Source organism: Glycine max, chromosome 7 (genome assembly GCF_000004515.6).
Source record: "Glycine max cultivar Williams 82 chromosome 7, Glycine_max_v4.0, whole genome shotgun sequence".
NCBI classification, from domain to species: Eukaryota; Viridiplantae; Streptophyta; class Magnoliopsida; order Fabales; family Fabaceae; genus Glycine; species Glycine max.
The window spans coordinates 27,476,305-27,548,393 of NC_038243.2; the positions used below are offsets into that span (position 1 = coordinate 27,476,305).

General features: G+C 38.0%; 1 protein-coding gene across 4 annotated transcripts; it reads right to left on the minus strand.

Annotated features, from left to right (window-relative positions):
* Positions 1–17,961: 17,961 nt before the first annotated feature.
* Positions 17,962–26,148, minus strand: LOC100499899 (uncharacterized). 4 transcript variants are annotated; one of them, XM_041016829.1, is made up of 5 exons: positions 25,983–26,148; positions 23,715–23,854; positions 20,154–20,252; positions 19,951–20,077; positions 17,962–18,186 (listed from the first exon to the last, which is right to left on the minus strand). In XM_041016829.1, the coding sequence occupies exons 1-5, from the start codon at positions 26,008–26,010 to the stop codon at positions 18,155–18,157; spliced, it is 426 nt and encodes a 141-aa protein (XP_040872763.1). In that variant the 5' UTR covers positions 26,011–26,148; the 3' UTR covers positions 17,962–18,154.
* Between the last annotated feature and the right edge of the window lie 45,941 nt (positions 26,149–72,089).

Here is a 72,089-nt window from a genome sequence, read left to right on the forward strand (position 1 = left end):
TTCTAAGGCATCCATTGCCTGAGATTTCTCATGTATAAGTAGACATAATCATAACATGAATAGTCATCAATAAAGGTGATAAAGTATCCTTCCTTTTTTAAATAATTAACATCAAAATGTCCATAAATATTAGTATGAGCAATTTCAAGAATTTGAGTGCTTTTTGTAGCTCATTTCTTTATATGTTTTGTTTGTTATTCCTTAATACAATCCACACAAATATTTAGATCCGTAAAATCTAGACCAGGAAGAATTTCATTCGTTATTAATATTTCCATCCTTTCTCTAGAAATGTGATCTAAACATTTATGCCACAAGAAAGCAGATCGTTCATGCACTAAATTATGTTTAGTGCCAACATTATGATGCAAAGTTAAAACGGTTTCAGCATACAAACCATCTAATTTCAATTTATATAAACCATCACAAAGAGCACTAATATAAATGAGATGATTATGCTTAAATAAACTGAAACATCCACTACCAAAATTAAAAGAGTATCCAGTAACATTAAATTTAGATAATGAAACTAAATTCTTAGATAAACTAGGTACATAAAGAATTTCCAGTAAATCTAAATGATATCCAGTGTTGAGTTTTAAACGATAAGTCTCAACTACTTCCACTGAAGCTTTCACTTTATTCCCCATGAAGATGAACTTCTCATTTGGGCTTATGGTTTGGATTGTAAGGAATCCCTACATAGTATTAGAAACATGAGTCGTACATCCAGAATTAATCCACCATGTATTGTGGAGAACTTCAATTAAGTTTGATTCAAAACATATATGAGCATTAAGCTCGCCTTTCTTTTCTCAAACCAAGACTTACGTGTTAGGCAATCCTTCTGGAAATGTCCAAATTTCCCACAAAATTGACAATTATTGCTCTTTGATACCTTCTTCTGGATTTGCAAAGAGTCATCGTTGATCTTTAATGACCCTTTACCTTTATCATGCTTCTTCATAAATTTCTTTTCAGCTCCTTGATTCCCTTGGTGGCTTACATAATGGAATGAGTGACTTCCTTGATTCTTAAGCCTCGTTTCTTCCTGAACTAACATACTATGCAATTCATGCATATTTCATTTATCTTACATGGTATTATAGCTCATTTGGAACGGGCCATACTCAGACAGTAATGAGTTCAAAATAAACTGAACAAGGAAGTTCTCATTCACAATCATTCCCAAGGTCTTAAGTCTTGTTGCAATGTTCGTCATCTTAATGACATGTTCATACATAGTACGTGAACCAACAAACTTCATGGTGATCAATGTACTCATTAATGTCCTAGCAAGAGACTTATCAGCTATTTGGGAGTGCTCTCCCACTAACCCCATAAAATTTTTAACACTTTCAATTTTAAGGAGAGTTGTCTTAATACTGTCTGCAATAGTCATTTTCATCAGCATTAGGCTGAGTCTGTTAGATCTTTTCCAAGCTTTATAATGAACTTTTTCTTCATTTCTAATAGCATTAGTAATAGTAACAAACTTCTTTTTCAATATAGCAAGATCAAGGTCCAAAACACCGAGGTGAAATTGGACTTGCTCGTTCTAGTCAGAGAAGTTAAGCCCATTAAAATTGGCACAGATGATACATGAGAATTCAGTGAATTGGGAACATGTATTGCATAATAAAATTCACATAAGTGTTTTGATTCATAAAACATATGTCATACATATGATTCATTCAGATAACGATCAATATATATTGAATCTTTCTTTTGGGTGATACACCAACACACAACATACAAACATGATGATGCTAATAAAACTCTTAACATTATTTGACAATTAAATATGCACCAATTAGTAGTACCTATTTCCTTTGAGTATATAAATAAAACCAACGATACACACAAAACGCCTACAACTATATTCATTAATTATAAGAACAACTAATCAACCTTTGGGCGATCCATAAATGAATTACCTATAAACCAACAATCATATAATTTAGCATCCATTATTCTATGATTAATTGAAATAATCATTAATATGGAATTGAATAACTTCATAAATTTGACCACTTTGGTGACTAACAAATTCATCATACATTTAATTCCAACCAAATATATGGCCTGTATATACTTATTGCTATTAACAATTCATAGCCATTTTATTAATTTCATTCCAGGCCAAATAAATATCATACATTCACATTTTAACCAATAAAATAATAGAAATTCAATCACATTGAAACAAATGTATAACATATACATATTTATTGTTACTGGTAATTTTAAAGCATTCACGTTAATTTAATTACAGGGTATAAAATTTCAATCCTTTAATCACGTTTAGTAATAATTTTCAGAAAAAAAATGAGCAAGTGAGATTGAAAATAGCAAAAAATGGGTTGCAAGAAAAAGGACTTTCGGCTAGTTCCCATGGAAAAAGAACGTACATGGCAAGGACTTTCTTTCTTTCTCCAATATTATACTTTCTCGGAAAAATCAATAATCTCCCTTTTTTATTTATTTATTTACAAAATATCATATTTCTAGCGGAAAAAATAAAATCCATAAATTTCATAATTAGGGTTCATCATAATTGGAAGAAAATAAATCATTATTGGAGAATCAGAAGTTTTATAACACATGCTCTAATACCACATGTAAAAATTTTAAGGGTTTCCTAGATTAACAATGATAGGAAACCAATAGGATGTTGAACCTATGATTCTCACAAATAATATATAAACAATGTGTACCTTTCTCCATAACAAGGCTTCTCTCCAGTGTATTTTGAATTCTTGGAAAATGAGGGAAACAATATTTCATTTCCTTGACAATTCTTTTTGTCTCTCTACGTTTGTTATAACCAAAGATTAGAAAGAACACTTTTCTGTCAAGAAGGGGACCTTGTTTCACGTTAATGGGTATTAATCCCCTTTATAACCACTACTGTCATCAAGTAACAGTTACTTTTAGAAACTTCTCCTATTTAACCCAATAACAATTTAGTTCTTAATTATTTATATGTTAGTCCTTACATAAGTCACATGTCTCTCACATGAGACATTAATTCTAACAAGCTCCACTCATAGTACCCATTAATAAATGCTCCCCCACTGAGATTCCACCCAAAAACCATATTACTAAATCTTATAGCGGCCCACCAAAATCCCAAACGCACAGTTCATGCATTCTCATGACCCATGACACCATCAACATAAATTATAGCCCTCCTCCACCCATAAAAAGCTCCCATAAATGGTCACGACACCACCAAATCAAAACCAGGTCACATGTGCTCTGATCATCATAGAATTGCAAACATAAGCACTCCTTAGGATTTTCCAACCATTGATTAAAAGAATAGCAGAACTACTCACCCTTCGTAAGAATAACTGCCCTCAATAATGTATCCAATTGTTGCACTTGGTCTCTCTCCCATCGAAATCTTCCCCTCTCCACTCATCTTCCAACCACCCACCCATCTCCTCAATGCAGCTATGATTTTGTTTTAATATAAAATATAGTCTCTGAAAAAAGAAGCACAACTACTCACCATTACACCACTTATCATGCCATAAGCTAGTTTTCCTACCCTCTCCTAACTTCCACTCAATCAACTCATCAAACTAGTTTTCCTCATTTTCACCCCCACAAACATTCTCTTAAATCTCTCCATCATATAGAATCCCTTTGAGATTGTTCGCCCCATCTAAAACCACTCCAATATTTGAACCCATAAGGTCTCCCTACAATGAAATATGTCATCCCATCTCCGTTTGGCAAGTAATGAATCATTAAAGATAGTAATGTCTTTAACCCCTATCACCCCCTACTCTTTAGGGCAACATATTTTCTCCCATCTCAACCAAGCAATCTTCCTTTTACCTTTCTTACACTCCCACAAAAGGTCTTTTTGCCTTTTCACCACCTTTTTAACCACCCTACAAGCATTGAAAGAAAGATAGGAAGAACAACAAAATAGAGGATAAGACAAAATTAATGAGGCACACTCTACAAGCAAAAGAGAGAACCGTATTCTTCCATCTAACTAATTTTTTGTCAATCTTCTTCAGAATAGGTCTCCAAGTCTCCTTTTTTCTCAGATTTGCTCTCACTGAAACCCCCAAGTAAACAAATGGCAAATAGAGGTGTGCAAAAAAACTAGGTCGGACCGAACCGGATTGTAACCAACCTAAAACAAACTAGTTGCACACTCGAAGTGGGTTGGAAAAAACCCGCCCCGTTTTGTAGCCAATTTGGTTCGACCCGACTCATTTCTACAAAAAAATAGCTACCTGAATTCTGTGAACTACACTGCACTATCCTTCATGATAGCTAGGGTTCCTCAATCGATTTCTTGGTGAAGAGCGAAGACTAGGGTTTCTCGGCGAAGGGATCCTCGCTTCTTGGAGCTCTCTCTCACTCCTCATTCCTATTTGGTGTGTGATCCATTTTCACTCTACTCAACATTCTCTAATTCCCTCACAAATTTTTACTTTTATTCATATCATTTTATCTGCTATTTTATTTTTTCAATTTAATTTTGAATTTTCAGTGTTTTGGTAGTGTGGAATGCATTTGAAACTTGAAATTGTGAACTGTTTTTTTTTTATTTTGTTCTTTTGTTTTGTGTGTTTTCTTATAATGTTGGTTTGTGAAAGATCGTGGTTTTGTGTGTTTTCTTATATTCACATTATGTGATGTTTGAATGGCACATTTTTATGGTTTCATGTATAGTTTTACCTCTTTGCTTTATTTTTGAACTGGTTTCTGAATATCTTGCCCTATCCTCTACCAATGAAAAAAAAACACATTATAGCTATTCTTGAAGCAACATTCAAGGGGTAAACACAAGTGTGATTTTGATACTCACATAGCTCTCTTAATTTATGTTATTTGACACTCTACCTTATGGTTTCCGATTTCGGACTAAATTAAGTTTGTGTCCTTTTTACAAATTAGTGAAGCCCCTTCTTCTGTTGTACATTGTCCCTTATTTGCCACTTTTGGCATTACTTCTAGTGAGTGCTACTTTGTTCTTTTACTTTTCAGTTCTAAGACTTAATTGCATAAGAAAATATTGTGTTCTAAATTTTTGAATCATGACTTACTTTTCAGGACTTGCTGCTAACTTGTTGCAACCACAATTGAGGTGGGCTTTCCACCATATTCTCTTAAAAGTTGCAACCAACAAGCATTTTACATGGACTGTATTTTTTTATATGCATGTATGCTTTTTGTTCAATGCTTATTATATAGGTCACTTGTATTTCAAAAGTAATTTACATATTTTTAGAAGTATTGTAGATTTATCAATTTATGAAGTGATGTGTTTTATTGTAATGTAGAACAATAATTAAGGAATGAATAAGTCATGAATTATGAACCACAAAACTCAATAAAGTATGAACAAGGGATTATGGGATTCCTTGATTTGTGTGTTTTCTTATAATGCTGGTTTGTGAAAGATCGTGGTTTTGTGTAATTGGGTTTGTTGAAATTACAGATTTCGGGTTTCAGTGGCACACCCTTTGCATCCTGTGAAGTTGACCACAACTAGTAATCCAACTAATGGGTGAGTACATGGTGTGGGTTTATTGAAATTAATTTGGTGTAATTGGGTTTATTTCTAAATGTCTTGTTAATATATATCTAGGATTTTAAATATACTATCTTAGTGGGGGAATTTTCTAATTCTTTTTTGAGCACGAGTGCAAGTTCCTTGGCTTGATGATAAGCTTTTTAATTGCTTTCGAGTTATGTTGATGCAGTGTACTGTATGTTTTGTTAATTAAAATTCTCTAGGTGTTGAATTTTCTTTTCTGAACTGTATGTTCTCTCACAATTTTGTTGCATTTATGTCTCTTTGTGAATCTAATCTTTGGATGACATTTTCTCATCCGAACTACATGCAAAAGTGATGGAAGCTTGCTTGTGGGGCTTCTATGGAGGCTGGATCTTTGAGCTTCAATGAGGTCCTTTAATGGTGATTTTCCACCATGGAGATGCAGCGGAAGACAAAGGAGAAGAGGTGAGAGGAGGCGCCATCCACTAGGGAATAAGCCATGGAAGAAGGAGCTTCACCACCAAGATGAGCCTTGGATAAGAAGCTAGGAAGGATGCTTCAATGGAGGAAAAGAAAGAGGGAGAGAAAGAAAGAGGGGGGAGCACGAAATTGAAGGAATAAAAGAGAGAGAGAAGTGGAACTTTGAAGTATGACTCACAAGACTCTCATTCATCAAAGTTACCACAAGTGTTACACATGTTTCTATTTATAGACTAGGTAGCTTCATTGAGAAGCTTTCTTGAGAAAACTTCCTTGAGAAGCTTCTTTGAGAAAACTTCCTTGAGAAGCTAGAGCTTAGCTACACACACCCCTCTAATAACTAAGCTCACCTCCTTGAAAGGCTTCCTTGAAAAGATTCCTAAAGAAGCTAGAGCTTAGCTACACACACCTCTCTAATAGCTAAGCTCACCTCCTTGATATGAGAAGCTAGAACTTAGCTACACACCCCCTATAATAGCTAACTCACCCCCATGACAAAATACATGAAAATACAAAAAAAGTCCCTACTACAAAGACTACTCAAAATGCCTCGAAATACAAGGCTAAAACCCTATACTACTAGAATGGCCAAAATACAAGGCCTAAACGAAGGAAAAAACCTATCCTAAAATTTACAAAGATAAGCGGGCTCATACTTAGCCCATGGTCTCAAAATCTACCCTAAGGCTCATGAGAACCCTAGGGCCTTCCCTTGGATCTCTGGCCCAATCAACTTGAAGTCTTCTATCCAATGCCCTTGAGAGGTAGGATTGCATCATTCCCTCCACCTTGGAAAGGATTTGACCTCAAATCCCGAGGTTCTTCATACTTTGGGCTCCTTCCCTCAACACCTGTAAAAAGAACAAAAACATATGTATTAGTGGTTTTTGGTATGTTGAAGTAAGGCAAGGTCTGAAAACCCATTTTCTGGGCATCTTCCCATGAAGGAACATGGTTTCTCACCAACTCAATGAGTGGTGCTTCAAGTATAGAAAAATATGGGACAAACCTTTTGTAAAAGTTTGTTAAGTCATGGAAGCCCCAAATTTTTCTTATACTTGGTGGAGTAGGCCACTCAAGAATGACCTTTATTCTCTTAGGGTTCATGGGAACCCCTTGATCACTATTTGAAAAATTAAGAAAAGTAACGCAATAAAACATACTTTTTTCTGTATTTTCATATTGATTATTCCTACCAAAAAGTATGACAAACCTAAGGTGTCCCATATGAGTACCTAAGTTTGTATTGAAACTAAAAATAAGAATAAACCTACCTAATGGGTCCCTATGTACACACACCATGAAGATGTTAGGTGTACGAGTGATTTTACAAAAGAGGGTTGCACCACTCAAAACATTCATCATACCACCTATTTTAGGGACTTGGTTCCTAATAATACCTATTTTGGGCACCAACAAAGCACAAGGATTTAAGCTCTTGCAAACCAAACCCTCATCAAACAACTTATTTACTTGAGGAATAAACTCAAGCCCAAGAGGTGTGGCAATGCTAGCAAGTGTCTTTTTACAAAAGAGAAAATGTGGAGGTTGTCTAAGAGGGAAAGTTTCTTTAATGTTTGTATTTATTGTAAAATGAGTTTCCTTCTTAGCTAACCTCTTGGAGGAGACACTTACCTCCTTACACTTCTCTTTAACCACTAAGGTTGTCCATCTTCTTGGGGGTAGATTTCTTTACTAGATTCTTCCCTTTTTGCTTCTTCACTTTCACTAGAGGAAGGTGAAGTAGTAACCTCATCTTGGCTACTATAAATGTCTTGGCCCCTCATAATAATGATTTTTGTGGTGGGGCATTGAGAAGTAATGTGTCCTCTTCTAAGACATTTAAAGCACTTTATAGAGCTAGTTTTTTCTTGCATACTAGCCTTAGGGGCTTGCTTTTCTATTGCCTTCCCCTTATCATCTTTGGGCTTAGAAGGTGTCACCCCTAAGATGCCTTGACCTTGGTCTTTCTTTGGATAAGAATGAGAGCTATAAGATTTTGAAGTAGACTTGTTTTTAAGTTGTTGCTCTACCTTTATTTCCCAATCTAAGTTAGCCTCTACATTGTCCTTCCCACGGAAGTATGAGAGGTTAATGTTAGCCTCTTGAGGCTTTCTTTCCTTTTCTCTTCTATGGGAGTGAGGTCTAAGATGTGACCTATGTCTTCCTTCGTAATAGTCATGAAGTTCTTCACTTAGGCTCTTGCAAGAGTTATGACTACTATAAGAGACATGTTTTTCTCTTTTCATTTCTTTTATTACTTTCTTCTTTCTTCCTCTCTTATTTTCTTTCTTTCATCTTGACTTATTTCTTCCACTCTTTTTTTTCCTTTTTCTTTTCTCTCTTGTTTTTCTTTCCATAGCTTGAGGGAACTCAACTCATCTAAGATTCTAGATAAAGGGTCTTTATGACTAGTACCCTCGCCATTAACACTAGATGAATGATGACTCATGTTGGTTCCTAAGTTGTGGTTCTTTCTTGTTGGAGGTTTGAAAACAAAAAGGTAAAAGAAACTATGGTTGAAACTAGCCAAAATAAACACTAATAGAGGTGTGAAAGATAAGGTAAAAAAAAAACTAATTGGTAAAATGAAAGCTATCTAGGCGGTTTGACAATGGAAGGTAAAGGAAATAAGCTATGAAAGTAAGCAAGAAATGTAAACTAGGCGAATCCTAAGAGTGTTTGGATGACCACATTCAAGGTTCCCAACAAAACACTCACTATCCTAAGGAAAAATTGCCTAAAATTATTACACACAAATGGAAGTTTGGTAACCTATTGGAGGCTCCCAACACACTTCCAATGAAAGGCCTTTTTGTTACAAAACTTGAAAGCAATGAAGGTAAGTAAATTGAAAATTACAAAATTACAAAACGGTCCTCAATTTTGGTGGTTGTTCTCTCTTTGGTAATTCACTCAATTTGGAGTGCTTCTTAGTCCAATAGCTCTTAAGGTGGTTGGCCCCTTTCTTCTTGACTCAAATTCTTCAAGGGATGGCACCAATCCTCCTTCCAATTCCCTATATGGCAACCCACAACCAAGGAAACAAAGAGACAAGCAATAACCAAAGACAAAAAAAAAATGAAATGAAATATAAACCAATGAAGTTTTAACCAGATAATTTTTCAAGGATTATTCAACAATTAAAGCAATGAAAAGGACATAGAAGCAAGCTAGGACTCAAAGAGAAACTTAGAATGGCTCTAGAGTAGAGAAAAAAAAACTATAAAAAAATGACTCAACAAACCTCTAGCTTTGGCACTTGTTTTCACAGTAATTTTCAATTGAAATTTCGGAACTAATATTGGTATAACATAGGCACCAATTATAGAATAAATTTTGAGCCAAAACAACAAGCACACTTCCCTTTCACTTTTTTTTTCCTGGATACTGATTTTTCTGCCAAATTGTGTGATTTTTAGTATTTTTTCCTTTTATTCAAATCACTTGGTTCTTTTTTTATAACTTTTTTCCAGATGTCTAGCAAATTAAGTAAAAATTTCAGCTCAAAATTCGAAGTAACCAATTCTCAGTAATTTTTACAAGTTTGTATGTCCAAGCTGCCAGCACCAGCGATTTTTTTTTAAGCATGGTATATTGATTGCCTTGGGCTTACTTTCAACCTTACTATGTATGTTGAACTCACTAGGATTGTTTAACAAAGTTTTAGGAGTTCAATATTCACTTAGGATCAACATTTCAGCCAGCAATTCAATCACCAAAACTCAAATTCACAATAGACACAATCATAAGGAAACCTAAAAGTTCAAGAAAAGGTTCACAATCAAAGACTCTCTAAGAATTTTGCATGAACATGTTAAGGACTAATTAACATGAAAGATTTGACTTAAATCAAATAATAGGCTAAAAGAATTTCATACACTCATGAACAAATGAGTTAGACAAAGAAACAAGAAAATAAAATTCAGCACAACATAAGAAATCTTATGTGACAAGTTTCATGACTAGACATGACTTCTATGACAAAACTACAATAGGTGAACAAGTCACTCTAGATTTTTGAGGTTTTCTTCTACTTTAATATTTTTGTAAGAATTTTATGGTTTAGATTTCAGCCACAAAAAATAACAAGACAAAACTCAAAGGAACCTAAACTCAACACAATTCATGGTTCAAGAACAAGAACAAGAAATTTGAACCATAGAAAATAAAATCTAGCTTCTCTAGCAAGTTTAATCGGTGAAAACTCTAAAGAATCATGTTAAGAACATTTAGCACAAGACATTTGAGGAGATACGTGGAGAAAAAATGAAGAAAAAATAATGGAAGAGAAGGTAAAGCAAAAAATTAATGGAGGTTTAAGGAGCACCTACTTGAAGCTCTTCTGCTCTGATTACCACTTGATGGAAGCTTGCTTGTGGGGCTTCTATGGAGACTGGATCTTTGAGCTTCAATGAGGTCCTTTAATGGTGATTTTCCACCATGGAGATGCAGCAGAAGACAAAGGAGAAGAGGTGAGAGGAGGCGCCATCCACTAGGGAATAAGCCATGGAAGAAGGAGCTTCACCACCAAGATGGGCCTTGGATAAGAAGCTTGGAAGGATGCTTCAATGGAGGAAAAGAAAGAGGGAGAGAAAGAGAGAGGGGGGAGCACGAAATTGAAGGAATAAAAGAGGGAGAGAAGTGGAACTTTGAAGTATGTCTCACAAGACTCTCATTCATCAAAGTTACCACAAGTGTTACACATGTTTCTATTTATAGACTAGGTAGCTTCCTTGAGAAGCTTTCTTGAGAAAACTTCCTTGAGAAGCTTCTTTGAGAAAACTTCCTTGAGAAGCTAGAGCTTAGCTACACACACCCCTCTAATAACTAAGCTCACCTCCTTGAGAAGCTTCCTTGAAAAGATTCCTAAAGAAGCTAGAGCTTAGCTACACACACCTCTCTAATAGCTAAGCTCACCTGCTTGAGATGAGAAGCTAGAACTTAGCTACACACCCCCTATAATATCTAAGCTCACCCCCATGACAAAATACATGAAAATACAAAAAAAGTCCCTACTACAAAGACTACTCAAAAGGCCTCGAAATACAAGGCTAAAACCCTATACTACTAGAATGGCCAAAATACAAGGCCTAAACGAAGGAAAAAAACCTATCCTAATATTTACAAAGATAAGCGGGCTCATACTTAACCCATGGGCTCAAAACTACCCTAAGGCTCATGAGAACCTTAGGGCCTTCCCTTGGATCTCTGGCCCAATCAACTTGGAGTCTTCTATCCAATGCCCTTGTGGGGTAGGATTGCATAAAAAAGTACATGATGTAGATAGTGATGATTTTCGGAGTTCTGTTTTACAATCTATCAAAAGTTGGATATAGGTTTGTTGTGCATATAGAAGTACATCTCATTGTGGCATGAATGCAAATTAAATGCAGTAATGTTCTTTTGCTAATCCTATTTATGTTTTAAATTTCAATTACTGTTTTTAAAATTATGGCAAAATATAATGTTGACTCATTATACTACTAATGTGTATTTCAATCATATTGTAACAATTAATGTTGTGGTACTTTTTATCATTCAATTAGCACTCAACAATTTATCAGCTTAAAAGAGACTGGTCACTGGTTGATCAAATGATGACCAACCCCTAAAAACATTTCCAATTATCCAGTCTTGTCAAAAAAATTTACTGCATACAAGTTTCACTTCAGTTGTTTTCTAATAGCATTTTTTACTTTGTTATTCCTGTTGGATTTCAATTGTTACATAACTATGATTCTTTCCTTGGGAGATATATTAAATTCATTTACATATGTTGTATGGATTTCATTAAATAAGATTTTTTTATGTTTCTTTGGCCAATCATTTGTTTTCACAAGAACAACTTAAGTTACATGCTGTATAAAAAATATCAATGTTCATATGCAACAAGTCTAATAGGTAAAAAGCATCTACATAGTGCATACAAGTTCCAAAGTTGTTAATGGAAGAATTTAATACTAGACCCTAGTTTTATTTATTTCTAAAAATTGGACAGTCACTGAGGCACTATATCTAAAATATACTTTCTCCCCATAGTAGCCCATAGCTTCCATAATTCTAAAATAGTACGCTGATAACTGGAATCATTCAAGTTGTTCCTCTTCAATTTCTTCATGCGCTTCTTGTCTATCTTGGTGATTCGTTAGTTATGAGAATACTTCATCAGGTCTGAAATCACCTTTGGCACCACAACCATCTTCATGTTGTCATGGAATTGATACTCCCTCTGAAGGGCTTGTGAGATGGAAGTTGCGGCTGGAATATTTTGTATATGAAACACTAAAAGATTTAAGAATAGCCAAATTATTCGAGATAATTGTTGATTATCCTGAGAAGTACTTTGTTTTTAATTCTCTGTTTTTCTTCCAAGTTTTCTGTTAAGAAAATTAATTGCCCTATTTTATGTCTTAGCAAATTGAAAGGCTAGATCAACACCCTTGACTGAAACATGTTCAGTGGTTATAACTTCCAGCCATAGCAGAGAGAATGACAACTATTCTAGTTTTTAACATGTTCTAGGCATAGTGAAAGAGTTGGCTTGCCAACTAAGATTTTGGGGTTGGGGAATGGAGATTGATCAAATCCATACAATGTCTAAATTAATTATTTTAGTTTGAGGTCTAAAGTTTTTTTTACCTACAATTTCATTCTAACTATTATCATAGTGATGGTTAAAAACCCTTACAATGTCTAAATTAATTATTTTAGTTAGGGTGACCACATAGATGTGCCATCACCTGAGCAATAGCTTGAAAAAATAGAGTGACAACAAAAAAATTAAGTGCATTATTGATCGGATTGAGTCACAATTTGTCGAGTTATTGATTTTTCAAAAAATCAGTCAATTTATATCATTGGCAGCTTGTTTTATTATAATTCTATATCAATAGTTGATCTTCTTAAGCTAAGATAAGTGACTTTAACATTCTTTTCAGTTAAGATTTATATACTTATTTTCTTTTCAAATGCAAAATCACTAGATGGATGACCATGATGACATTGACATCTTGGCCTCTAGCAAGCAGGAGAAATGTTACCACCTCGCTCCGTAGGGCATTAAAATCAATCTACTGCATGAGATCGCTTTGATAAATTGACAGACCCCAATCCTTTATCCCAAGCTAAATGTCGACATTGTGGTGCTTTGATCAAATATAGTAGTGGAACAACTATCATGCACACTCATTTAGATAAATCCAAGAAGAAATCAAACATCATGAGCAAGAGGCAAAAATCATATTCTTCTTCAACGACCATTACTCCTCCTTCCTCTTCCATGATTGACCAAAAAGCATGTCAGGTTGCACTGGTCAAATTGTTTGTCGCATTAGAGGTCTCCTTCCTTACGATTGAACATGAAGCCTTTCAAAATTTTTTTAGCATTGTAGCACCCTTTCTTATTGTCATCTCACGCACTACCTTGGCACGATATGTTCTTAGTCTTTTGAGTAGTGAAAAAGTAAAATTGAAGACCTTTTTTCTCAACATTGTCAAAGGGTTTGCCTCACTATAGCCACATGGACTTCATCACAAAATCTGACTTATATGAGTTTGACAACACATTTCATTGACAATGATTGGATGTTGCAAAAGAAAGTGATAAATTTTTGTCAAGTTAAAAGTCACACATGGAAGAATTTGGCTAGGATGGTTGAGAGTTGCTTAAGTAGTTAGGGGCTAACCTGTGTTCTTTCATTGGCAGTAGACAATGCCACTTCAAATGATAAACCAATTGAATATTTCCAAAAGAGGCTAATGTCTTGGAATCGTTTGGTGTTGAATGGAAATTATCTTCATATGCGATGTTGTGCACATATTATTAATTTAATTATGCAAAAAGGTTTCAAAGAGGATATTGTAGCTATTTGTAGGGCGTGCTGCTATGAAGTATGTAAAATCCTCCCTTTCTAGATTGTCTAAATTCAAGGAATGTGTTGTGCATGTAAACATTGAGTATAAAGGCCTTATTCGCTTTAAATCATCATAAGGCATTTGAGGAGTTCAAATTAAGAGACAAAATATTCATGGGCATGTCCCCTACATATAGTGATTGAGAATTTATGCGTTCAATCTTGTCATTCTTGGAGATTTTCTGCGATGCTACTTTACACATTTCTAGTTCATCTTATGTGACAAGCACTATGTATATGTTTGAGGCCTTTGGGATTGGAATGAAAATCAGGGAAATGTCTACGTGTGAATATGAGTGTGAGAATGATGGTTGTACACTTGAAGGAAAAATATGATAAGTATTGGGGCAATCCTGGTCATATAAACATGCTATTGATGATCTCTCTTGTGTTGCACTGAGTTACAAATTAAAATTCACGAATTGGCTTATTGCTGAAAGTTTTGATAGTGAATGGGGTTAATTGACTTGCAAGTTGAGGGATAAAGTGGGATCTAGCTTGAGATCACTTTTTGAAGAGTTTAGTAGTGATGGTGATGAGTTTGAAGTTAGCTCATAGAAGGCTTGAGCTTGACCTAGTGAAAGGGTTGAGAATGATCCTTATGGCTATAATCGATATTTCCAATCAACTAGATCTAGTACATCTAAATTAGATATATACCTGGAGGATGCTAGAGATAGTTGGCTGGATTTGGATAATTTGAATTGGTGGAAGTTGAACTCAAGCTGGTTCCCAACTCTTGCAAGCATTGTATGAGATGCGCTTGTTATACCTGTCTCTACTGTGACCTCTGAGTCTCCCTTTAGTATCAGAGGAAGAATTCTTGATCTGTATCGTTGTTCTCTTACACCTCAAATGGTGGAAGCACTTATTTGTACACAAGATTGGATCCAAAGAACACCATCACCACTACCTTCAAATGAAAATGATGTATTTTTGGAGTTTGAAAGAATTAAAGAAGGTAACAAGATTTGTTTTTCTTAAGGTAGTTTATGTAAATATATAATATGAATGACAACTAAAAAATTTCTTTATGTTTTAGAACTTGTTCCCTCACTAGCTGCATTGGATGTTACTCATTTAGTCTTCTAGACATTTACACTTGATGATGATTGAAGAATCAAGAATGCTTCTTTTTAATCTTTTTTAGTTATTAGGCTTCCTTAACTGAGTTGTGGCTCATTAATTTCATGTGTTAGATTTGTACTGAAGCCAAGTATGCTTTTTCTTTTAATTGATAGTTTGACTACTTAATACTTTGTTAGTGTTTGCAAGTATGTTGACAGCTTGGAGCCTTTGGTGTATCTCTGAGACTATGACATGTTTTAACATAATTACTTTTGCTTCTTTTATTATGAATGTTTTCATAATTCTTTTTATTATGAATTTTCACATCATTAAATTGATTGCATTCAAATATTCAAATTTTCAAATGTAAAAACTTATGGTCTACTACTACAACTGTTACATCAGTTGATTAGTTAGCATTTATGCATAGGCTATTCATTGGTCTGTCTAGAATCATTAAGAAACATAGTATGGACCAAGGTTGGTCTGTTCATTGGAATTTGGGAATCTCGAACATTGGTTTGAATTTTGAGTTTTAGTCATTCTGTCTCATGGTCATTTTGCATTTCTCAATGTCAGTGGTGTTAACTTGCTTCAATTACTGTCATCCAGGAATCTTGCCAATAATCATCTTGAAGGGTCTATTCCACTTAACATTAGTTCATGCAGCTGCATCCACGCTACTTTGGTTGTAACCTTCGTGATAATCTTGTTTCCAAACTAATGAAAGATGTGGAAGGCACTTGCAGGTGATTCCCCTTAAGATCCTTTCAATATTTTTTTTCCACTAGAAAATGAGTTGTGCTAAAATGGGAAAGAAGATGAAATATGTGAGTTAATCAATTAACCATACTATTTCTCTTATACATTCCCTTAACTTGAGTCCTTTGACAATGATAAGCTTTTCAAGATGCTTGAAGTTGTGAAAGTTAGCAGACAATTACCCAATGAATAAGTGCTAACTTTGTCTTGGGTTTCTCTCTTATTAAACTTAAAGAAACAATGAAGCATGAAATAAAAGTACACTTGAAAGGCCACCTCAAGATAGAAACATCTGCAATTGCAATAAAGTAACACTACAATAATCACCATAGCTTGATTATCGCAAGAATGAAGAGTGCTAACAGTCTTCATATCATCCGTGGGATGATGCTACTGTGGATTTTATGACAAGTGGTGGTTATAATATTGCTCCTTTGATGGGAAAGGTATGTATATGAAGCCTTCCAAGTTGTTGATGAGTGTTGTATTTATTATGTTATTTTTATGGCATTTGGACCAGAGAAATCCTTTAAAACATATGAATACTTTGAAATGTGAATCCTCATCATAACTTCTGATTTTTCCATGAGATACCATGACTGCTCCTCGTACCCTTTTATCCTGACCTGCTAGGTTGTCTGCATTATTGTGGGCACTGTTGAAATTTGTTCGCATGATCATTTTTATTTTAATTTGAGTAAAAGTATGCCTTTATTCATTGGGGATGCAAAATGGGCTTGACAGAGATATCAGTTTGCATAGAAAGCTAAACAATTATGAGTTAGTTTTAATGTAGCATACTTGTGTACTTGAAAAATCCAAGAATAATAATAATGTAAATAACTATATTCAATAGATGATCCAAGTTCACGGACGTATGCATAATGCATTTATAATGTAATTATAGACCACTTCCTCCCTGGAGCAATCCAAGATATAGTAGTTACTATCATGTCTTGTGAAATTTTTATTGTACTGAGGCTGTTTTTACAGCGGATTCTAATTTCGAATTTTAAGATCCTTTTTAACTGTCCTTTTGTGTGAACCCATGTCATGTGTATACTTGTGTCTGAAAATTGTGGGATAACATTTGACTTGTCATCAAATTGTTTTTCCTTTGGTACTTAATTTCAATGGTGGGCTGAACATTTAGTTAAATTATGCTTTTCACTTGTTGGTTATGTTAGGTTCGTGATCCGGGACTTGTAATAGGTAGTATCACTTATGCAAAATATTACCCAAGAAAAACCATATTTAACCCAATAAATAATGGTTGGTTTCGAAGCTACACTTTGATTCTATGGTAATTAACATCGTCAATTCTTGGCAATTTATATTTTCTCCATTTCATTCTGAGGGAGCACTTGCATGTGAACCTGCGACGTCTCTTGACCCCTTGAGGTAGGGAGATAGTTAATAGTTTCGGATGAAAACGATGAGTTAACATTTAATTAATGCAATTTAATGTTTTTTTAATGTGGGGCTATGATCAGCGAAAGCTTTTAAATTGTTTGAAAATATAGGATTGAATGATGATATAAATAAAACTTTACTGCTTGGCATATGTATAACAAATGGACTATCTGGGTTGATGAGGGTGGCTGTGGAGAAACAATTATTTCAGGAGATCTTTGGGGAAGCATATTTCAGTAATGTCTTGACAATCAAAAGCATGTTGGGAGACTTTGAGTTGATTTCTGGGTTGAGAGTGAATTTCTACAAGAGTGCTTTGGGAGGAGTGGGGTTAGAGGGAAACACTTTAGATGTTTATGCTAACATTTTCAATTGCAGGTTGATAGCTTTGCCATTTGGGCCGTGTAAAAACCGGTTCAGAAAAAAAATCAAATCGAACTGATTTTTGAACTGGTCTAACCAGTTTAGTTTTTAACTCAATTCTACGAACCGGTTTTTAAACTGGTTCGAAATCGAACTAATTTAAAAAAATCACTTTTGAACTAGTTCTGAACCAGTTCTAAACTAAATCGGTTTCGAATCAGTTTATAATTGTTTTCAGAACCAAACCGGTTTTGAACTAGTTTTAAATTAATTTAAAACTATTTTAAGAGCTGAACTGGTTTTGAATTGGTTTTCAATTTTTACAACTTATTTGGAGAAATCATTGAATAGTATTTCAAATACACTTATTTCAATTTGGTATTTGGTGTTTAATTGCATTAGGTAATTCACAATGGAATCGCTACAAAGTTTCAAAAGTATAAACATCAGTTATAATATTAGCATGGAATATTGTTCCCTATAGCAGTCCAATAAAGTGAAACAAAGTAAGAGAGAATTATGCTTCTTGATCATGACTTTCCAGCATGTCAAGTAACATGTTATAAAAAGTGTCACAAAGTAACTAACCACTGCAAACTTATTGCTGATGATGCGGTCGTTTTCACCCCATATTATCAGTGTTTTCTGTTTTACCTGTTTAAAAAAAAATCAAAACATCTTTTTGAGAAGGAAATAAAAAAAATGGAATCTAAGGTGTGAATTGTCCATACAAATATGACTCAAAATATGGACTGGAAACAATGAGGCATAAGGAAATGAAGCTTCTTTGCTCCAGACAAATGGATTTTCACAGTTGTGATATATAGGTGGATTAACCCCTCCAATGGATTTTTCAAGTACACAAGTATGTTACATTAAAACTAACTCATAATTGTTTAGCTTTCTATGCAAACTGATATCTCTGTCAAGCCCATTTTGCATCCCCAATGAATAAAGACATACTTTTACTCAAATTAAAATAAAAATGATCATGCGAACAAATTTCAACAGTGACCACAATAATGCAGACAACCTAGCAGGTCAGGATAAAAGGGTACGAGGAGCAGTCATGGATCACTAACCTAACATAACCAACAAGTGAAAAGCATAATTTAACTAAATGTTCAGCCCACCATTGAAATTAAGTACCAAAGGAAAAACAATTTGATGACAAGTCAAATGTTATCCCACAATTTTCAGACACAAGTATACACATGACATGGGTTCACACAAAAGGATAGTTAAAAAGGATCTTAAAATTCGAAATTAGAATCCGCTGTAAAAACAGCCTCAGTACAATAAAAATTTCACAAGACATGATAGTAACTACTATATCTTGGATTGCTCCAGGGAGGAAGTGGTCTATTGAATATAGTTATTTACATTATTATTATTCTTGGATTCTCCACGGAATTACACAATACAACATCTCACCACCAACCCCTTTTGATCAACCCTGGATTCTTCATTGCCTGTCATAAAATAATCATTTATTATGCTCAAACCATTAGAGATCAAAATGAATGGAATCAAAAACAATTTAGCCCTCAAACATTACTACTTTTTTCAACTAAGCACCTTTTTATAAGCTTTTCAACTAAGCCCCTTAACTTTGAAATTAGTAAATTTGATCCCGAGTTTCAAGTTCTAATCAATTTTACTACTATTGCTGAAGAAATATTAAAATTATTCACCATTTTTTCTGATTATTTAATGCCCACAAAAATAAAATACAATTCTTAATGATTAAATGTTTTTAAAACAGCAGAGAAGGAACTAGATTCTTCCCCAGTTCTGGGTCAACAAAATCTCTGATTTCAACAACTAAATTTTCAAAGGAGTCATAGTTTTAGTTTATGTACCAATTAGATAATTTTTTGCTGAATTTAAGTAAGATGTACTCATCACAGATTCAAGAAAAGAAACTTAAAATATGTTGGTATTATCATTACAAATATAACACACTATCTCATTCTCATGTTGAAGGTCTTAACAAAGACAACAAACAAAAGCACTTCATAAGACTACTTGGAGAAAGAACAAGCCAGCAGTAAATCTCATAAGTTGTAACCATTCTAACAATTTTAAATTCTGAATAGCGGCATCTTCAAATTTTACAATGACTAACTTCCAGAGCATCATTACAAGCTCAACAAAGTTAATACTGTCAATAATCCCTAACAATTAACTTTCAATCACTTAACCAAAAGACAAAGTAATTTCATATATAAGAATCCATATATCAAAAACATATAACCACCTTTTCCTCAGATTTAGACAACGAAACAGATATCATGATATCAGTAAACCATACAGATTATAGAAACTACTAACAATTATGAAATACATTCAACCATATAGCAATTGATAAAATGTATATATAAACAAATCGCAACTATAAAAATGAGATAGACACACCTTCAGGAGGCTGAGTTAGCTTCCTATTTTGGGGAGACATCATTTCTCTCTTCAATTGAATCAAAATGTCTTCCATTGTACGCTCACGTTTCCAATTAGCAAGCATAGGAAACAAATGTGGCTCAACCTGGTAATTTAGTGATTAATGAGTACAATTTCAAACACACCACAGCAATGAAGCCTCTGCAAGAATTGCCTCTTACCACTCCAGTTTCTTGATTGACACATGTCATGTTAATCCTTGTTTGAAATCTAACAGATGGAGGATTGTCTGGATAATCCCTGCTGCAAAACAATTTCAACTGGTAGATACGCCCTTCATGAACAGTCTGGTAAAATAACATGATGGACAGGAAAAACAGGCCATATCAATATATTATTTAGTAGAAACTAGTTTTAGTTTTGCTTAGCAGCTAGAAAGTGAGACACCTTTGAAAATCCCTTATAGAAGATATTTAATTATTTTGAATATTAATTTATTTTTCATTTAATATCTGTCATTATCTCACCTATTATTTTTATTATTTCATCAAAAACATTTCCATGTTATGATCACTTGTTGTGAGACAACCACCAGCAAAGCTTTTTCTTACAAGGTTCATTGTAAGCCTAATTGTGGGAAGAATCATGATGTTTGGGTAATATTTGAAGTTTTGAAAATCAATTCCATGTGAATAGAAAATCATAAGACATATTTATCTGGTCAAAACAATACTCTAGGAGTTAAATAGTTTTGGTTTACAGAACAGGTATGGCCTTGATCAGAAATGATTGCAAACCAAGCACCACAGCTATCCATGCTAACTCTTGGAAGTTGGAAATTTAATTCCCAAGGGAATGCTTTCTTTGTACGACTGATTTCTTTCAGTTTGGGTGATGTTAATGCTATCAAGTTCTGGGTGGACATTTAGGTATGGGCATTCCTTTTCAGAGACTTTACTTTTCTTGTTCCATCTGTCTACTTTGCATAATCAGCCTATTATCCACTTATACTCTAAATTTCTAATTTCTAATCAAGAATTTAAGATTATTCCTGAAAATGGAATTTTCATTTCCATACAGAATTGCAGATTTAAATGACAGAGAGACAAGTAAACTCAAAATGCCTTTTGATTTTACTTAAGACTACTCTGAACCAATTTGGATAGATGAGTTTGGATATTGGATTTTCTAGTGTTTAGCTCCTGCAAATTTTTACTTCAGTTCCGTATACTCCGGGCATTACATGATTTATCCTTAACAAACTCATTACCCTCTTAGGTCAAGTCTTTTGTTTAGATGGAAGTGCTTAAAAGGATTAGCACAAACAAGTTGATGCAAATTTGAAGAACTTACCTCACTTTTTCTCCAGATACGTTACCTCACTCTTGCAATAATTCGTGCTTGACATACCCATTTGGAAATCCAAAGCACACTCTTAGGTAAGTATTTTGTTTAGATACAACTACAAGTACATAACAGGATTCTTACAAATGTGTCAAATGACTTCATGCAAGTTTGAAAAACTTACCTTACTCATGACTACTGCTGCTTTGCAACAAGCTTTATTAGAATTTTAGAACATTGGATTTGTCCCACTACTCTACATTTTTTAATGGTATAATATAAAGGTTTCCATAAAAAGAGACTAAGTAGGTATTTGGTTTGAGAAATGTTTTCTGTTTTAATTTTTCATTAAAAAAATGTTATCTTATTTTCACTTTGTTTCCTATTTTCAACAGTTTATATAGGAATAATCAAAACAATAAAAAATAGTTTTTAGTGTTTCCTGTACAAATCTTTGAAAACAAAAAAATAATATAGTTGACATTTTTCTAATTAAAAGTTACAACAGAAAATAAAAATAGAAAAATATTTCTTAAACCAAGCACCCACTGATGTTTTCTACAGGAGTTCAGGTTTGGTAGTTATATGGTGTGTGTGGTTGGATTGCATCTTTAAAAGGGTTTCTCCCCTTCCCTGCTTTCCACATTTAATTGAGAAGAATTATTTTTGCTTCTATGTCATGTTCTGAACATGACTGTTTCAAGAGTTTTGGTATTTCAGGTGCAAAGACACCGGAAAATCTTGCTGCATTCAAGTATTACTCTAAGAGGAGTGCTAACAACACACTCTAACAACCTCCTTCTAACACACACTCCATCATTAGTAGAAATTTATTGAAAACTACAAAATTAGGAGAGAAATTCATTATATGATAAGTGGCACTCACCAAAATTTGAGTGAATTTCAATAAATTTCAGCCAGTAGTAGAGTGTTCAAAAAAATGTGTCAAAGGATGTGTTGCTAGCATTTGTAATTACTCCAATAGTCCAATATATTTTTTTGTTTACTTTTGTTTTCGTGATTGATCCAATTCATCCTACCATCACTTCGCAGAAAGGTTTGCAACCATAGAAAAACTCAGCAACCTGATGATATCTCAATCATAATATCCAAAAGGCCAAAACATAAGAACAAAGAAGCTCAGGAAGAAGAAAGAACTATTTCAGTTTAAACTTGAAAGCTCTTCTGGTGCAGCAAGAGATTCCCCCAACTTCATGATCCATCTTGATCACCACTGATAAAGCTTGAACCCAGAAAATGGAAGGTGTATAAAAGGAAGACAAAGGGTTAGAATCAATTGTCATTCTCTGTTGGTAAATTTGACCATGATAATGTCTTCAAGCAACCTCTTTATTCCATCCAAAGCAAAGAGAAAGAATGTGAAAGAGAAAGATTGAAATAGAGAAGATTTTCAGTTGAGGACAAGGTTACAAATTGGTCAACAAGAGAAGTGGGAGTCAAACAAGAAAATTGGTGGGGGCTTAGATGAGAGGGTAGAATTAGTATCAAACTTTTTTTGAAAATATACAAGGCAGTTGACATCCTTCTAAATTATATAATGTTAATGGAATGGGGGTATTCCTAAACATCTGTAAATAAGAGTATTTTAACGTTAGTACAAGAGTATTTTTATATATGCATATGTAAAAATTATAGGATTTCATACTGGGCAGATGAAAGGAAGGTGTTATTTGAGATGGAAAGGTGCTTCTCAAGCTAAAAGAAAAACATAACCATACAATAAAACCTACTATGCTTTATGGTACTGACTCAATGGTGGGCTGTAAAGAGCAAACAAAAAAAGCGTTATGTAGATGAGGATGTTGCATGGATTAATGGACACATAAAATGAGATAAATCAGAAACAAAAGAAATAAAATAGGAGTAGTACTTGCTGAGAAAAAAAGATGGTAAAATGATAGAAACTAGTAGAAAAAAGACCTGTTACTGAATCAAGTACTTCTCAGCACTGCCCAATGTAGGTCCCAAGACAGAGATACAACTGAGTATTTTAGAGACTTGGCCACAACATAGGTATGTTCTCTCCGGCCACTAAAAATGGCAGCCCACCAAAAACTTTGTACGAAATACAAAATGCAAACGTCTATTGAGTAGCACCATATCAGTAAACTAAACCTGGAGTTGGTTTTACTAAAAATTCTATATATTTGACCTAATAATATGTATTGTTTTTATACAAATGGAACCTTTATTTATAATTTAACATCCAACATTTGAATCCATATATGCCAGAGTTTCACATGTCTATGTCTAAAGAACAAAAAAACCAATTTACTGATTATTAATCTATAACATATTACTCAAAGATATATTAAACAAGCCCCCACTGAAATTCAAAATATTTACTTTGTCATAGAAGCAAATAGGGATGTTAGCTGGGGATTCCAATGTGTCAAAAATAACAGACAGCAACTTACACTAGGGGGACCGATGATAGTCCCAGTCCAAGATTGCATGTATATGTCATCAGCATCATCCATTCCATAGCTAACAGTTCCATCCCCAATTCCCTTCTCACCTCTCTCAAGCTCTTCCAATAATCTGAAATTCCTAGGAACTGCAGGGACCAATTAAGAAGAGTAAATTTCAAATCTAAGTTCTATTAAATCCTTCAAAGCTGTTTAATTGAAATACTTACAATGACTGATGAAGGCAATCATTGATAACTTTTGTTATAGAAAAAATTAAAAAAGAGATTTTGTAAGAGAGATTAAAGGAAAAATACAACTAGAGTGATGAAAGATATTCTCCAAAACGGAAAAAAAAAATACAACAAAAATATTTGTGAAGACTCTGTTGCGTAGCAAAGCTGTCCAATCTCTTTGGATGCCATCAATATAAATCAATTGAAAAGCCACAAGCCAAAAACCAATAGAAAGCTATTCACAACTTACATTAATGATACAGTTGAAGTAAAATGAGTGGGAATATGAACCACATTGCAATGGATGGCTAAGTTGCAAACAGTAAGTCTGAGTCATCAGTACATATCATCATTTAAGTTCATTTATCATTATTACAGAATATTCTCAAGTCACTATTCATACATTATATATATATATATATATATATATATACAAACTGCATAAAATAAACTGCCTACTTAGACATATCATTTGCTTCAAAACATATCAAAAGAAAATACCAAATTTTCTTTATTCTTTCTTGAGGAAATTTCAAAACTAGGAGTAATTTTTTGAAGTATGAAATTGGTAGGCAGCTGCAAAGGTTAACTGAAGACAATAAAACACTGAGAATAGGTCAAATAGTATATCCACAATCGTCGAAATTGGCCAACAATGTTTGAAGTTATATACAGTTGGTGTAATTTTTATCACCTTCCTAATACCAGGTCTAGTGCAGTATCAGCATTCTCTATTTCAAAAGATAAATATGCTGATGAGAGATGATATATTTATCAGAGAGGAGTCATTAACGATCTCAGATTTATCAATTTCCCCTCAACAGCATCTAACAAAATAATGAGATCTTAGGCAGCTCACCACCGCAAAGCCTCCATCTAATAACACAATATTATTGGAGTGCCACTACAGCTTTTGCATTGAATTATATAGAACTAAACCTAGTGTGTAATAAATAAGCTGGTTCCGAAATGGTATGACACAATATAGGAAATAACTAATACTTCCTAGGTTCACAATAAATATTAAACCTGACACTGACAAGCTGTGCATAAAAGTTCATTGTGATAAATTGAAGATGACACAAAACACAAGCTAACTCCATAACACTGTATGAGTAGGAAGATGGCATAATTGTACCACAGCAGCATAATTTAGATTTGTCCAGTAAGTTGAAGAAATATAGTTCTAGCATCTTACTATATTTATAATTTCACAAAAAAAAAGTACATAAACAGATGACAGCACAAAGGACTTCAGCAGTGATGATTAGCCAGATTTGAGTATTAGAAACGGTGCAACAAATTTATTTTCCGATTAAATTAGACTTTATCAAGTTGCAGTCCACAACCACAATTATAACTGCAACATAAAAAATTTTGTGGTCTCCACACCCTGCCTCAGCTGCATTATCAAGGATTGCAAATTCACAGTTCACGACAAAATTGCAACTGCAATCCCAACTAATTGCAATTTAAAACCCTGCATGAACTGTCTGCAGCAACTCGATTGCCACTTGCAGAAAGCATTATATAAACATAGCAGACACAATAACCATCTCACCAATTACAAAATCTTAAATTGAAAAACCTACTTTTCTCCCTTTTTTCACTTATTTCATCATTAGTTATTGCATTAGGTAATTATTTTGGAGAAAGAACCAATCCACAAAGGAATCACCCCCTCTCCTACCACCACAACAATAAATCAAAAACCAATTGAAACCATAACTCCGAAATCAAAAGCCATTTATAATTTAATTAATCATAACCCATTTGCAACGCTCAACCCAACCCAACCCAACCCTGGCACCCAATTCAAAAAATTAACAATTTCTGAATTTAAACCAGCCAAAACAAGAGGAACGCAATTAGAATTATGGCCAGAACAAACATAGAGGCTCTTCAATTAAGGAACCACAAGATCACAAAATAAGATAAAAATAAAATAAAATGAAGAGTTCGAAGCAAATAAGGATTGAAAAAAAATGATGAATTGGAAAGGGAAATGATTGGGAAATGGAGGTGTTGAATGAATGCTCACCCACGACGCTGGATCCTTCGGAACCCATTACGATGGTGAAAACTTGGAAGACTCAAAAGGGTAGGGTTTGTTACGAGAATCGATAGAGAGAAAGAAAAAGAAAAAAGGCACCACCCAAGTTTTATCTGGTGATGGTGCAGTTAGTTGTACTCCAACTACTGTGTAGATGGAAAACATTTGTAAATCTAATATATCACAAAAAATCAAATTTTATGGTCTCATTTTAATAAGTATTATATCATTTTATGAAATTTGTTATTGAACGGTGAGTTTTAAGTTATATAATGGTGTAACTCAAAGTTACACTTCCGTAACTCTAATAAGTATTATATGATTGTATGAAAGAAGATTTTATTCTATAAAATGATTTTATGTGGTGTTTGATATTCATTTATTCTAAATAATTCAATTAATTAATGTATGTTTTATATTTATTTTCATTTTTTGAATTTTATATATTAAGTTGAAGAACATTGTAAATTGATATGGTATTTTTTTTTATCAAAGTAAAAGTAAAAATGTAAAAAGTATCTTATCACACATATATTTTAAAATATAGTAATTGTAGGTAAAAGTAAATATTACTTGAATACAATTAACAAAGAGTAGTTTTTATGCTTTTTTAATTTAGACAGATAAAATTTAAATAAATTCACACAAGTATATTTTATTCTAAAGTATATTTTATTCTATATATTTACTTAATATTATATATTATAATTTTAAAAGCTCTCAATTCATCACAACTGTGTGTATAAATATATTTAAATATTTATTGATATATCTATTAATATGCATTTATTAAAATTTAAACTAAATAAAATATATCAAAAATTTAAAAAATTACTTCTATAAATTATAAAATGTAAATTTAATACCGGTATAAAACACATATAACTAAGCTATAATTAATATATATATATATATATATATATATATATATATATATATATATATATATATATATATATTAAAAATGTTTGACATGAAGAAGTGATGTCACTAATAACCATATATTCATTCCCTCCAAAAATATTAAATGGTATTATTTAATTTAATTATTAATACAAATCGATATTATTTTATTATGTAAATAGATTTTTTTATTATTCATTCTATTAGAGTTATATTCAATTGATATTCTATTAATTGCAAACAATTCTATTTTTAGAATTTTTATTCTTAATCAATTATTTAATTCCTTCTTTAGTATTTGTAAATAATGATTAATATTTTTTAATAATATATTAAAAACATAATCAATCAATTTATTTTATTCGTTTTTAGTATTTTTTTAGTTAACAATATTTTTTTTGGTAATATGTATAAAGATATATTCGATTTGTAGAATAGGGGTAAACTCATGTTTTGTTTCATGTAATTAAAAATTATAAAAAGAAAATATTAAATTTCTAAATCATATTTAAATATTAATTAATAAAAATATGTTCCAATGTTAAACAACATTTGAATTTTCAATAATAATATTTACCCATTTGGAATAACTTTTTAGATGAATTCATTTTTTTATTATTTACGTAATTAACTAAGATTTTTATATTTTAAATTAACTTATTTGATTCATGTTCAAATTTTCAATAATATATTTTTTGTTAATTAAAATATAATAGATCAATACATTAAAAAGTTATAATATTTAAAAAAATAAAATTATAAAATTAATATTCGTGCAGGACACAAAACACTAAGCTAGTTTAACCTAAATATATAATTTTTTTTAGAAAAAAAACACATGGATCATTTATCCTTTATTAATTAATAACAAAGTAATATACACAGGAGAAACATTTTCTCCCAAAAAAAGCCTCTCATTTAAGGGATAAAATAAGGATAAATTTTTTTTACTGAAAAATAAATCATGTTTTAATCCTCATTTAATTCGACAATTAAAATTCGTACAATTATAATAATTATGTATAAAATCCAAAGGATTGACGCAGTAGTATAAGGTTTTGTTGTGTTCATACATGTGTGTAAATTATTTATTTAGTAGAAAAATATGTGTTTTGTACAAAATTTCTTTAAACTAGACAATCACATATGCGCGAGCAAGATTAGTCTCTAACGAGTAGGCCAAGAGACATACGTGATCTCTTGGGACTAAAAAAATAATTATTATATATAACAAATCATTCACAAAATTTTAATGACATTTAATTATTTACAAACCGTATAATTATAATTTGATTTATTATATGAATGTATTATTAATTATATATGATTTGATTTATACTATTATGTTATTTGATAAAGATAACTCTTGACTTATAAAAATATTAATAAAAACTATATATATATATATCACCAACTCACTTTTGTAAAACAAAATTGTCATGTGTTTTCGGGAGATTTTAATATAATAATATATACTTTTATTTTAACGTCTATTTTGCTTTTAATTTTGGGAGATTTTTGTTGTTCTTATTATTTATTTTCTAAGAGTCATGCTTCATTTCACAGGACTCCGATGTGTAGGTATGAAAGGGATTTGGTGAGTGGCTATGTTCATTCCATTTATTTCTTTTTATTTGTAACTTATTGATTATGTTAATTTTCATTGAATTAAATGTGCAGGCGAACATTAGATACATGGATGTGAAGTCTTATAGAATTGATTGAAATCATTGCTCGAGTTAGGTGTTAACACTTCTCAAGTTAGATGATGGTCACTAAAGTACATAAAATTTGGTTGTATGCTTTTTTCAAAGGGAGATTGAACTATGTTTAATAAAACTAGCTTATAAATAAGACAAACTTATAAGTTTACTGATAAATGTCAACTGACATAATTAATATTTATAATATTTGTCATCGTGTGGGAAGTTTGACTTAACCATATGATCAAACATTTTATTGCACACACCACCAAATCCTAGAAAACTTTTTTTTTCATTAACCAAAGCAAATTCGATGAATAGAAAACAAGAAACGCACATATGGTATTATTGGAAAACGAAAAAATACAACTGTGTATGGTGCACATCATCGATTCAATTAGAGTTTAGTTAACAAAAAAGAGAATCTCCACTTTTACGAATTGTACTATCTAGGGTCAACAACATACACGTGGCATCATACATGGCAATCCGCGACACGTGTCAACCCTTCATGTCAGCTCCGGAACAGGAGCATGGATGATCAGCCCTTAGAAGTTGGGCTCCCCAACCAACAGGTTATCTCTAACCTCTTATTATTTGAATATACTTTTATCTCTTTATCTCTTGGTAGGTATTCAATTATCTACAATATCACATATTATCTATAAGGTACAATTATCTACCGACAATTATCTCTAAGTTACATGTTATCTATAACATTATCTATAAGCTATTGGCTATTATCCACAAGTCGGTAATTATCTACAAGAGCTGTAACAACTCCTACAAACAAGGACTCGCAACTCCATTCCACTCCTATAAGTACCATGTTTCTTTGAACCCTTAAAACATCCCTCACCCTCTCAGTAGTGCATCCATACACGTTCACTCGAACATCACACAAGCAGACTTGCTTTCATACTCATTTATATACTCTCTCTTATTCTCCTAACTCTCGTACTTACTTAAGTGTTGGAGTCCTTTGTTTGGTAGATCTCCCCTCTTGTCCTCTTGGAAAAGGCCATTCATTGTCCGACATGCGAAGTTTAGGAGCCCACCTTAGCACGTCCACCTTGACATGTCCTAGCTTTGGATTTTGGTAAGTACATTTGATGTAACAACCCGCCTCGTCGCTATGATATCACCACTCTAAACCGCGAGAATTTCAATTTTTAAATGAAAACTCCGTTCATTTGCTTATGAAAATTTAAAGTAAATTTTTTCACGATATACATTCTGATGCAATCATACCCCCCAAGGATATTGGATAGAAGAATTCAAGAGGATTGGGCTAGAGCTACAAAAGAAGGCCCTAGGATTCTCATGAACCATAGGGTAGTTTTTTGAGCCCATGGGCCAAGGTTGGGTCCACTCTTCTTTGTAAATATTAGAATAGGTTTTTCCTTCTTTTGGGCCTTGTATTTTGGCCATTCTAGTAGTATAGGATTTTAGCCTTGTATTTCAGGGCATTTTGAGTAGTCTTTGTAATAGGGACTTTTTTGTATTTTTGATGTATTTTGTCATGGGGGTGAGCTTAGCTATTATAGGGGGCGTGTAGCTAAGCTCTAGCTTCTCATCTCAAGGAGGTGAGCTTAGGTATTAGAGAGGTGTGTGTAGCTAAGCTCTAGCTTCTCTAGGAATCTTCTCAAGGAAGCTTCTCAATGAAGTTTTTCAAAGAAGCTTCTCAAGGAGATGAGCTTAGTTATTAGAAGGGTGTATGTAGCTAAGCTCTAGCTTCTCAAGGAAGCTTCTCAAGGAAGTTTCTCAAGAAAGCTTCTCAAGGAAGCTTCTCAAGGAAGTTTCTCAAGGAAGTTACCTAGGCTATAAATAGAAGCATGTGTAACACTTTTTGTAACTTTGATGAATGAGAATCTTGTGAGACACAACTCAAAGTTCAACTTCTCTCCCCCTTTTCCTCCTTCAATTTCGTGTTCCCCCCTCTCTCTTTCTTTTCCTCCATTGAAGCATTCTTGTTGGATTGAGTGACCTTGGAATAATTAAGAAGGAGGGGGTTAAATTAATTATTAATGTGTCTTGACTAATTAAAATTTATCCTTCTTAATATTACTAGATTCAATTAGGCTTTACTACTAAGTTATGAGAAAGTAAAGAACAGAAACAATAACTTAGACAAAAGTAAAGCGGAAATAAAAAGTACACAGTGGAAATTAAAGAGTATAGGGAAGAAGAAAACAAACACAAGTTTTTATACTGGTTCGACAATAACTCGTGCCTACATCCAGTCCCTAAGCAACCACTGGTTCTTGAGATTTACAATAACCTTGTAAAATCCTTTACAAGCAAAGATCCATAAGGGATGTACCCTCTCTTGTTCTCTTTGAACAACCAAGTGGATGTACCCTCCACTTGAACTGATCCACAAGAGATGTACCCTCTACTTGCACAACAAGGGATGTACCCTCTAATGTGTTAAGACAAAGAATTCTTAGGCGGTTAGTCCCTTGAATCTTTGTAAGGGGAAACAAAAGATATCTCAGGCGATTAGTCCTTTGAATCTTTTGGCAAGAGGGAGAAGGAAGAAAAGATAGAACACTTTTGTTTTCTGCACAATTTCCACTTGCAGAAAAAAAACAAAGTTTTGAAACAAAGTTTAGAAAGCTTTTTGGCAAAGAAAAAACAATGGGCAATGGTTAGAGAAAGATTGTGAAAAATAATTATTTGGAAGAATATCATATGTATCTTGAATGTGTTCCAAAGTCATGCTTTTATAGACTCTTCATGTCTGGTCAAAGAAACCATTTGAAGAGTTGTGACTTTATAGAAAACCATGTTAAGAGTTATAACTCTTAACTTTTTCTTCAAAAATGTTCACTGGTAATCGATTACCACAAAGGTGTAATCGATTACACAATGCATTTTATGAAAAGTTGTGACTCTTCACAATTGGATTTGAATTCCAACGTTCAAATTCACTTGTAATCGATTACTAATATAGTATAATTGATTACACTATTTGAAAATCATTTTGGAACGTTGCAAACCATTTGAAAATATTTTGAAAACCAAACTGATCACTTGTAATTGATTACTGACAACAGGTAATCGATTACCAGAGAGTAATCACTCTGGTAACTTAAAAAATATGAGAAAAATCTTTTGTAAAACAAAACTGTGCTATTTGGTTTTTGAAAAAAGTCTTTTAATACTTATCCTATATGAAGTCTTGACTTGTTGCTTCTTGATTTCTTCTCTTGAATCTTGAATCTTGGATTGGATTCTTGATGCTTTATCTTGAAGTCTTGAATCAATCACTTGGGCTTTTGGCATCATCAAAATTGCTTGGTTCATCATCATGAAGCTTGCTTCTACAATCCTCTCCAAGCTTCTTATCCAAGACACATTCTTGGTCGTGAAGCTCCTTCTTCCATGGATTATTCCCTAGTGGATGGCGCCTCTCCTCACCTCTTCGCCTTTATCTTCCGTTGCATCTCCATGGTGGAAAATCACCATTGAAGGACCTCATTGAAGCTCAAAGATCCAGCCTCCATAGAAGCTCCACAAGCAAGCTTCCATCAAGTGGTATCAGAGCACAAGAGCTTCAAGTAGGTGCTCCTTAAACCTCCATTAATTTTCAGCTTTACCTTCTCCTCTATTGTTGTTTCTTCATTTTTCTCCATGTATCTCCTCACATGTCTTGTGCTAAATGTTTTTAACATGATTCTTTAGAGTTTCCACCAATTAAACTTGCCATAGAAACTAGATTTGATTTTCTATGGTTCAAATTTCTTGTTCTTGTTCTTGAACCATGAATTGTGTTGAGTTTAGGTTCCTTTGAGTTTTGTCTTGTTATTTTTTGTGGCTGAAACCTAAACCATAAAATTCTTACAAAAACATTTAAGTAGAAGAAAACCTCAAAAATCTAGAGTGATTTGTTCACCTATTGTAGTTTTGTCATAGAAGCCATGTATAGTCATGAAACTTGTCACATAAGATTTCTTATGTTGTGCTGAATTTTATTTTTCTTGTTTCTTTGTCTAACTCATTTGTTCATGAGTGTATGAAATTCTTTTATCCTATTATTTGATTTGAGTCAAATCTTGCATGTTAATTAGTCCTTAACATGTTCATGCAAAATTCTTAGAGAGTCTTTGATTGTGAACCTTTTCTTGAACTTTTAGGTTTCCTTTTGATTGTGTCTATTGTGAATTTGAGTTTTGGTGAATGAATTGCTGACTGAAATTTTTATCCTAAGTGAATATTGAACTCCTAAAACTCTGATAAACAAGCCTAGTGAGTTCAACACACATAGGAAGGTTGAATGTAAGCCCAAGGCAATCAATATTCCATGCTAAAAAAAATTTGAAGTCTGAAATCGTTGGTGCTGACAGCTTAGACATACGAACTTGTAAAAATTATTGAGAATTGGACATACAAACTTGTAAAAATTACAAGTGATTTTGATAAAAGGAAAAAATACGAAAAATCACACATGTTGGTAGAAAAATCAGTATCCAGAAAAAGAAAAAAAATGTGAAAAGGAAGTGTGCTTGTTGTTTTGGCTCAAAATTTATTCTATAATTGGTGCCTATTTTATACCAATCTTAGTTCTGAAATTTCAATTGAAAATTAGTGTGAAAACAAGTGCCAAAGCTAGAGGTTTGTTGAGTCATATTTTTAGTTTTTTCACTCTACTCTAGAGCCATTCTAAGTTTCTCTTTGAGTCCTAGCTTGCTTCTATGTCCTTTTCATTGCTTTAATTGTTGAATAATCCTTGAAAAATTGTCTTGTTAAAACTCCATTGGTTTAGCTTTCATTTCATTTTTTTGGTCTATGGTTATTTCTTTTCTCTTTGTTTCCTTGTTTGTGAATTGCTATATAGGGAATTGGAAAGGGGGATTGGTGTCATCCCTTAAAGAATTTGAGTCAAGAAGTAAGGGGCCAACCACCTTAAGAGCTATTGGACTAAGAAGCACTCCAAATTAAGTGAATCACCAAAGAGAGAACAACCACCAAAAGTTGAGGACCTTTTTGTAATTTTGTAATTGACAATTCACATACTTTCATTGCTTTCAAATTTTGTAACAAAAAGGTCTTTCATTGGAAGTAAGTTGGGAGCCTCCAATAAGTCACCCTACTTCCATTTGTGTGTAATAATTTTAGACAATTTTCCCTTAGGGTTGTGAGTGTTTTGTTGGGAACCTTAAATGTGGTCATCCAAACACTTAAGGTTTCGCCTAGTTTACATTTCTTGCTTACTTTCATAGCTTTTTTCTTTTACCTTCCATTGTCAAACCGCCTAGATAGCTTCCCTTTTATCAATTAGTTTTTACCTAATCTTTCACACCTATTTTAGTGTTTATTTTGGCTACTTTCAACCATAGTTTCTTTTACCTTTTGTTTTCAAACCCCCAACAAGAAAGAATCACAACTTAGAAACCAACATGAGTCTTCATTCATCATCTAGTGTTAATGGTGAGGGTTCTACTCCTAAGGACCCCTTGTATAAGATATTAAATGAGTTGAGATCCCTTAAGTTGTGGAAAGAAAAACAAGAGAGAAAAGAAAAAGGAAAAAAAGTGGAAGAAATAAATCAAGATGAAAGAAAGAAAATAAGGGAAGAAGAAAGAAGGAAAATACTAAAAGAGTTAAGAAAAGAAAAACATGCTTCCTATAATAGTCATAACTCTTGCAAGAGACTAAGTGAAGAACTTTGTGACTATTATGAAGGAAGGCATAGGGCACATCTTAGACCTCACTCCCATTGGAGAGAAAAGGAAAGAAAGCCTCAAGAGACTAACATTAACCTCCCATACTTTCATGGGAAGGACAATGTAGAGGTTAACCTAGATTGGGAAATAAAGGTAGAGCAACAACTTAAAAGGAAGTCTACTTCAAAATCTTATGGATCTCACTCTTATCCAAAGAAATACCAAGGGCAAGGAATCTTAGGGGTGACACCTTCTAAGCCCAAAGATGATAAAGGGAAGACAATAGGAAAGCAATCCCTTAAGGCTAGTATGCAATAAAAGACTAGCTCCATAAAGTGCTTTAAATGTCTTAGAAGAGGACACATTACTTCTCAATGCCCCACCAAGAAAACCATGATTATGAGGGGCCAAGACATTTATAGTAGCCAAGATGAGGCTACTACTTCACATTCCTCTAGTGAAAGTGAAGAAGCAAAAGGGGAAGAATCTAGTGAAGAAATCTACCCCCAAGAAGAAGGACAACCTTTAATGGTTAAGGAGGAGTGTAAGGAGATAAGTGTCTCCTCCAAGAGGTTAGCTAAGAAGGAAAGTCATTTTGAAATAAAGACAAATATTAAAGAAACTTCCCCTCTTAGACAACCTCCACATCTTCTCCTTTGTAAAAAGACACTTGTTAGCACTGCCACACCTCTTAGGCTTGAGGTTATTCCTCAAGTAAAGAAGTTGTTGGATGAGGGTTTGGTTCGTAAGAGCTTAAATCCTTGTGCTTTGTTGGTGCCCAAAATAGGTATTATTAGGCACCAAATCCCTAAAATAAGTGATATGATGAATGTGTTGAGTGTTGCAACCCTCTTTTGTAAAATCAGTCATGCACCTAACATCTTCATGATTCATGTACATTGGTACTCATTAGGTAGGTTTGTTCTTATTTTTGGTTTGAATACAAACCTAGGTGCTCATATGGGACACCTAAGGTTTGTCATACTTTTTTGTAGGAATAATCAACATGAAAATACATAAAAAGGTATGTTTTATTGCATTAGTGATCAAGGGGTTCCCACGGACCCTAAGAGAATAAAGGTCGTTCCTGATTGGCCCACTCCACCAAGTATAAGGGAAATCTGGGGCTGCCATGACTTAACAAAATTTTACAAAAGGTTTGTCCCATATTTTTCTACACTTGTAGCACCACTCATTGAGTTGGTGAGGAACCATGTTCCTTCATGGGAAGATACCCATGAAAGGGGTTTTCAAACCTTACCCTACAGGTGTCGAGGGAAGGAGCCCAAAGTATAAAGAACCTCAGGATTTGAGGTCAAATCCTTTCCAAGGTGGAAGGGATGATGCAATCCTACCTCCCAAGGGTATTGGATAAAAGAATCCAAGAGGATTGGGCTAGAGCTACTAAAGAAGGCCCTAGGGTTCTTATGAACCTCAGGGTAGTTTTCTGAGCCCATGGGCCAAGGTTGGGTCCACTCTTCTTTGTAAATATTAGAATAGGTTTTTCCTTCTTTTGGGCCTTGTATTTTGACCATTCTAGTAGTATAGGGTTTTAGCCTTGTATTTCATGGCATTTTGAGTAGTCTTTGTAATAGAGACTTTTTTGTATTTTGATGTATTTTGTCATGGGGTGAGCTTTGCTATTATAAGGGGCGTGTAGCTAAGTGTTAGTCGGTGAATATGACTAACTTTTGTGTATAAAACTTGTGTAAATTGTATCAAACTCCTCCAATTTATGGTTATTTTGTAGTGTTATAAGTTCTTTTAGTTAAATATAGGTATAAATATGTAGTACTTCCATTTTGTGTGTTTAATGTTGGATCAAGTGGCCTCGGAATAATTAAGAGGGGGGTTGAATTAATTATTACTGAACCTTTACTAATTAAAAATCTACCCTTCTTAGGCTTTTACTATAATGTTAAGAAAGTAAAGAACATAAATATTAACTTAACCAAAAGTAAAAGTGATAATTAAAGTGCCCAACGGAAATTAAAGAGTGAAGGGAAGAAGAAGACAAACACAAGAGTTTTATACTGGTTCGACAACAACCCGTGCCTACATCCAGTCCCCAAGCAACCTGCGGTCCTTGAGATTTCTTTTCAACCTTGTAAAATCCTTTACAAGCAAAGATCCACAAGGGATGTACCCTCCCTTGTTCTCTTTGAACAACCAAGTGGATGTACCCTCCACTTGAACTGATCCACAAGAGATGTACCCTCTCTTGTTCTCAGTTACAACAACCCAAGTAGATGTACTCTCTACTTGTACCACAAAGGATGTACCCTCCAATGTGTTAAGACAAATTTCTCAGGCGGTTAGTCCTTTGAAACTTTGTGAAGGGGGAAACAACAGAATTCTTAGGCGGTTAGTCCTTCGTTCTTTTGGAAAAGGAAGAAGAGAGACACAAAAAGAATTCAGGCGGTTAGTCCTTGGTAAATTCTTTTTGGCAAAGGGAGAAGGGAATGAAAAAGATGAATAACACACTTTTGTTTTCAAGGTTTGGAAAACCAGAAAACTTTAGAAAGCTTTTTGCAAAGGAAGAAGAAGAAAAAGAAGAAGAAGTTCAAAGAGATTCAAAGGTTTTAAAATAATATGTGAAAAAGTTGGTTGTAAAGGTTGTAAGTATTGTAAGTGCTCTTCAAATGTAAATCAAGGTATTGCTTTTATAGACTCTTCAAGTCTAGTCAAGAAAACCATTGGAAGAGTTATAACCTTTAGAAAAACCTGAAAATCATTGGAAGAGTTACATCTTTTGATTTTTGTTCAAAACTTGTCACTGGTAATCGATTACCAAATCCTTGTAATCGATTACACAAAGCTTTTTATGAAAGGATGTGACTCTTCACAATTGAATTTGAATTCCAACGTTCAGATGCACTGGTAATCGATTACCAATATCTTGTAATCGATTACACCATTTTGAAATCAATTGGAACGTTGCAAATTCAGTTGAAAACTTTTGAAATCAAACTTTCCCACTGGTAATCGATTACAGGAAATTGGTAATCGATTACCAGAGAGTACAAACTCTGGTAACTTAGAAAATTTTATGAAAACTCTTTTGAAAAAAAAATTGTGCTATGTTTGTTTTTTGAAAAAATCTTTTCAATACTTCCCTTGTGAAGTCTTCTTGATTTCTTCTCTTGGAACTTGAATTCATCTTTTCTTGAATCTTGAAATCAAACTTCTCTTGATTCTTGAATTTGTTCTTGATTTAATCTTGAAATCATTCTTTGGGCTTTTTGTCAACATCTTTGTCATTATCAAAACTTCTTGAATCAACTTGATTCATCATCATGAAGCTTGCTTCTACATTTAATAATCATTTTCTCTCAATTTCAGGATAATTAGGCAAATTTTGAAGTGTTGATTTTCACCCTCTCGCTAAGCCAATCTGTTGGCTTAGCGAGCCATCCGCTGAGCGCAACAATCCTTGGCTAACCGCGAGGAAGAATCTGGAATAAGGATGAGCTGTGCTTGTTCACTGAGCGAAGGTCCATCCCGCTAAGCGCACTGCTTCAGTCCCTCCACTAAGCGAGTAAAGCCACGCTAAGCCGAAATTCACTAATGCATGCTAAGCGGTTCAAAAGTGCGCTAAGCGTACGAGCACGAACAAAGCCACCTATTTAAGCCTGAAATTAGATTTTGAAGAGGAGTTTGGGCCATTTTTTGAAGGAGCTTCTGCATGTGAGAGATTCTAGAGAGAGAAAGGTCCAAGTTCGAAAGAGTTTGAGAGATTTTGTTGTGTGAAGATCTGCAGAGACCAGAGCTGGAAGAGGAAGCCATCCTAAGAGCTTGAGATGAGTTTGTGAGTGATTGTGAGGTCCTAGAGGTGGAGGAGACATCCCCATTACTTGTATTTCTGCAATCTTTCATCTTTCTCTTCTCTTCGTTGTAAAGGAAGCTTCCCAGTTATGGAAAGCTAAATCCTTTGTTGGATCTTCCTTGTAGGTATTTGATGTAAATATCTTTTTATCTATTTAATGATGTTTGTGTGTTCACTATGCTATCTGAACTTCATTCTACCATGCTTTTGCCTTGATCATGTAGATGCATGTGTTTTTAGGATTATTCAACAGTGGAAACTGGTTTGATTCTTAGAACTTGATAGAACAGGGCTAGTTTGTCATATTTTCATGAGGAATCGGGGTACGGTAACCTAGTTGTTGTATGTTTGTCTTAATGCGGTCCTGGCCGAGTTTAGTTCAACAAGAGGAATCTGCGAACGATGCTTGATCAGGATTAAGCTAGACTATCATGAGGAATCGAGGTTTAGTATTTCAGGAGACACCATAGAATGCATGAGCATTGTTAAGTAGAGAATATCCTTCTAGCATCAGGCACTTATTAGGAAGACCAACGTGTTGTCTACTTGTTTTTATGCATCATTTCTCACGTGATTTTTCCCTTTTTAATAGTTAGTTTACACATCTATTCATATAAATACATCTCTTTTCACAATAGACATCTATTCACTGAAATAGCTTTACCAGGTAACACAAGTTCCCCGAGAGTTCGATACTTGGTTCTTACCGTTTTATCCTACTTGTGCGATCCGGTGCACTTGCCGAAAGCGGAACACTAAGCTCTAGCTTCTCATCTCAAGGAGGTGAGCTTAGGTATTAGAGAGGTGTGTGTAGCTAAGCTTTAGCTTCTCTAGGAATCTTCTCAATGAAGTTTCTCAAGGAAGCTTCTCAAGGAGGTAAGCTTAGTTATTAGAGGAGTGTGTATAGTTAAGCTCTAGCTTCTCAAGAAAGCTTCTCAAGGAAGCTTCTCATGGAAGTTTCTCAAGAAAGATTCTCAAGGAAGTTTCTCAAGGAAGCTACATAGGCTATAAATAGAAACATGCGTAACAATTTTTGTAACTTTGATGAATGAGAGTCTTGTGAGACACAACTCAAAGTTCAACTTCTCTCCCCCTTTTCCTCCTTCAATTTCGTGCTCCCCCCTCCCTCTCTTTCTATCTCTCTTTCTTTTCCTCCATTGAAGCATCCTCTCCAAGCTTTTTATCCAAGGCACATTCTTAGTGGTGAAGCTCCTTCTTCCATGGCTTATTCCCTAGTGGATGACGCCTCCTCTCACCTCTTCTCCTTTATCTTCTGCTGCATCTCCATGGTGGAAAATCACCATTGAAGGACCTCATTGAAGCTCAAAGATCCAACCTCCATAGAAGCTTCACAAGCAGGCTTCCATCACATTCCCAAACAACACACCATTACTATATATATATATATATATATATATATATATATATATATATATATATATATATATATATATAGGCATAGTAACTCAGTACACATCATTCACATAATGGAAAGTAAATTTGTTCATACATATACCTAAACCTGTGATTTACATCCTCAATTAAAAAAAAAGAATTATGTAACCCCTATGGAGGAGTTGATTAACAAAACACAACTCTCTCCCAAAATAATCCCAACGTCATCAGGTTGGCTCGGCGGCTCCACAAAAGAATCTCACTTCTCGTACTCTATTGTTATCATTTTGCTCCCACGAACAAAGATTCGCGATCATCACAGGTACCAACCACATGGTACAAAAATTGCGAGGGGTGAGTTTATATAAAAGAAGTTAATACAAAAATCAAATAATCATAATTAGTAAGAAAACATTATCAAATACCATAAACATACACAAACATCCATTAGTCCAACATACACTCAACAAGTAGTCATCATCTGTCCATAGTTCCAATCAATCATGCTCAGTATGATGCATGCATCTGACCTCAACTTTCAAATGCAATATGGTACCATCCCCAAGGAAATAGCCTAAGCGTGTCCACACGACACTCTCACTTAGGAAAACTAGGCAGTAAGTGTCGAGGTCATCCTATCGTGCACAAACAACTCCCCCCATGGTGATCAGCCTGAGTCTCAAGGGAGTTCCAAACCGAGTGACATGCCCCCAAGTACAAGTATTCTTCCTCATGAGAAACTACAAGTACTTACTCATAAAGTTTATACTATTTCCATGTCATATGAAGTATGAAACATGGGAACCATCAATGCACTGACCGTGGATAATTAAAGATTCTAATCCATCCCCCTCCAGAGATGCTTAAAACTCTTTAACCACTCTATTTCTCCCACCAGGGATATCCAACAAGGTCATTGCACGCCCCATGTACATACACAACATACAATGTATGAAACATGGGCACCATCAATGCATTTATCATGGATAATTAAAAGATTTTAAGCCATCCCCCTCTAGAGATGCTGAAAACTCTTTAACCACTCAATTTCCCCCTCCTGGGATATCCAACAAGGTCACTGCATCCCCCATGTACATTCACAATATACATCATCACAGTGCATTTTGAACATCATCAACATTTCATCTCAATGTCATTATCAACATCAGCATTGTCTCATCTCAATGTCATTCTCAACATCAACATCATCTCATCTCAATATCATTCTCAACATCAACATCATCTCATATTAACATAATCATCAATAACAACATCCTCTCATATCAATATTATCATAAACATCAACGTCACCTCATATCAATTAATGTCATTAATAGCAATATCATCAGTAAGTCACATTTCGCATATACATACATATACATAGTTCATGCCTAAGATTCACACTCCCCAGGTCTTCAGACAACACAAGTCTAATAAAAAAATAATGTCATTTATCAATAATAGACGTATCGCATCCCATTAGTCAAAAACATTGTTTTTCTTGAAAACCAGCTTGCAATAGGGACAAACATAGGTCCCCATAGTTATGTTCCCTAACCCCAACTATGGTATTAAAAACTGTCAATGATAATAAACTCCCCTCACCTATCGTGAGCTCTCTGTTAGTTCCTCTTTGTGTTGCTTAGAGGTCTCTCTCGTTCACGCTCGTCAGTCCAAACGCAAGGTTCTATATACCAAATTGAAGGAAATTTAGTATAGATTACAAAAATAAGGTTAATAACAATATTCAGAGTCAGATACCCCTGTCAAAACATAAAGGGCTGAGGGGTGTTTCAGATTCGACTAAAAGGAGACATCATTTGAAAATTCGGGTCACACCAATATGACCGGGGTTCAGTGAAGGTCACGAAAATAACATCAATGTTATAAAAAGATAATTTTTACAATGTCTCATTTTCAAGGGTTTTTCAAAGGAAGTGTAAAAACACCCTATTACAGTACCCAAAACACAAGAGACACTAAGAGAAACTCAAATTAACTAAGATAAAGGCTTAGAAGTCAAGATTACCTCAGAAAAGCTACAAAAGGAAGGATTGAGGGAGTTTTCTCCACTGAATCCTTGAGGTGGGTTCTGAGGATTCTGTAGAAGCAAATGCCTTTGGTGTTTTGATGATGATCATGATGATTTGATGCAAATGATGCAAATGGGCTTTTCAAGTTTAAATTCAAGACAATGATTCAAGAATACAAGCCACAACATCAAGATGATCACTAGTATTTTAGGAAGGGAATTCCTAATTGATATAGCAAAAGGTTTGGCCAAGTAATTTAAGTTAAAAAGTGTTTTTCAAGAGATTTACTCTCTGGTAATCGATTACCAGAGGATGTAATCGATTCCCAGTGGCCAAAATGGTTTACAACAGCTATTAGAAATTTGAATTCAAATTTTACACTGTGTAATCGATTACACAATATTGGTAATCGATTACCAGCAGTTAATAAACGTTTTAATTCAAATTTTAAAACCTGTAATCAATTACACAAAACCTGTAATCGATTACCAGAGGAGATTTTCAGAAAATAACTTCCAAGAGTCACATCTATTCAAATGGTTTATGAATGGCCATCAAAGGTCTATTTATATGTGACTTGGAAACACGAATTAAGATGAGAGTTTTGATTGCTCAAAAAGTTTTATCCTCTCAAAAGATTAAGAGAGTTTTTCTGAATTGAAATGTCTTATCCTCTCAAAGATTCCTTGGTCAAACACTTGCATATTCAATAAGGAATTGTGATTGATCTTCATTGTACAATCTATCTCTTTCAAGAGAGATTTCTTCTTCTCATCTTCTTACTTCTGAAAAGGGATTAAGAGACCGAGGGTCTCTTGTTATAAAAGAATTTTGAACACAAAGGAAGGATTGTCCTTGTGCGTTCAGAACTTGTAAAAGGATTTTACAAGAGAGTGGAAAATCTCAAGTGGGTTGCTTGAGGACTGGACGTAGGCACAGGAAGTGGCCGAACCAGTATAAATCAAGTTTGCATTTCTCTTTTCCCTTAAACTTCTTTTATTTATTGCTATTTATCTTTGGCTTGAAAGAAGTTTATTTTGAATTGTCTTTTGAGTAATTCATGTTAAGGGTGCATTGTTAATCTAAAAAGAGAGAGTGAAATTTTAATTGGGGAATAGTTCTTGTTATCTTAATTCAACCCCCCCTTCTTAAGATAATTGAGGCCATTTGTCTAATAGATTCCGCTCTGATTAAAATGTTCCTCTTGGTGTGGGGGTTCGACGGCAAGCAACGACAGTTCATGGTGGCCACTGGTGGTCATGGGTGGTGGAGAAGAAGGTATAGGGTTTGGGTGGGTGTTTGGAGAGGGGGAGAGTGAAAAATCGTGTTTTTCACGTTGAGGAATGTATTTATAATTTGCAGATCTCGCTTAGCGAGACAAACTTGCTAAGTGAGAGTCTACTTTTCGTGCTTAGCGCGATAATTCGCGCTAAGTGCAACTCCCTCTATGCTAATTGATGCAATCCTACCCTACAAGGGCATTGGATAGAAAACTCCAAGAAGATTGGACCAGAGATGCAAGAGAAGGCCCTAGGGTTCTCATGAGCCTTAGGGTAGATTTTGGGCCCATGGGCTAAGTATGAGCCCGCTTATCTTTGTACATATTAGATTAAGGTTTCATTATTTTTTAGGCCTTGTATTTAGGGTCCATAATATAGGTAAGGTACCCTAGAAATGTATGATTTTTTAGCCCTTGTATTTTAGGGCACCTAGACTAGTTTTTGTATTAGGGGTAGTTTTGTAATTTCACATGCACTAAGTGGATATTTGATGTGTGTGATTGGAAAGAAATTTAATTGAATTGGGACAAGCCCAATCCGATTAAATTTTAGAGGGGGAGGTGAGCATTTGCTTGCTACACCCCATTGCCACATCATATAGTCACATTTTGTGTATGTCCTTCATGCTTTACATGCCTCCTGACACCTAAGCACACTTAGTAAAGAATCTTGGACTTGATCTTGGATTAGTGGGCTGAGCCATAACTAAAATTCACTAATCATAATTAGTGAAATTTTGGTCCAAAATTTGGCTCTACAAATTTAATTTCAAATTCAAGTGAAATTTGAATAGAAATTCAAATTTCCCTCCAATTATGTGTGACACTTAGGCTATAAATAGAGGCCATGTGTGTGCATTTTTTCAACTTTAATCATTTGAGAACTACACTTCAAAGTTCAGACCTCTTTTGAGGCAGAAAATTTCATGCTCCTTCTCCCTCCACTCATCTTCTCCTACCTTCAAGCTCTTATCCATGGCTTCCTATGGTGGTGAGCTTCTTCTTGACTCCTCTTCTCCTTGAAGTGGCGTCTCCTCTCAACTCTTCTTCTTCTACATTCCGCTGCCATTGAACTTCAAGAAACAAAGAACTCCATTGATGAAGAAGATTCAAGGCCTACAAGCTCCACATGGAGCTACATCACTAATTCTCACTTAGTGCACTAATTCTTGCTCAACGCAATTCCCTTTCGGGTTGGAATTGCGCTTAGCGTGCTAATTCTTGCGCAGTGCAACTTCCTTTGCGCTAATTCTCGCTCAACGTGCTAATTCTTGCTTAGCGCAATTCCCTCTCAGGTTGGAGTTGTGCTTAGTGCACTCCTCGTGCTTAGCAAGACATCAAAAGTTATTATTTTCAAAGTCTCAATGGTCAAACTTTGAATAATTGTCTTAAGAACCTCCAACCAAAATTTGAAGACAATTCAACAGTTAACGAATTCAGGATCGTGATTTTACTGAAATAGGTTTAGGTAAAATTTGAAATCTCATAATTTCAACTCAGCTCAACAAAACTCCACATAACTCAACATCCACATCAAGAAATTCACACATGACTAATTCTAGCCATAACTCAACTCATTCAAGTTAACCATATAGTTAAATAACACAATAAATATGATTAAACATCGATTTATAATTAGTAATATTTTAGGGTGTTACATTTGGTGCCCATCGTGGGGCTGCGGTAAAACATACCCCACGGTCTCTCGCTATCTCTCTTTCACACACATGGTTAGCACGCGGTCTGGCCTCAGACACGAGACCCATTTCGAAGGCTCCAATCCTCCTCCAGAAACCATGTCAGACACTGATACCTTCCAACAACTCTAGAACCACGTTGCAGAGATGGAGCGACGCCAAGAGGAGGAGCTCTGGAAGCTGAAAGGTGACTACGATTAGCTAGAGGCTCATTTCAAACGCCCTTAGGGTGGCAAACACTCTACTCATATGTTGCCTGAGCACACACAAGGGGAATCACACCCCAAACGTGCAGTCAACACTCAAAATGATCCAAGTCTCTCCCATATGCACCGTTTAGCAGGGCGAACTTCTTGTTGACATCCCTTTGTTGATCGCATTATGGAAGCTGACATACCTCTATGCTAGAAACTACTCAACCTAGAGAGGTATGATGGCACCACTGATCCAGATGAACATCTAGATGCATTTTTCACTCAGGCAAATTTGTACACCAATGACGATGCAATCATGTGTCGTGTCTTCCCAACATCGATTAAAGGGGTAGCCTTGACATGGTATGATGGACTTCCCCCAAGGTCCATAGGTAGCTTCGACACTCTTGTTGAGTGCTTTAGTGCATAATATGCAACCAGTCGGGCACATCGTATGACCTCTGCCGCCTTGGCCAGTGTGCAACAAGCAGACAATGAGTCTCTCTAAAAATTCATGGACAGATTTGGACGCATTGTCGTCAAGATCCAAAATCTCAACCCAAAGGTAGCACTGCACGCCATGGTCCTTGCCTTAAGGCCTGGCATGTTTGTGGACAGTTTGTGCAAAAACACCTCTGATGACATGGACGAGTTATGTGAACGAGCCAAAGGATACATTCAAATGGAAGAAATGTCTAGGTTCCAGAACAAAGTTAAACAAGCCAGACAGAAGCACGACAAGCGAGAAGAAAATGCCAAGATCGACTCACACAAGTTGGACAAGAGGCATAAGCCAGATAAGCGGCAACCTCTCCTAAAAGGACCTAGGTATGAACACTAGATGCCCCTAATGATCAATCGCATTACAATCCTAGAGGAGGCTTTCAACTTGGAGGTAACCATTAAGCTACCCCCAACGCGTCCTCCCAAGCTGGGGTTAGATGCGACCAAATACTGTAGATACCATCATGGTATCAATCACAATACAAAAGACTGTCGGGCCCTGAAAGACAAAATAGAAGAGCTCATACATGCTTGATATCTAGCCCAGTCTGTTTAGAGGCTAGACAATCATCAAGCAGGAGCAAGACCTGGAGGACACCAAGAGAATTAGCATAGGAATCATGATGCGGACAAAAGAAAAGATAGAGTGAAAGGTTGAGGTAGATAGCGATACCAACAACAAAGGCACAAGTGACAACCTCCATAAGAACATGAACCCACGCAACAAATCAAAGGTGCAATCAACACCATTGCAACAAAGACTTCCACCTATCATTTTCACGGATAGGGACTTCAAGGGTATCAACCCCATGAACCAGGACGACCCCATGGTTATCTCCATCATCATCGCAAGCTTCATGGTGTTCAAGGTCCTCATCAACCAAGGTAACTCCACTAACATGCTATATTGGAAAACTTTCCATAGGTTCAAAGTCTCGCGTGACACTGTCCACCCTCATGCCGGTCCACTCCTTGGCTTCATATGCAAAAGAGTAGAGACAAGAGGCTACATTGACCTAACAACCACTTTTGGTCAAGGTCAGCTTTCCAAAAGCTTCACAATATGATATTTACTTGTTGACGCATATACATCGTATTTTTCTTTGATTGGCAGGAAGACACTTAATGAGCTTGGAGCTATTGTCTCCACGGTGCATCCAAAGATGAAATTCCCCACCCTGAGGGGGAGATTATGACTATCAAGGTAGATGAAAAGCAAGCACAATAGTGCTACGCACAAAGCCTAAAGATGGCACCTTATCCTCCCACCAGGGAGCTTGCTAAGCCTCACCCCACAATGGTTGAAGGTACTCCAAGTCATGAGCATGAAGGAAAGACCTCTAATCTGAGCCCTAACCATATACCAAGCCATCTTAGATGATGAATTCGATATAGATCCATGCAACAACACTTCTAACAAAGGCCCAAAGCCCATTGAAGAGCTCGTCAAGCTGCAGTTGGGACTCAAACCCGGGCAATGTACATAGCTCAAGCCATGAGCACAGATGCATCGCTGATACCCTACATCAGAATGTGGACCTATTCGCTTGGCAGCCATTTGGTATGTCGGGAATCCACCCCAACATCATCTGCCACAAGCTCATCATATGTCCCCAAGCCAAACCAATATCATAGAAGAAAAGGAAGATGGGAGAAGATTGACACAAAGTGGTTAGAGAAGAAGTGGAAAAACTTCTTAAGGCCAACTTCATCAGAGAAGTCAGGTAGTCCACCTAACTTGCCAACGTTGTCATAGTAAAAAAGGCCAATTAAAAATGTTGCATGTTCACTTACTACACTGATCTGAACAGGGCGTGCCCCAAAGATGCATACCCTCTGCCCAACATCAACAGAATAGTTGATGGAGCATCCGAGTTCCAATTACTAAGCTTCCTAGATGCCTACTCTGAATATAACCGAATTCGGATGCACACTCTAGACAAGCAGAAAACAACATTCATCATTGAAGATGCCAACTTCTATTACAGGGTCATGCCCTTTGGCCATAAAAATGCAAGTGTTATATACCAGAGACTGATGGATTGGATTTTCAAATAATAAATCGGAGGAAACAATGGCAGACTTGGAAGAGGTCTTCAGAGAACTCCATAAATATGACATGCACCTCAATCCAATTAAATGTACTTTCGAGGTCGGTGGAGGCAAGTTCCTAGGCTTTATGATCACTCATTGGGGATTGAAGCCAACCCCAACAAATGCACTGCTATCCTGGAGATGCGTTGTCTGACCAACGTCCAAGAAGTCCAAAAGCTCAATGGTAGACTAGCATCCCTGTCCAGGTTCCTCCAAAAGATTACAAAAAAGGTGAAGCCATTCTACAAACTACTCAAGAAGACTAAGCCATTCTCATGGGACGAGACTTGCGAACAAGCCTTCTTGGCTTTCAAGAAGACCATTGCCACACCGCTAGTCTTGAGCCTACCTTCTCTTAGTGGCTGACAAAGCCGTCAGAGCAACCCTCGTACAAGAGGAGGGGAAAAGGTGGTGCTAGCACTCATCACATTGGCTCGATGCCTTAGGCCATACTTTCAGAGTCACCAAGTGGTAGTCAAGGCAAACTTCCTGGCAGAATTCATCAGGAACGGTCAAACCACCTCAGACTGGTGGAGCCTCTACATTGATGGTGCGTCCAATGTGAAAGGGAGTAGGGCAAGAATCATCCTCGAAGGCCCTGAAAATGTAACCCTGGAGAAAGCTCTTAAACTCAACTTCAAAGCCTCAAAGAATTAGGTTGAGTACGAGGTACTCATTGTAGGTCTAAAGCTAGCAAGAGAAGTCAGGGCCAAGAAGCTTTGATGCTACACAAACTCACAATTTGTCTAGGGACAGGTCACCAACAAATACTAGACCATGGAAATAGTGTTACTCAAGTACTATCACATTGCTAAAATTGTCATTGACAATTTTGAATGCTTCAAAATGTACTACATACCAAGAGAGAGCAATAACAGAGTATACCTGCTCTCCAAGCTGGCCAACACTAAGAAGGTTGGGCACCTCAAGACTATCATCCAGGAGACGCTCCAAACTCTCATCATAGATGCTAAGGAAGTTATGGTCGGAGAAGAGGAGGAATTAGACTAGATGACCCCTTACAAGAACTTCCTAGTTCAGGGGTATTGCAAACAGGCGAGAATGAAGCTTGATGCCTAAAATAAAAGTCTCGCTACTACGTCATCCTTGATGGCGAGCTATTCAAAAGAGGGTTGACAACACCCTTGTTAAAATGTCTGAATAGCCAGCAGGCAGACTACGTCATGAGAGAACTTCATGAAGGGATTTGTTGTCTCTACACTAGGGGACGCTCTCTTGCCACCAAATTGGTGCAAGATGCCAAGAGTTTGCGGATGTGCCACACACTTCTCCTGATAATCTCCACAGTATAAGCTCCCCTTAGCCCTTTGCCATTTAGGGAATGGACATACTAGGACCACTGCCAAAGGCCCTAGGAGCAATCAAATATTTATTGGTCACCATCAACTACTTTACCAAGTGGATTGAGGTAAGACCACTATGGGAAATTATTGGACAAATGGCCTCAATAACTTAAGAGGGGGGGGGGGGGGTGAATTAAGTTTCAAAATTTTTCCACTAACAAATTTTAACCCTCTTTTAAATGATATATGATAGGCTTAGAATGCAGAAGAAGAAGAAGAAACAATCAATTTAATAATGTTCTTTTAACTGTGTAAGACAAAGTAATATTGCAATAAAATAACTGAGATAAAGGAATAGAAAAATGCAAACTCAATTTATACTGGTTCGGCCACTTCCCGTGCCTACGTCCAGTCCTCAAGCAACCCACTTGAGATTTTTCACTATCTCTGTAAATCCTTTACACTCTTTGAGCACACCTTGGGATCTCTCACCCTTGTGTTCAAGTTCTCATAAGCCAAGAGACAAACAGTCTCTTGATTACAATTGAGTTTATGAGATGAACAAAAAGATTTCTCTCTGATCGAGGCCGTACCCGAATCAAATAAACATGAAAATGCAGTAACTAGGAAGTGATCCTAGGTCGTTTCCCAACGAGCAGTGACAAGCCAAATGTTCATAATATACTTGCAGTAACAGTAACAGTAACGATGGGGGGGGGGGGGGGGTGTTTGCTTTTGTAAATTAAACAGCGAATATATGTGAATTAGAAAATATCATAATTAAAACACGTTGCTTCCCCTTGATTCACAAGCAAGTCTCTTATCCTAGGTTACGAGAGTTTATCCTTTATCAGTTTAACCACTTAATCCAACCCTAAATTAAATTACTAAGCGAAATTCAACATAAGGCATTCATTATGTGATTAAGCATCACATACACCAATTACTCATAAACGATCATTAAGCATGAACGTAAATTAAGCGCAGAGACAATTAATCAAGCACTAAGCATGCATGAATTAAAAGCAACAAATTCAAAGTAATTAGTGAAGAGGAAAAACTAAACAGAATTTAACAGTAATAATAGAACCTCAAAGAGAACTGTGCTTGATCCTCAAGGGAAAACAACGCTGCGGACTTAGCCTTCCATTAATCAAATAGAGAATGAAATTTTATTGATAAAACTAAAAGTCTGAACTGGAATTGAAAAAAAACGAAAATAAAAGAGAAAGAGAAGAGAGACTAAAACTAAAAACGAAAAATAGAAGAGAGAGAGGAGAGAGAGAGAGAGTCTCCCGCGAGGGAGAGAGGGGGGCCCCTAAACTAGAACCTTGGTGCTATTATATAGTTTTTTTCAACCCCAAAGCTTACAAATATGTTTTAAATCCAAGCCCATAAGTAAAATCAAATCAAATCTAGATAAGATAAGATAAGATAAGATCTAGATGAAATAATATCTAGATGAGATCAAATCTAAATAATATCTAGATAAGATAAGATCTAATTTTATAGAATAAATTAGTCTGCCCTCTTCAAGTCCAAGCCCAATTCTAGATTCAAGCCCAATGCTAGATTCAAGCCCAATGCTTCATTAATTCCTGAAATTAGATTAAAAACATCAAATTAGCTGAATGGGCCCAAATAATAAAATTGCCTAATTAATTGACAATTAAGACCAATCAATAATTAAAATGGTGCAAAAAGGGTTTAGAAAATAGAAGAAAATGATGGCACATCACTCTCCATTAGAGTAGATGATACAAATTGAAGTTCCTAGATGAATTCTCAATAGATTTGCAAGTTTTTTTGCCAAGAGTTGTTTAGAGAGGATTTGACAATTAAGTTCTCTTTGAAACTCTCTCTTATTTTTTGAAGTTAGACACATATATATATCGGTCCATTGTGCCTTTTCAAAATGGTTTGAAGAGACGTGTCTTTTCAAAAAGCTTTTCTGAAGTTTTTTCACTGGTAATCGATTACAGGATTCCGGTAATCGATTACACAGATTAAAATTCAAACAGTTTTGTGTCGTTAGTCAAAAGTATCTTCACAAACTCTCTGGTAATCGATTACACAGTCTAGTAATTGATTACCTGTTCAAAAATATCTTTTTGAACTGATTTAGCCTTTGATAAAAGAGTGTTTGATACTAAAGATGTTGAGGCCAAACTAAAGCAATCAAATTGAGATTCTTTAAACAAATTTACTAAGTTCTTATCTTAGATTTACTTGATCTTGTTCTTTTGACTTGATTCAATCCATGCCCATCAAGTAATCTTTTTGGCATCATCAAAACCTGCATGATATTCATTCACAGAAATCACGACCAAGGAGGTGGAGAAGTTTACCTAGAAACACCTCATATGCAAGTATGGCCTCCCTCATGCCATAGTCACGAAGGGTTGTTACACCACAAGGCATCCCCTTGGTGCATACTTCTACAAAACCCAAGGCATCTCCTTGGTCTGCTCACTCGCAACAACTACGACGAACACCATCAAAGATCCAAGTTCAACAAAACGAACTACCACCAGACTATTTGGCAAGACCTTCAATCAGGTGGAAGTCATACTTACTCCTCATAACAATCAGGGGAGAAGTTTCGTAGGTCAAAATGACCCATCACCAGATTGGGTGACAAGACCTTCAATCAGGTGCAACTCATACTAACTCCTCACAAGCATCAGAGGAGAAGCTTTGCAAAGCACAAGGAAGCACCACCAGATGAGTGACAAAACCTTTAACCAGGTTCAAATGAAACTTTAAATGATTTTATGTTAGCTACTTCTCTATTTCACAAGACCACCACGGTCCTACCTCTACATCGACAAGGTTTTGCTTCCTACACCCTCAAAAGATTCCACACTTATCATCATGATGGCCTATTCATACTTCCACAAGTAACGGAGCGTTGCATAGACAAAGGCAAACAAGACATACATAAATAGTGCAAAATTTGTCATCGAAGGAAAGCAAATGCATTGAAGAAAAATATAAATTTTCATAGTTGCAAAGTCTATACAACCAAAATCCAGTAGTGAAGAAAAGAATAAAATAAACAAAAGGCAACCTAAACTTGGGCTTCATCAACACCCTACTCCTCCCTAGAACCCTTCTCCTCCGCAACAATTTCTTCTTTATCAAGCAGAAAATTGTCATTCACATAATTCAATGGGTCAAAAAGACACAAGTCAAGGTCCTTGGCGAAGAACTCGACCTGCCTGACGGCCTTGTTAAAGCCCTTTTCATCCTTCTACACAACCTCTTTCTTGTATATGAATAACTCCCCCTCAAGCTCCTTGCTGGCCTTCCTCTCCCTAGCAGCCCACAGCTCGAACTCGTCCAGCATGGACTCCGACTCTTTCAACCGAGCCTTGAGGTTCGCCACCTTCTTGGTAAGCTCGTCCTTCTCCATCGCAACATCCTCCACCTTACCAACCAAGTTATTTTTCTCTTCCTGCAAGTCCTTGCAACATTTGAACAGTTCATCGCCGTCCAACCTGGTGCGCAACAACTTGGCCAACACACTACCAACTTTCGAAGATAGTTGGTGGTTTGACTTCATTGCCTCAATTAAGGCGACAGTGGCACTAGCTACGTTAGGGAGCTTCACTCTTCATACATTGCGAGCAATAGCCTTCCATTTGGAAACCTTCATCTCCAAGGATGACACTTAGTGCAAAGCCTCTTGGTGTTGTTGCCCATTCTCCTCCAGAATTGCCAAACTTCTCTAGAGGAAGACTTTGGCATAGTCCATGGTGTTCTGAACCCTAGCTGACCTAATAAGGTTCTTATCAAAGGCTAACACAAAGTCAACTGAGGTCTTCTACTCCGACTTGTAATTTGCACCCTGTCATATCCTAATTTCATCCGGGGACTATCGTTTGTTGATCTTTTGATCCTTGCTAGTCGACTTACAGTGTTGAATGCTAGTTACAATGCGAAACAGATGATCATTCAGTGTTTTGATCAAGAATGTGAAAAATACCAAATAAAAGGGGGGCAAAAGGGTCTTTTCCTTGGTTTTCCTGGACCCTAGCTCACCCAGGCTAACCTTTGGCTTGCCTGGTGTCATACCCAAATTTCGTCCGGGGACCATCTGTTTGTTGGGATGCGACCCTCGCTTGATCACTTCGAGGTACTTGACGCCCATCGTTAGGCAATCCATGAAGTTTCGCGACATGTTGAGAGTTGAAAGAACATTATTGCGCAATACGTAAAGTTTCGTAACATTCCAGAAGCCGAAGAGGGGATGATTGTGTAATCCGTAAAGTTTCGTGACATTACGGAAATAAAACAAGTATCGTTACGTAATTCGTGAGGTTTCGTAACGTTACAGAAAAAGAATCAGCAAAAAAGGGGCAAATGGGGGTGTATTTAGTAAAATGGGGGTGCTAATAGTAATTTTCAAATCTGGGCCTTTCTAGAGGTTTATGGGCATTTCCTTGCTTAAGGTGGAAGCAACCTAGCTCGCCTGGGCGAGCTAGGTGGCAACCACCTCCCCCGTTTTGTTAAAAAATGGGCTTCCGGGGCTTCTAGGACACCCGTAATGCTTCTGAAAAATTCCCATAACCCTAAATAAGCATATTTCACTTAATATGGGTGAGAAGGAAGAAGAAAAAGAAGAAAATCAAGTCCTATAGGCTTCCTTAACTTTTCCGTAAATTACGAAAGAAAGGTGAACTTATCAAAATGGGGGGGTGCAAATAGAAATTTTGAAATTTTGAATTGGTCCTTACAAAGTATTTTTCGAAGTTGGATTGCTTCTGGCCTGGGCGAGCTGGGCGGCTACCTCCTCCCCCTTTCTCCTATAAATAGGCTGAAGGGGGCTGCTCTAAGGATCCCTCAGCCCCCTGACTATGTATTTCCGTGAAGAAAATTCAAGCCGAGGTGCTTCCGTAACGCTTCCGAGATGTTTCCGTGAGCGAATCCGTGAAGGTTTTCCATCGTTCTTCACCGTTCTTCGTTCGTTTTTCATTCTTCAACGGGTAAGTTTTCGAATCCGAGACTTTCAATTCATTTCTTGTTTTTTTGGCTTTCATCTTTATTTTGTTCATTTTCGGTTTTCTTTTCTTCCGTCTTTAACGCGCTTTTACCGTTTATTTAAGCCGTTTTCTCACCTAATAAATGATAAAATGAATTTCAACCGATCATTTGTGTTGTAATATCGATAATCACTTTTAAAACAAAATCTAACCGATCGTTCACGCTGTAACCTCGGTTAAACAAAAAAAAATCAAAATAATAATAAAATAATCATAATATCTTGAAAAATAATAATAAAACAATCAAAATATCTTTGAATAAAATAATAAAAAAAATCAATTGGACGTTTTTCTTTGGAAGTTTCCTTGGATCAATTGACTGATAACCAAAGTGAAACTAAGGCTAAAATCAACTCACAAATCAAGCTTTGTCCGCAAAAGTCACTTGAAACCGTATTAAGGTCCAATGCCTTAAATGGTCCTCTTTGCTTTTATCGGTTAACATGGACAGTTCAAAAGCATAAAATCAACATGTAACTTTACCGCTTTTGCAAGAACTACGTAGGTCTGATTTCCTTATCGCTGTCGCAACCTACCCTTCGGCGGGAGGGCGACGCGTGACTCGCGGGATGCGTGTTCCACGAAAGGAATACGCGCGGAGTCGCCACCAACGTTTATTTGAGGAAAACGTCGGAAAAACCGAAGAAGACGCGATCTACGAACTTTTAAGTGAAAGGTTCAGGAGTTGTATTTACGCACAGGGAAGGTATTAGCACCCCACACGTCCGTCACAAGGGACGGCAATCTTTAATCGAATGTGCAAACATGACTTTGATTTTTACGTTCCCTTTTATGTCCTTATATCCTTTATACCCCTTTTTGTATTTTTCTCTTTTTGTGGTCGACAAGGGTGTTTCCCTTTGCTCCTACGTATTCCTCAATTGCGATGAGGAAATCAGACCTACGTAGTTCTTTCTTATCAAGTGATTCTTTTTTACTTTAAGAGGTGATCATTTTAAGGCGTTGGACCTTGAAAATGATCCATTTTACTTAGTAATAAATTGAAATGACAAACTTCAAAAACCTATTTTTATGGACGAGCTTGACTAGGCGAGTTGTTTTTAGCCTTAGTTTCACTTTAGTTATTAGTCAATTCAATTAAGAATGAGAAATCCCAAAGAGAAAATGTCCGATTGATTTTCCGCTTTATTTTACTAAAAGATGTTTTTTTTATTATTATATTATTTTTACCTCTCTTTTGATTTCCAACGTGGTTACGGCACGACCGAACGGTCGGAATTCATTTTAACCGAAGTTAACGGATAATACAATTCAAACGTTCGGTGGAAATTTATTTTATTTTTAGGTTAAGCGAGAAATAACTTAAGTAAAATGGCTTAAGCACGTCAAAAGGGGGTATAAAAAAGTAAATGAAACAAGAATAGAAATACACAAAACACAATGTGGACCACTACGGGTACATAGAATGAATCGAAAAGCTTGGTTCGAGGTACTTACCCGTTGAAGATCGAAGAACGATGAAGAACGAATGAAGAACGTCGAAGAACGGTCGAAACCTTTGCGAAATTCCTCACGGAAAATGTTACGGAAACGTTTCGGAAGCGCCTCAGCTTAGATTTTCTTCACGGAAACAATTTTTCCAAGCAAATTTGAAAGAGAGAGAAGTGCCTAAGGGGCTGAACCATTTTCTTCTTCACTTCCTCCCCTATTTATAGCAAAATAGGGGAGATGGTTGCCGCCCAGCTCGCCCAGGCGAGCCAGGTTGCTTCCTCCAGAAGCAACAGCCTTCTGGAGGAATCTTCTGGAGGGCCCAAGTGGGCCTGGTTGCTATTTGCACCCCCATTTTTACTAAGTACACCCCTTGCCTTTTTTTGGTGATTCTTTTTTCGTAAAGTTACGGAAACTTATGAATTTCGTAACGATACTTGTTTTCTTTCCGTAATGTTACGAAACCTTGCGGATTACATAATCATCCCCTTTTTGACTTACGGAATGTTACGGAACCTCACTAATTATGCAACGATGCTTCCATTTGATTTCCGGTGTGTCACGGAACCTTTACGGATTGTGCATCAATATTTTCTTTTGTTTTTTGGCATGTCCCGGAATTTCACAAATTGCCTAATGATGGGTGTCAAGCACCTTACAAGGACCAAATAAAAGTCGCATGTCATCAAGCAAAGGTCCCCGGACGAAATTAGGGTATGACAATCGCAATTGAGGATACGTAAGAGCAAAAGCCCCGCTTTTGTCGACCACCCCAAGAGATCGTTAATGGTCCAAGGCCTTAACGTTTCTCTCCTTTCAAAACCAAGAGATCGTTAATGGTCCAACGCCTTAGCGTTTCTCTCCTTTCAAAAACAAAAGATCGTTTAATGGTCCAATGCCTTAAACGACATTTGTTCAGTCAAAATATATCTTGCAAAAAAGATAAAAAACAACTTAACCAATGTTTAGTTCTCGAAGAATTACGTAGGTCTGATTTCCTTACCACAATTGAGGAATACGTAGGAGCAAGGGAAACACCCTTGTCGACCACAAAAAGATAAAAAATATAAAAGGTACAAAAAGACATAAAGACGTAAAAGGGAACATAAAACAAATTGAAGTCATGTTTGTACACTTGATTAAAGGCTGTCGTCCCTTGTGACGGACGCGTGGGGTGCTAATACCTTCCCCGTGCGTAAATACAACTCCCGAACCTTTCACTTAAAGTTCGTAGACCACTCCTTTTCCGATTTTTTTGACGTTTTCCTCGAATAAATGTTGGTGACGACTTCGCGCATTTTCCTTCCTTGGAAGACGCACTCGTGAGTCTCGCGTCGCCCTCCCGCTGAAGGGTAGGTTGCGATAGTTGGCGACTCTACTGGGGACTGTTTTTAGAGAGTTAGGCCATTTTAATCAGTGTGCTTTCTTTACTATGACTTCCCTTTTGTTCTTTTTTTCTTATGTTCTTGTGTATATAAACTCTTTTGATGCTTTTAGTGTGTTTTAAAATGTATGCATGAGGTAAATATTTATTCATTTGATGCACACAAACACCAACACTATTTGCACACACGGTGAGTTGAAAAAGGGCCCTATACCCAGGTTCGTGGGAACATAAGGAGTGGAGGTGAATCTGTATGATGCTAGGTCTCCGACTTGCTTGATTACAGTGAACCCTCATCTAGAGTTTTTCTCTTTGATAGCATATTGTTGCTAGTAGTCCCTACTGCTGCAATATGTTCTTCAAAGGGGATGATACCTCTAAAGACCATCAAGAGAGATATGACCACCTTGGGAATTATCACTAAAAGCCCTTTTAGCTCCCTCCCATGTAGGTCCCTAAAATAGGGGCACAAAGCAAACACGCTGCGTGCCATTTTCCAAATGCAAGCCTTCCGCAAGGTGTACGGAAAAATCTTAGATTTGACCATAGCAGAGATATCCACATAAGCCATTGTATCACTAACCCAATACTATTACCAGCCTTTGAGATGCTTCACGTTTGGAGACTTCCAATTAGTACCGACTGTTGAAGAATTTGAGGAGATTCTAGGATGTCCTCTTGGGGGAAGGAAACCGTATCTTTTCTCCGGGTTTCTTCCCTCCTTGAGCAAGATTGCAGTTGTGGTCAGGGATTCGGCGAGAGAGTTGGATCGTGTAAAGCAAACTTGAAACGGCATAGTGGGCCTACCACGGAAGTACTTAGAAGGCAAGGTAAGGGATATGGCGAATCAAGAGGAGTGGGTCCCATTTATGGATGTATTAGCATTGCTAATCTTTGGGGTTGTCCTCTTTCCAAACGTGGATGGTTTGGTGGACCTAGCCGCAATTGATGCTTTCCTTGCATATCACCATAGCAAAGAGAGCCCGGTGGTAGCTGTCTTGGCAAACTTATTTGATACATTTGACCGAAGGTGCGAGAAGAGTAGTGCACAAATCATCTGTTGCTTGCCCGCTCTTTGTGTATGGTTGGTTTCGCACCTGTTCCAACAAGACATAAGGCATCCATGTCCGATCCGAAGCCATCGCTCGTGTGTCGAAAAGAGAAGAGTAGATTGGGACCAACTCTTGGCTGGGATAGGAGGTAGAACAATCAGCTGGTTTCCTCGATGGAAGGAAGGAAGGGAGGGGGTCCTTTTCTCATGTAGGGAGTACCTAAACATTCCGTTGATAGGGACGAGGGGTTGTATTAACTACAATCCCGCACTTGCTATAAGACAGTTAAGGTACCCCATGAAGGGAGCACCGACGGAAGAGAGCCTCTCTCTTTTCCTTGTGAGAGATTTCGGCGCGCAAGGTTTCAAGGTTATACAAAGAGTCCATAAGGCGTGGGAAGGCCCGTTAAGGAAAGATAAAGAACTTAGGGGCATCCGTAATGGCATCATCAGTGGTTATCATGAATGGCTAAAAGTTCGTACACGAGGGTTAGATTGGCTCTCCAAGTTAAAGATTATCAACGAAGAGAACTTCGAAGCTCCGGAAGAGGATGAAGAAGTCCGAGCTCTAAAAACCGAACTAGGAAAAGCGAGACTTGCCAAAGAAAAATTCAAGTTGGTCGTTATAGACGTCCGGAAAGAGTGTGCCGAGTTACGAGAAGAAAATGCAGCTACCGCAAGAGCCCTTGGACAAGAAACCAAGAGGGCTCACAAGGAAGAGCATGACCGTGACAAATTTTGTGGAGCTTTATGGGGCAGCAACAGTGAGCTCAAGCTTCGAAGGGAAGAGAGAGACCAATCACGAGCACATAGCATGGTCTTGAAAAAGGAATTAGCTGTATGCTCAAGGTCCAAAAGAAACTTGTCTCAGCGTTTATGCGAGACAAAGACCAACATGCTAGCCATCGTCAGCAAGTACCAAGAAGAACTAAATCTAGCCACGGCCCACGAGCACAAAGGGGCGGACGAGTATGCCCAAGTGTACGCGGAAAAGGTGGCCAGAGGAAGGGTGATCGACTCGTTACATTAAGAGGCAACAATGTGGATGGACCAATTTGCTCTTACCTTGAACAGGAGTCAAGAGCTTCCCCGATTGCTAGCCAAGGCCAAAGCAATGGCGGACACCTACTCCGCCCCCGAGGAGATCCATAGACTTCTTGACTATTGTCAGCATATGATAGATTTAATGGCCCATATAATTAGAAACCGCTAGGAAGTTTGTATTGTCGCTCAGATCTTCACTAGTTATAAACTTTCTGAATAAAATGAGTTTATCCCATGTTTTTACTCCAAAGATCGGTGCGAATCAAATCATTCCCGCATTTTATCTCTAGCATGCATTCATTTTTTACCTATTCCTCACGTTTGGTTTTTTAGGAAAAACACCATAACTAAACGCGCCCCAAGGCATCCCTATTGCACCAGATCCAAATCTTGAATGATGGGTGGTCAAGAGGAGACACAAGAACAGATGAAAGCCGACATGTCGGCTTTGAAAGAGCAAATGGCTTCCATGATGGAGGCCATGTTAGGAATGAGACAACTCATGGAGAATAACGTGGCCACCGCTGCCGCTGTTAGTTCGGCTGCCGAAGCAGACCCAACTCTCCCAGCTACCACGCACCATCCTCTCCCAAACGCGGTAGGACGAGAAATGAGCACACTGGGGCACACCAGCAACCCCCATTTGGGATACAACCGGGTGGCTTACCCTTATGGATTACCACCTAATTACACGCCACCAGTCATGCGTGATGATGCGGGTCATGTCCCTTCCCCCATCCTTGAAGGGGAGCCTCCTCGACAGGCCGACGAGGTTCACGAGGATCATCGAGAGTATGCCCAAGGGGATGTCGATTTCTACCCCCCGGTCCCCATCAAGGGGCCGACACCCAATGTATTGCCTCAGCACAACCCCACAGCACAGCCAATATTCTTGTCCACAGAGGGACCACCCCCGGCTGTGGAAGAAAGAAGGAAACTCGATCTCATCGAGGAGAGATTGAGAGCTGTTGAAGGCTTTGGTAACTATCCATTCGCGGACATGGCGGATCTTTGCTTGGTATCGGATGTCGTCATCCCCCCAAAATTCAAGGTACCTGATTTCGAAAAGTACAAAGGGACGACTTGTCCTAAGAACCATCTCAGGATGTATTGTCGCAAGATGGGGGCATATTCTAGGGATGAAAAGTTGTTAATGCACTTTTTCCAAGATAGCTTGGCTGGAGTCGCGGTCATTTGGTACACTAATCTGGAAGCTTCCCGCGTCCGTACTTGGAAGGATCTAATTACTGCCTTCCTTAGGCAATATCAGTATAATTCCGATATGGCTCCCGATCGCACTCAGCTGCAGAACATGGTTAAGAAGGAAAGTGAGACCTTTAAAGAGTACGCTCAGTGGTGGAGAGACCTGGCAGCACAAGTGGCCCCTCCCATGGTCGAAAGGGAGATGATTACCATGATGGTTGACACCTTGCTAGTGTTTTACTATGAGAAGTTGGTAGGCTACATGCCTTCCAGCTTCGCGGACTTGTTATTTGCCGGGGAAAGAATCGAAGTAGGGTTGAAGAGAGGGAAGTTCGATTACGTCTCCTCCACAAGAACCAATGCTAGGAGAATCGGAGCAACTGGGGCAAAAAGGAAGGAAGGGGATACCCATGCCGTCACTTCGGCGCCCGCATGGGTCAAGCCACCGCAGACCTCTCATGGTACCCATCAGTACGCGCAACATCACCCGAGCTTCTCAGCTCGCGCCGGGAACTCCTCCAATTCAGCACCCGGCCTAGAGCGCCTGCCCCCATCCAGAGGGAGGCCCCCCAAGCTCCGGCTCCAACCACGACTCGCCCGGCCGGCAATGCCCACTTTGGCACCGGTTCCAACGCGATGAGGAACTTTCCCCCGAGGCCAATTCCAGAATTCACCCCGATCCCAATGACGTACGAAGACCTCTTGCTGTCCCTCATCGCTAAACAGATGGCTGTGATATCTCCCGGGAAGATCTACCAACCTCCTTTCCCAAAGTGGTATGACCCTGACGCAACTTGCGCATACCATGGGAAAACTCTGGGCCACTCTACCGAAAAATGTCTGGCCCTTAAATACAAGGTCCAACATTTGATAGACGCTGGATGGCTGACGTTTCAAGAGGATCGGCCCAACGTGAAAACAAACCCGCTCGCCAATCATGGAGGGGGAGCAGTTAATGCCGTCGAGTTGGGTAGGCCGCGTAGGTCTAAGCCTTTAAAGGACGTGACAACCCCCAGGAGGTTTATCTACGAGGCCCTATAAAACGGGGCGTAATTCCCCACGGTGGGCATGAAAAGGATTCTTGTTTGTTGCATCCCGACGAGCTACATAACATGGAAACATGTTTAGCAGTGGAGGACCTTTTGCAATAGATGATAGATCAAGGCCGACTGGAAGTCAGCGATGAGGGGAGGGAAGAGCAGCATATATGTATGCAGTCCGCGGATGAGAGAAGTTTTTGAAGGCCTAAGCCTTTGGTGGTATATTTCACCAAAGACGCAGCTCCCCAAAAGCCTCGATACCCCTCGGTAGTTAAACCTGTTCCTTTCCCACACCGAAACAGCCACGCAGTCCCGTGGAGGTATGCACCTCCAAGTGAAAGGAAGGAAGAGGCCACCGACATCAGCTCGTTGTCAGCCAAGATAACCAATATCACGGGGCTGAGCGGCGTGACCCGCAGTGGTCGCGTGTTTGCACCCGTCGACCTGCCGACACAACCCGCAAACGTTAAAGGGAAGACAAAGATGGTGGAAGAACAAAATTACAAAACGACCCTCACTCTGAACGAGGATATTCCAGTGAAAGGTCTTCCGGAGAAAAGGGATGGCTGTGGCAAGAAGGAAGTATCGCTAGAGGAAGCAGGCGAGTTCCTCTGCATTATTCAGCAAAGCGAGTTCAATCTCATTGAGCAGCTCAACAAAACCCTGGCCAGGGTCTCTCTTTTGGAACTACTCATGAGCTTTGAGCCTCATCGGGCTTTGCTAGTAAAGGTCTTGAACGAAGCTCATGTGGCCCAAGATATCTCTATAGAAGGCTTTGGAGGACTCGTCAATAACATCACCGCCAACAACTATCTCACCTTCGCTGAAGAAGAAATCCCTGCTGAGGGGAGAGGGCATAATAAGGCTTTGCATGTATCAGTCAAATGCATGGACCACGTCGTGGCCAAGGTGCTCATCGATAACGGTTCTAGTTTAAACGTAATGCCCAAAAGCACGTTGGAGAAATTACCGTTTAATGCTTCCCATCTAAAGCCAAGTTCCATGGTCGTCCGTGCCTTCGACGGCACCCGCTGAGAGGTTAGGGGAGAGATCGACCTCCCTGTACAGATAGGCCCCCATACCTGTCAGGTTACCTTTCAAATAATGGATATTAACCTGGCTTACAGCTGCCTTTTGGGACGCCCGTGGATCCACTCGGTGGGAGTCGTTCCCTCTACACTCCACCAAAAATTGAAATTCATAGTAGAAAGGCATTTGGTCATTGTGTCGGGCGAGGAAGACATCTTGGTGAGTTGCCCGTCCTCTATGCCATATGTGGAAGCCGCGGAGGAGTCATTAGAAACAGCCTTCCAGTCTTTTGAGGTAGTAAGCATTGCCTCCGTAGATTCTTTCTCTGGGCAACCCTACCTGTCCGATACGGCAGTAATGGTGGCCCGAGTGATGTTGAGGAATGGTTATGAGCCCGGAATGGGTTTAGGCAAGAACAACGGCAGCAGAACCAGCCTGATAAGCACCAGAGGAAACCGTGCGAAGTTTGGGTTAGCCTATAAACCCACACAAGCAGACATAAGAAAAAGTGTTGCGAGAAGGAAGAGTGGAAGCCAAGGCTCACAATTGGGACGAAAATTCGAAGGGGGCCCGCCCTGCCACATCAGTAGGAGCTTTATAAGCACGGGTCTAGGACACGAAGGCCAAGTCGTTGCGATATGCGAAGATGACGCTTTGAGTGGGTCGGATTTGGTACGACCATGCCCTCCTGGTTTCCGACTAGGAAATTGGCGAGTGGAGGAGCGCCCAGACATTTACGCGACAAGCATAATGTAACCCTTTGAGGCTTTTAAACTCTACGGTTGGGCGTAGGCTTTAGAGTTTCCTTTTGTTAAGGCTTTATGTTTTTGTTCCTGAATTTATAATATAAAGATCTTTCTTCATCTGTTCCTACATCTCTACCCATTCTCATTCATTTGCATGTTTATTTCTTTACGTTTAAAACGCCAGATCCGATGACGAGTCCCTCGAAGGTGCTAATACCTGGGACCTGACCACCGATTTCAAGCAAGAAATGGATCAGACGGAGAGTGAAGAGGACGAGGATGTGGGACTTCCCCCGGAGTTGGAGAAGATAGTCGCCCATGAGGACCAAGAGATGGGGCCTCATTAAGAAGAGACGAAACTAGTGGACTTAGGAACCGGCAGTGGGAAAAAAGATGTAAAGATAGGCACGGGTATCACCACACCCATCTGTGAAGAATTGACAACCCTGCTAAGAGACTACCAAGACATCTTTGCTTGTTCGTACCAAGATATGCCCGGTTTGAGTTCTGACATTGTACAGCACAGATTACCTCTAAATCCTGAGTGTTCCCCGGTGAAACAAAAGCTGAGGAGGATGAAGCCCGAGACATCCTTGAAAATAAAAGAAGAGGTAAAGAAACAATTTGACGCTGGTTTTTTGGCTGTCGCTCGATACCCAGAATGGGTAGCCAACATTGTACCGGCCCCTAAGAAGGATGGGAAGGTGCGAATGTGTGTGGATTATCGGGACCTGAATCGAGCCAGTCCTAAAGACAATTTTCCTTTGCCGCACATCGATATCCTCGTGGATAATACGGCCAATTTCGCTTTGTTTTCCTTCATGGATGGGTTCTCTGGTTAGAATCAGATAAAAATGGCACCGGAGGATATGGAATAGACTACCTTCGTCACCCTGTGGGGGACGTTCTGTTATAAGGTGATGTCCTTTGGACTCAAGAACGTCGGGGCAACTTATCAACGGGCTATGGTGGCTTTGTTCCATGATATGATGCACCGAGAAATCGAGGTTTATGTGGATGACATAATTACCAAGTCTAAGACTGAGGAGGAACACCTTGTCAACCTGCGGAAGTTGTTCGAAAGGCTTAGGAAATATCAATTAAGGTTAAACCCTGCTAAGTGCACCTTCGGGGTCAAATAAGGGAAATTGCTAGGTTTCATCGTGAGCCAGAAAGGGATAGAGGTCGACCCTGAAAAGGTGAAAGCCATCCTTGAGATGCCGGAACCCCGTACTGAGAGGTAGGTCCGAGGTTTCTTGGGACGTTTGAATTATATTGCCAAATTCATATCACAGCTCACCGCTATTTATGAGTCGTTGTTTAAACTCTTACGCAAAAACCAATCCGTTTGTTGGAATGAGGATTGTCAAGAGGCGTTTGGAAGGATCAAACAGTGTCTCATGAACCCTCCTGTGCTTATGCCGCCGTTACCCGGAAGGCCTCTCATCTTGTATATGACGATTTTGGACGAGTCGATGGAATGTATGCTAGGGCAACATGACGAGTCCGGGAAGAGAGAGCACGTTGTCTACTACTTGAGTAAGAAGTTCACGGCCTGTGAAATGAACTACTCCTTGCTCAAAAGAATGTGTTGTGCTTTAGTCTGGGCGTCCCACCGTCTAAGACAATACATGCTGAGCCATACCACCTTGTTGATATCCAAGATGGACCTGGTTAAGTACATCTTTGAGAAGCCTGCTCTCACAGGGCGGATCGCCCGATGGCAAATTTTGCTATCCGAGTTCGATATAGTCTACGTCACCTAAAATGCGATAAAAGAAAGCGCCTTGGCAGATTATTTGGCTCAACAGCCTCTCAACGACTATCAGCCCATGCATTCCGAATTCCCGGATGAGGATATCATGGCCTTGTTTGAGGAAAAGCTAGACGAGGACCGGGACAAGTGGACCGTGTGGTTTGATGGAGTGTCAAACATTCTAGGCCATGGCGTTGGAGAAGTATTGGTCTCCTCGGACAATCAATGTATACCTTTCATAGCCAGGCTGGGGTTTGACTGCACCAACAATATGGCTGAGTATGAAGCGTGTGCCCTGGCCGTCCAGGCGGCAATTGACTCTAATGTCAAGCTGCTCAAGGTGTACGGGGACTCAGCACAGGTGATCCACCAGCTGAGGAGGGAATGGGAAACTAGAGACCCCAAGTTGATACCCTACCAAGCCTATATCAAGGAGTTAGCTGGTTCCTTTGATGAGATCTCCTTCCATCACGTTCCCTGAGAGGAAAACCAGATGGCGGATGCGCTTGCCACTTTGGCGTCCATGTTCCAGCTAACACCGCACGGGGACCTACCGTACATTAAGTTCTGGTGTCATGGCAGACCCGCGCATTGTTGTCAGGTGGAAGAGGAGCGGGACGGTAAGCCTTGGTATTTTGATATCAAGCGATATGTTGAAAGCAAAGAGTACCCACCGGAGGCTTCCGACAACGACAAAAGGACATTGAGGAGACTGGCAGCCAGTTTCTTCATTAGCGGGAGCATACTATATAAGAGAAACCATGACATGACCCTCTTGCGATGTGTGGATGCTAAAAAGGCGAACCACATGATCGAGGAAGTCCACGAGGGTTCATTTGGAATGCACACCAATGGGCGTGCTATGGCGAGGAAGATCCTGAGAGCAGGTTTTTACTAGCTCACCATGGAAAGTGATTGCTGCACCCATGTAAGGAAAGGCCATAAATGTCAAGCGTTCGCGGACAATGTCAATGCTCCGCCACATCCTCTGAATGTCATGACCGCCCCTTGGCCTTTTTCCATGTGGGGGATAGACGTCATAGGGGCCATCGAACCCAAGGCTTCGAATGGTCATCGCTTCATTCTCGTGGCAATAGATTATTTCACCAAATGGGTCGAAGCTGCTTCCTACACCAATGTCACGAGGAGCGTGGTGGTCAGATTTATAAAGAGGGAGCTGATTTGTCGGTACGGCCTCCCTAGGATGATCATTACTGACAATGACACCAATCTGAATAACAAAATGATGCAGAAAATGTGCGTGGATTTCAAAATTCAGAATCACAATTCCACGCCCTACCGACCAAAGATGAACGGAGCCGTGGAAGCAGCCAATAAGAATATTAAGAAAATTATTCATAAGATGACAGTGTCATACAAAGATTGGTATGAGATGTTGCCTTTTGTCCTGCATGGATACCGAACTTCGATACGAACTTCTACTGGGGCAACATCGTACTCCTTGGTTTATGGAATGGAAGCGGTACTCCCGTTTGAGGTAGAGGTCCCTTCCCAGAGGATACTAGCAGAATCAGGCCTAGAAGAATCAGAGTGGGCTCAAACACGCTACGACCAACTCAACCTTATTGAAGGTAAGCGCTTGACGGCCATGAGCCATGGGCGCCTGTATCAACAAAGAATGAAGAACGCGTTCCACAAGAAGGTGCGGTTGCGCAAGTTCATTGAGGGTGACCTTGTGCTGAAAAAGATGTCCCATGCTGTTAAAGATAATCGAGGGAAGTGGGCCCCGAACTACGAAGGGCCTTTCGTTGTGAAAAGGGCTTTTTCCGGAGGGGCCCTGGTGCTTACCAACATGGATGGCGAGGAGCTACCTTCACCCGTGAACTCTGATGTTGTCAAGCGATACTACGCTTAGGATATGGGGCAATTGAGGAAATCGCTGCATGTTCTTTTATTTTTGTGTGTTCTTCTTGGTTTCCCCCAGGGATTACTGTCCGCTGTAATTTTCTCGTCACAGTCTTTTTAAAGAAGAGAACATGGGATTGAGGCTTCAGTCCTCACTTTGTGCTTTAAACCATGTGCAGTTTGTGATAACCTGAGCCTTTTCGCTCTGTTCATGGGATGCCCCAAGCACTTAATTAAAACTGAACCTGAACAGCTTTCACTAAAAAGATTGTTGCATTTGAAAAAGTTCATGCATACGCATACACATGGATATTTTGTTATCTTATGACAGGAGCAGAATCGTCTTAGGCAGTGGTCAAATGTTGGGATAGGGCTAAAGGTAGAAACCGATCAAGGTAAAATGGTAACGCGACCACAGTTTGCTGCACGATGTCGTTTCCTACTTTCAGGTACTTAGGGACGGACGCAAGTAGAGGCTAGGGTCACGACCGATAGATCGTCGTCCCATGCCCAGCTCTGGACAAATGGAAAGCGCCGCTGGGAGGCAGCCTAGTATCCTTTAAATTCCCAGTAATTATTACTGTTGTGTCTTTAAAGTAAATATTGGATGCCTAATCTACCCTAAGGGGGTTCGAGTAAGCGAACGCTGACCCGTAAAGAGCCATACTTATGTCTTCCCTAAAAAAAAAAAAGTAGGTTAGCTTGCCTGGGCGAGCACCCCCTGCAAGAAAATGGTTAAAAATGGGGGAGGGGGAAGTTTTCTTCACCCAAACACCTTCACCCTCATTTTCAAAAACACAAAGCTCACGGGAACTACGAAAACAGTAGCCCCCAAGCTTCCATTGTTGAGTTTTTTGCTTCCCTTTTCACGCTTTATTTCATTCCCAACAAGTAAGTACGTCATTCTTTGGTCCTCTAGCTTTCCATTGATGTATTTTGATGCTTCAAATTGTATGTATTTGCTTGAATCTGAAACCAATTCATCCTTGAATTTGTGCTTGTTTCATAGGATTGAGGGGTTGTAAGGGATGGCCCTAGGCCTATGGTGCATTTTGAAGTGATTGGGCGTGACACTTTGCCCCCATTCCCCAAATTTTCATGCCTAAACATGCGCCCACCAAGTGCTCGATGAAATGCCTCAATGGCATTTGCGCATGGGTTTGTGAATTTTTGCTTAGGATTTGACTTGTGCATATGTGGCTGCCATTTTTTGAGTGTTCGGTAGACTTGTAGGAGCTAGAATATGTGCCCGAATGTGACTTAGACCTAGGAACCCAAGCTCTTGATTTCAATACAAAAGGGCATGAGAGCATGTTGGTGAGGACTTCCCTTTTTGGCTAGCTTTTGGTTTGGGCTGCACGTTGATGTTTTCTTTGCGCCTAGATGGTGTCAAGATGTTATTCACCATGTACATGTATATATAGAATAGGTAGCAAGAGACAAATACCCTTCAAATAAAATGTGTATATGTTGAATAGGTGGTCAAGCGCTTTATAAATGTACACATGTTTGAATGTGGCACGAGAATGCTTCCCAAAATGAACATATGATGTGGAATTGCCTTTCAAAGTGTAGATAGATGGCATGAAAATTCCTTTTCAAATAAATGCAAGTGTGTGCATGACATGAAATTGGCTCTCAAATGTGCATATATGTATAAATAAATGTGAATGAAACAACACAAAAAAAATGTATTAATTTGTATGTTAATGTTAATAAAATATTTTGAATGTGCGTATGTAATTTTTGGTAGCAAAATACTTTGAATACGGACATGTAATTTTGGCACAATACCTTGAGCATGCATATATGAATTCTTTTCAAAAGAATATGTGTGGAATATAAGTAGCTAGAATATTTTGAATATCCTTGTATATTGATAGCAAGATATTTTGTGCGTATGCACGTTCATAAATGTTTTCCTTCAGGGAAATGTGTGCACAAGTTCGTTCTAAGTCGAAAAGGATTAGTATGCCGTTTTTGCTTTAAAATAGCATTTCCTTGTAAATTAACTTTCCAAATGTTTGTCCTTGCAGGAAATGGCTCCGAAAAAGCTTTCCGCAAAGAGGTCTAGGAGAGACGTCGCAGCTGAAGGGACCAGTGCCGCCCCCGAGTTTGATAGCCACCATTTCTGGAGCGCCGAGCACCAGCAGTGCTTCGAGGACATCAAAGGATGGGCATTCCACAGAGAGAGGCACGTCCAGCTCAGGGAGGATGAGTACACAGATTTTCAGGAGGAGATAGCTCGCTGACATTGGACGTCGCTGGCGACTCCCATGGCTAAGTCAGACCCTGAGGTAGTCCTGGAGTTTTATGCTAATGCTTGGCCCACAGAGGAGGGAGTGCGAGACATGCGTTCATGGGTCAGGGGTCAGTGGATTCCTTTTGACGCAGATGCCCTCAGCCAATTCCTGGGTGACCCGCTAGTGTTAGAGGAAGGCCAGGAGTGTGAGTTCAGTCAGAGGAGGAACATGGCCGACGAGTTCGACGAGGAGGCCATTGCCCAACTATTATGCACACCGGGGCAGGATTTCACCCGGACCGCTGCAGGGAGGCGGGTGCGGATCATGCGCACCAACATGACCACCTTGACCCAGATGTGGATGACATTCCTGCTCAGCAATGTCTTGCCTAGTGATCATAACTCCGATCTCCCTCTGCCGAAGTGTCAGCTGGTGTATGCCATCTTGACACGGATGAGCGTCCATGTGGCTCAGTTGATTGCGGATGCCATCTATTTGTTTGCAGGTATGCCACCCACCAGGCACCCTCTAGACCCGGATAAGTCTAACAGAGCCTTGGGGTTTCCAGCATTGATCACGGGCTTCTACAAGTCATTCGGGGTTCCCGTCACCCCTAGTAAGGTGATCCGACCGCCGATCACCTGGGCCTTCATTGAGAAGTATTGCATGCCTAGGCAGGCGCAGGGTGATGCACCTCAGGCCGCAGACGCACCGCCACCACCTCATCAGGCCAATCCTACTGGGTCACTAAACATGGAGCATTATCTTTAGCACTTGGTTCACCAGTAGGCGGCCAACCACTGTGGGCAGGTACAGATACATGAGTGTCTCTACCGGTTCAGCCTCAGTCAGCAGGGGTAGGGTTTCGCTCTTTTTGCATACCCTACTCTAGAGCAGTTTAGGGCTGAGGTCACATGGCCTGGAGATTGACCCGAGGCCCAGGCAGGGGAGGCGCCTGCAGGATCCCCCGGCGATGCAAAGGAGGCCCGTATGGATGAGGAGATGACGAATTTGCTCGGTTTCTTGGGAGGAAGCAGAGCCACGTGACCGAGGTCTCCGCACTTTTGTTATTGACATTACTGTTTTCTATTATTGTCTATATTGCTTGACATTACTGTTTTCTGTTATTGTTTATATGGTTACTAACATTACTATTATTTTTCGTTTCTGTTAGAAATTTTTTTGGCATTATGGCTCTCAGTTATTTCGTCACCGTTTTTTGCGACTTACCATTTCATGCGTTCTTTTCGTTTACCTTGTGGTTAGACGTAAGTAGGTAGTGTGCGCCCTCGTCTGGAAGATCTTTTTAGAGAGAAAAAGAAAAAGGGAGAAAAATGAATAAATGATAATAACTTAAAAAAGGAAAGGAAAAAAGAGCAAGCAAGAAAAGAAATGTGTATACATTTGAAGGATGAATGTTGTGAAAGTTTTCTTTTAAAAAATTCACTCGAACTTTTCTTTGAAAAATTCACTGATCATAACCAGTTTTTGAAAAAAAAAATGTGTATACATTTGAAGGATGAATGTTGTGAAAGTTTTTCCGAACGCCCAAAAATAGACTCGGATGAATGCACAAATTGATAAAAGAACATATTTTGGAAACACTGGGTTGACTAAAGTAGAGAAAATGAATCATGAGCCCTAGCTTCACATGACCATAAAAACTTGATGCTTGAGTGTCCACATAGGTGCATGCATGACCAGTTTTTCATAAAATTTCCTAATCATCATTGTTGCATGTGTATCATGGAAATAATGTGGGACATCCCCTTTATCCCCGAACCGCTGGCCAAACCCTGACATATATCATGCCCAACTGTTCTACAAGCCATGAGCCAAAATCCCAACTTACCATAAACCTTGCCCTCGGAAGAAAACAAAGAAAAGAAAGTTCCCGATCAAAGAATCAGAAGAAAGCAAAAAGAGAAAATTCCCAATCAAAAGAGGGGGAGAAAGCAAAAAAGGAAAGAAAATTCTCGATCAAACATCGGACGAAAAAGAAATATGCAGAAAGGTCTTTGGACTAGAGAATATCTGAACAATACAGAATTGTCACCAAGTAAACAAGAAAAAAATGAAAACCACGACTTGAAGTGGTCCTCTCCCTTTGATTGGCAACCAAAATCCTATGCATCAGTGGCTTGTTCACCTCACACTAAACAAAAACAGAAAAGGAAAAGGCCAAAAACACTCAAAGCCAAATTTCCCAAGAAAACAAACCATTCCCAAGAAAAAGTCCTATGGATCTGTGATCACGCATGCAATCTTTGATTTGATGGGAAATGATTTGCAAAATCAAGTCATGACATATCTATGGTTCAGAATTAGGATGAAACACTTACCCGTGTGAGATTGATACGCTTTGAGTGATTTTCTTCTATTTTTGTTGGACCCAGTGTTTCCTCTAAATGGTCATTTAGAAGCGAAATGCTTACATCCAAAATCTCATTTATGGTTACGAGAAGATTTCATCAGCATACTCTCCTTCCCCGGTAGACACATTATTTTTCATCCAAAAAGCATATGTTGCTCTGATTAGTTGGAAGTTTTGTCTCTTTACTAAAGCATGTTCTCATTTTTAGTAAAGAAAACACCGAGACTATTTAAGTTTCACAAGTTATCCAGAACTACGTAGGTCTGAGTTCCTCATTGAGGATTCGTAGGAGCAAGAGCCTCGCTTTTGTCAGCCGCCCCACAATCTCTGTCATACTGACCCTGAGGTCATGTGACATGCGGAGACAAATTATGGTCATTCCGCTCACTTTTCACCATTCAGACACAATCGTGTCCGATGGCACACAGAGACAAATTATGGTCATTATGCTCCTTTTGTCATCCAGAGGCGGCGGGCCCGATGACATGCGGAGACAAATTATGGTCATTCCCTCACCTTTTCGCCATTCAGACACAATCATGTCCGATGGCACGCAGAGACAAATTATGGTCATTCTGCGCCCTTTTGTCATCCAGAGGCGGCAGACTCGATGACATGCGAAGACAAATTATGGTCATTCCGCTCACCTTTTTGCCATTCAGACACAATGGTGTCCGATGGCACGCAGAGACAAATTATGGTCATTATGCGCCTTTTGTCATCCAGAGGCGGTGGGCCCGATGACATGTGAAGACAAATTATGGTCATTCCGCTCACCTTTTCGCCATTCAGACACAATCGTGTCCGATGGCACGCAGAGACAAATTATGGTCATTCTGTGCCCTTTTGTCATCCAGAGGCGGCGGGCCCGATGACATGCGGAGACAAATTATGGTCATTCCGCTCACCTTTTCGCCATTCAGACACAATCGTGTCCGATGGCACGCAGAGACAAATTATGGTCATTCTGCGCCTTTTGTCATTCAGGAGCAGCAAGTCGAGTGATAAACGCGCAGTGACAAATTATGGTCATTCTGTGCCCTTTTTCATTCAGGAGCAGCGAGTCGAGTGATAAATGCTCAGAGACAAATTATGGTCATTCTGCGCCCTTTGTCATTCAGGAGCAGTAAGTCGAGTGATAAACGCGCAGAGACAAATTATGGTCATTCTGTGCCTTTTATCATTCAGGAGCAGCAAGTTGAGTGATAAACACGCAGAGACAAATTATGGTCATTCTGCGCCCTTTGTCATTCAAGAGCAACAA

What these genes read in the sequence shown, in the direction of transcription:
- LOC100499899 (XM_006582788.4), bottom strand. Translation starts at nt 26,010, where the DNA reads ATGGGTTCCGAAGGATCCAGCGTCGTGG. An exon ending in CGAAGGATCCAGCGTCGTGG is followed by an intron (nt 23,855 to 25,982) that starts GTGAGCATTCAT and finishes TGGTCCCTGCAG; the next exon opens with TTCCTAGGAATTTCAGATTA. An exon ending in GCTAACTCAGCCTCCTGAAG is followed by an intron (nt 19,005 to 19,950) that starts GTGTGTCTATCT and finishes ATTTTATGACAG; the next exon opens with GCAATGAAGAATCCAGGGTT.